This window comes from Xyrauchen texanus, chromosome 11, assembly GCF_025860055.1.
Source record: "Xyrauchen texanus isolate HMW12.3.18 chromosome 11, RBS_HiC_50CHRs, whole genome shotgun sequence".
Classification (NCBI taxonomy): domain Eukaryota; kingdom Metazoa; phylum Chordata; class Actinopteri; order Cypriniformes; family Catostomidae; genus Xyrauchen; species Xyrauchen texanus.
This window is the reverse complement of record NC_068286.1, coordinates 6,372,767-6,433,714: the sequence shown is the minus strand read 5'-3', so window position 1 is coordinate 6,433,714 and position 60,948 is coordinate 6,372,767. Positions and strand designations below refer to the sequence as shown.

Below are 60,948 nucleotides of genomic sequence, written 5' to 3'. Positions count from 1 at the left end.
CGTTTTGTGCAATCTTTTTAGCTTCACTTCTGAGTATCTGCCCAATAAGTGTTTGAGTCATGAACGAATCTTTTAAGTTAAACATGCCATTCTGGTTCACTTCTATTGTTTGGTCGAACAAATCAGGGTTTTCAACACATGAGTTGAATCAATGATTCAATGAATCATTTCATATTACACACATTTGTCACCATCTGGTGTAAATATACAGAAATGGCTACTGAACGCATCTCTTTGACCAGATTTAAAAGATTTAAACCGGCTGGATGAATCAAAATCCCTGTAATCTCACACTTCCCTTGACGGGTAAAACTGTAAGGCCTATATAACTTTCAAACTTCAAGCTTTAAAAATATTTGCACATTTCAGACAAGGCTTTGAACTAACCATTTCATTGGGGGCATAAAAAGCTGCCAGGGATTCAATGCACCTTTTTAGAAGTTCAAAAACATAGGTGCGTAGGTGACATCAGGGCCGGTACAAGGATGTGATCTTAAGGGGGCATTTGGATCTTTAGGGTGGGAAACCGTTTACGTCTTTGTCTAACCAGGGTGTGCTCCTCCTTGATAATTGCACTTGGGTTGGTCCCCATTCATCGTGTTTCGGCATTAGTCCGGGGGTGCGACAGAAGTTTAGGGGGCGGCACAAAGAAAATCTAGGGGGAAGGCCAACTTTAATGAACAAATAAGGACATGAGAGACTGAAATAGCTTTTTAATATTTCAAATGTAAACACATACATTGTAACATAAAATAATGGCCATGGTGGGACATCTAATATTAATGTAAAATAGTCTTTTGTTAAACACAGACAGTTCTGTTTTGGTACGAGTGAACGTCAAGACCAGTTTAACGTTGACTGTTATAAAGTGCTTCAGTTTTGGACCAAAGACAATACTTTTGTTTTCTTCCACATTATCCAATGTGCAGTAGGGTTTGTTGCTTGATTTTGTGAGGTTGGTTGACTAAAGAGCACCTCACAGATTTGGAAAAATCAATTGGTAGCACCTCATTGCTTTTGGTCACTTTGGCTTTGTTGTAGGCTAACAAGTGTTCCATAGAGTGCATTGGTCGAGATTTTACAAGTGGTTGTGTGGTATTATCAATATAAAACTTTAATCTAAGCATTTAAACAGGATAAAGAGGCACATCCTGAGATATATTAACTCTTGTACCAGACATAGGAGAAGCCTATGATTGTAATGTCCATGAAAAGACCCCTAAAAAGTTCCTATTGTAGAATGAAACTCTTGATTCAAATCACAAGGTTATTAAATAAAACATTAAAACGTATCATATCCAATGTTGACAACATCCTTGCTTGAAAATACAGTCATTAATAACGATTTTAAACCTCTCGGCCTGGTTTGGCACGGACATTTGCTTCTGTACAGTTACACACGTATGTACTCGCCTCATTTTTTGCCGGTTTTATTGTATGTTTTCTTGGTTTTCATCTGAATGTTGAAACAACCATGAATCTCCCAGCGATTACCCACTGTAAACCTCCTCAATGCTCACTGGTACGCACACTGAACTCGTTGATACCCATGCGGAAATACTTCAGAACAACAAAGCTACAATGGCTCCCGTAACTGGACAGAACACATGCATGCTAGCTCACAGGTGTCCTAAACCATGTAAAGCATGCAACAAACTTCCAAACTCACTTTGTAAAAACAAATAGCAACACCGGTGGAACTGTTTTCAGTTCTGTCTTCACATAAGATGTGAAAACCATTGTAATTATGAGGACAGTGCGTGCTTGAGGGCCGTTCATTTCACGTCCAGTAATGGCTGGTATCGTTTCTAGTCCATTAGCGGAGTGATGATTCAAGGCACCGCACTTTGAAACACTTGACAATAGTGAAACATTGCACATAGTTTCTTCAAAATATAATTTGAGTATAGTTTAAAATGCATATCTTAAAAAATAAAGTACAAAGACAGTGAACTCTTGCTGAAATACGTTATTGACAGTTATTTAACGTTTCAAGCCTGCGCTATATGAAAGAGCTGGACGTGTGCCCTGAATTTGACATCTCATTGGCAGTGTGTGATTGATATTCGTTGGGAACTTCGCAGAGGTCTTGTTGATCAAACATTCACCGCAAGTGGCATAACAGCTTCAAGTTTCAATATTACGAAACACCATGACCGAGCAGAGAGCACCAGGCTCCATCTGGCAATCATGTGTTTTTCTTCTTCAATTTTCTCTCCTTTTTTGCATTGATTTGCATTAGTTTGTTTCAGTAGTGTGGATAAGGTCCAATGCCTTCTTGTGGGTGCACACTTTACTGAAATAGAACAAAAACCTGAAAATAAAAGTACAAAAAATAAAACGCTATTCCCAGAAAAGTGGATCTTTGCACATCCACTGAATGGCAGTTTTGAGGGATCAGACCACAGTCTCTTTGGCCTTCTCGTCTATGAGGAAGGTGCTAAGATGAGAAATGTCCACCACGGCATCATTTTTGTTCATGGAAATGTCTTTTAAGTGGTCCTCATCACTTTGGTCCTTGGCAAAATTAACAAATACCTGAAATAAATGGACAAACATAAATGTCACAAACGCTGCCATTTACATTGTGTTTGTTACATTCTCATTGCAGTTCATGAGACTGGGAGGTTTTTTTGTGTGTGTCAGTTTCACAATGTACCAACCAGGGCTGGACTGGGAAGAGAAATCGGCCTGGGATTTCACATAGCAACTGGCCCAAAAGTTGTTTAATCGGTGGGGCCCTTTTATGCATATCACGGTGCGTTCCGCATAACGCGGCAGGTCCGTTCTGCATAACGCGGCAGCTCATTTTAGCTTATCGCGGCCAATTCGGCCCATTTCGCAGTCGACCCACCAGCCCGCTCGGTTCTCCCAATGGCCAGTCCGCCCCGATCAGCCCCAAAGTGCGTCGACCCACCGGTAAAATTCCCGGTATGCCAGATTACCAGTCCAGCCCTGCTACCAACAGATTTGCTAGTTTTCACATATTTTTTTATTATAATAATTGTTGAACAATTTATATTGTGTTTTGAAATAATAAAAAAAAACTGTTAAATTTTGAATATTTTGTCAAATATGTTGGTTTAAATTTCAGCATATATGTGTACAGTATATAAGCGTTATATAACATAGCATATATACTGTTCAAATGTTTTTCAGTTCAGTGACTTTATAATCCACAATGTGGAAATTTGACTTCGGCTTCAACATACACATTAAAACACCAAGACATCACATAAAACAGCATAAAAACATAAATATAATCCATTAAAAGTAAACCCTCTTCAGGCATATTCAAATACCTACCCACATATACAACTACACGTTTAATAATCTGACTGCAGTTGGCACAATTGACATCTGATGCACATTCTCGATAGCCCGCGGGATACCAACAGACTTGCCAGTGGATGATGCAAAATTTGTTTTAAAATATTTTTATAATAATTGTAAATTTTTTTATTATTATAAAATTTGTAAGCAATTAATGCATAATGCATCATTTTTAAATATAATTTTTATAGCTTAATAATTGGCAAATTTTTTTTATGAATATTATATTTTTAGGCAATTAGTGCATAACATATAATTTGTTTGAAAATATCTGTATAATATAACAATAGTTAAAAAATGTGTATTGTTTCTTTGAGTAAAAATTTTGTAAATATATTTGTAAATGTGTTTTGTGTGTATGTGTATGATATATTGGCTAAACTGATAAACGGGACGATATTTGGATATTTTGAGATTATCGCATCGGCCGATAAACACGCCTCCTTGGCCAATTTAATAAACGTGTTTGTTCTTTCCAGTATCATTTCCAAAATGCACCAACAGACTTGTCAGTGGATAATGCATAATTTGTTTTTAAATATTTGTATAATATAATAATTGTTAAAAATAGTTATTAATATTTAATTTAAGCAATTAATGCATAACGCATAATTAAAAAAAAAAGTATATTTTTATAGCATAATAATTGGTAAAACATTTGTTATTAATATTTTATTTTTAAACAAATAACGCATAACAATCATTTATTTTCAACTATTTTTATAATATAAATGATTAAAAAAATATTTATATTTTATTTGAAAAAAAAAATTAAATAGTTGAATTTCTAGTAATAATTTTGTAAAATATGTTTTGTTTTTATTTCAGCATTTATGCGTAAATCTCAATATATAAAATATATTATAACATTATAATATGTATTGGCCTATTCACAGTTTACAGTATATAGGCCATCGACTACCCCACTCTCTAGATATTAGCATCTGCTATAGACAAACCCATATCAGTCGACCACTATTGCAAACTTGATATTTTCCATTTGTATCCATTTAAAAACGATCGTAATACAGTAATCTCAGCAGGCATTCTTACTTGGTCTAGAGTGGTCTGTGAGACGGAGTAGTCCTCGATGTGGAGCTGCCCTTTGTTCTTAGAGAGGAGGCTGAAGATGCGGGCGAGGGACGTGAGAGAAGAGGGAAGCTGGTACTGCAGCATGTTCCTGTGCTTCTCCTTCAGGTTGCTGCCCGGCAGCTCCCGTTCAATAAACTCCATCACCGGCTCCAGCTGCGGATCGGCCCCCGCCACCCGCAGGATGATGGTGTACCCGTCACCAAACCTGGTGCAGAGGACATAGAGCTGTTCAGAACAGTGCTCTTAAACATTATGTTACAGTCAGTGTTTGGGAAAGTAGGTCAGCTCTGATGAGGTTGCAGATGTGTTAGTTGTACAGATGTTCATTCGTGTTCTGTGAGTTTGTACCTGTTCTTTAAGTGCTGCACGCTGCCCAGGCAGCGGAACCTGCCGTTGACCATGATGGCCATACGAGTGCACAGAGCCTCGCACTCCTCCATACTGCAGGGGAAACACAGTGAAGTCATTCTACGGATTTATTGCTTGTCGCTTTATTTCAATGCACCCGTTTAGGACACAGTTTTAAAGAAATCATAACAGTTCTTGCTTTCAGGGTTTCTCGCTCTCTCTCACCTGTGTGAGGTTAGAAGGACAGAACGTCCCTCTTTAATGATGCTGAGGATGCAGTTCCACAGGGCCCGCCGGGCTTTGGGGTCCATCCCAGTGGTGGGTTCGTCCTGTAAACACAGTAACAGCCAGGTTAACCATCGCCCCCAAATTGAACAGGAAACTCAAGCAGAACACCACGAGGAGAGGGAAGAGTGTAATCATATTTCTTTGATTATGATTACATAATCAAAGGATGATTATGTAATCATAATCATCCTTGTCCCTTGAGAATTTAAACATGTTATGGTGTATTGTATGTCCCATATACACATCCATGCAATGTTTTTGGGAATGGCCAAGTAAGAAAATTGTGTTTAACCCCACTGTATATGAAAATGCAGAATGACTATCATAGACATAATGATGTCTAGTTTAAAGCGCATAGAGTTGCGTAGTTTATCAGCTGCACACTCACCAAGAACACGACCGATGGGCCTCCAATGAGTGCCATGGCGGTGGAGAGTTTGCGCATGTTTCCTCCACTATAGCTTCCTGCCGCTTTGTCTACGTATTTCATCAACCCCAGTTTACGAATGCCCCAATCTGCCACCTGTGACAAAAACCAACCAATCAGATGCATATAAAATCAGTTCCATTATTGAGATATACTCTAGGCACAAGAGATTCATTAATCTCTTGAGGACAACCCAAAAAGACGGACCTCGCACACTTCTTTCTCGGGAACGCCACGCAGAATGGCGTAAAACTCCAGATGTTCTCTGCCAGTCAGCAGGTCATTGATGGCATCAAACTGTGGACAGTATCCCATATTCTGATGAACTTCATTAATCTCTGTCAGCACACTGTGAAAACAAGCAAACTAATTTCAGTTATGCTGCTAATATTATATACTATAATGCAACCAGTTAACAATACTTCCAGTGATATGCCGTTTGATTGTTTTACCTCTTCCCTGCCAAGTAGGCCTCTCCGCTCGTCACATCAGAATCTCCGGTGAGCATCTTGAAAGTGCTGGTCTTTCCAGCACCGTTCACACCGAGCAAACCAAAACACTGAGGAAAGAAAAACCACCATCACAATCCAGAAACTCAAAACCGAATTAGGAAATTCTTCCTAATAAGGTGAGGCTGTGATGTTACACCAAAGCTAAGACTGTGGTTAACACGGTCATGACTGATCGCTCATGGTAAAGCTACAGAATAAGTGATCTCACCTCTCCTGATGGGATGCCCACACACAGTCTGTCTACAGCTGGCTTTTGTTTTCTCTTATACACCTGCAGGAACAGCAATAATATATCATAAGTCAACAACACTAATGCAACTAGAAAAGAAAAGTTTGTCAAGGCAAAATTTGATGTTTGGTGTTTGATGGGACCTGGGTAGCTCAGCGAGTAAAGCCACTGACTACCACACCTGGAGTTGTGAGTTTGAATCAGGGCGTACTGAGTGACTTCAGGTAGGTCTCCTAAGCAACCAAATTGGCCCGGTTGCTAGGGAGGGTAGTCACATGGGGTAACCTCCTCGTGGTCACTATAATGGTCCGCGTGGTGAGTTGTGCGTGGATGCCGCGGAAAATAGCGCAAAGCCTCGACGCGTGCTATGTCTCCACGGTAACACGCTCAACAAGCCATGTGATAAGATGCGTGGATTGACTGTCTCAGACACGGAGGAAACTGAGATTCGTCCTCCACCACCCTGATTGAGGCGAGTCACTACGCCACCACGAGGACTTAGAGCGCATTGGGAATTGGGCGTTCCAAATTGGGGAGAAAATAATACAAATATAACAAAAAAAACCTTGCTTTAAATAGGTTTTAAAAGCATTGCAGACAGACAGATAGACACAGACAGACAAACAGATAGATAGAACAATCAACAGACAGGCAGGCAGGCAGACACACAGACAGACAGATAGATGGATAGACAGACAGACAGACAGATAGACACAGACAGACAGACAGATAGATAGATAGACACAGACAGACAGACAGATAGAACAATCAACAGACAGACAGGCAGACACACAGACAGACAGATAGATGGATAGACAGATAGATAGATAGACACAGACAGACAGATAGACACAGACAGACAGACAGATAGATAGATAGACACAGACAGACAGACAGATAGATGGATAGACAGATAGATAGATAGACACAGACAGACAGATAGATAGATAGAACAATCAACAGACAGGCAGGCAGGCAGACACACAGATAGATGGATAGACAGTCAGACAGACAGCTAGAACAATCAACAGACACAGACAGATCGACACAGACAGACAGACAGACAGACAGACAGACAGACACAGACAGGCAGACAGACAGACACAGACAGACAGATAGATGGATAGACACAGACAGGCAGACAGACAGATAGATGGATAGACACAGACAGACAGATAGATTGAACGATCCATCAACAGATAGATAGATAGATAGATAGATAGATAGATAGATAGATAGATAGATAGATAGATAGATAGATAGATAGATAGATAGATAGATAGATAGATAGATGGATAGACACAGACAGACAGATAGATGATAGACACAGACAGACAGATAGATAGAACAATCAACAGACAGTCAGACAGGCAGGCAGGCAGACACACAGACAGACAGATAGATGGATAGACAGTAAGACAGAAAGATAGAACAATCAACAGACACAGACAGATCGACACAGACAGACAGACCTACAGACAGACAGCCAGATAGATATAATGATCGAAAGATAGACAGACAGATCGACAGATAGTCAGACAGTCAGATTGATTGAACGATCGATCGACAGATGGCAGACAGACATGTTCTTCAAGCCGCACAAACCTTGGTGAGTTGTTTGAGCTCCAGGATATCAGACTGTCCTCCTCCGCCTAAGATCCTCTGCCTCTCTCTGGCCACATCTTCATCCTCCTCTCCTATTGGTGTTAGCTTGGTGCTAACCGGCCTATTGAGCAGAAAACAGAACATTTATTACAGATGTTCCAATATATGTTGCAGTAGTATGCAATACATACAAACTCATTTTCAGATTTCCATTGTGAGAGTGTAAACATTTAGGGGTGTGGCTGTGGGGTTTTCACCTGGCCTTGATGCAGAAACGGTATTGGATGAGGACAGTGATGCAGAAGAAAACCACGCCCTCTACAGCCATGGCAAAGAGATTCTTGCCCACCATATCCCACGCCAGAGGAGAGCGGAATCGATTCTCACCTGAAAGCATTCGAAAACACCACTTAATTCAATCCCCATATGTAACAATTTCTTAGGATAAACACTTTAGCTACATCTATTGATCTTGTAAAATGCAAGACAGTGTAGCTATTCCCAAGGCTGAACATTTTATTATAACAGACTATAAAACAATACAGAGTCAGCAACTTGCTAATCAGATTTTGGTTAATAATATTGTATGTGGCTGAATAGTGTGTGAATGATTAATGGGACTGTACATACCAAACCTCTCCAGAGCGTCAGCCATAGCTTGATTCTTCGCCATGTCAATGAGACCTCTGCCCAGACAGAAGTGAGGAAAGATCAAGAACACGTTCTTCAAGATGTTGTTGACGCCTCCGACCTCCTAAAATAAAAAGAGGAGTACATTTAATTATGTACACTTAATATCAGCAGTTAAATTCATATGGCATATTCAGGCAAACACCATAAAGATATGCTCTCAAATATATAGGTGTATATTATTTACTCTATATATTACTTTAATTCTCTGTTTAGTAAATGGGTGTTTTTCAATTTCATGGTGTTTTTACACAGAATTCTCAATGGGCAAAATGTGTTTTTGGTGATTCGTTTGCAGTGACTTCATTACAATGTTTCTCATAATACATGCAAAGTAGACCAGAGTATGAACTTACGTTGCTGCCGAAAAGCTCTAGGACAAATGTGGATACACTGCCATTTATCCCAATGAGGATATTAACGCTCGTCAAAACCACATATGCTGTACTGGGAATCTTAAAGAAGAATGACGCTGGGTACATCAGGGGTGTTATGGACCACCTGTATGGACACAAAACACATTTTTAATTTTCAAAGCAAGTCTTTCATAGCTAGGGCTGTCGATTTAACACGTTAATTCAGTGCGATTAATTATACAAAAAGTAAAGGGTAAAAAATGTGTCTTTCATTAATCATGTCCCCGGAGCATTATATGGAATATTTCTACAATCTGAGTGATTTACGCTTGCAGTACCACCGCTTGTTTTCAGCAGGGGGCAGTAAGTGAAACTCCAGCAGTATAGGCAATGTGCAGCTGTGCAGACAGATCAATGCATAATACATACAAAGCGCTAGAACAATCTGAGGCTACTATATGGACACAATACAAAGATCTTTTGGGTCTTACCCGTAGAGCAACAGCAGGAGGGCAAGAACAGGCAGATTGGTAGAGGACACGTAAGCCTCTTGCTGGAAACAGATGAAGATGATGATAACCAGGGTCGCAGGAACAATGTAGTTGCACTAAAGCAGGAAAGAACGACGAGTAAAATCAGTCCAAAGACACAGATATACCCATACTGAGTCCTGTCCTCTATTACCATTTAAAAGGGGACTAACAAGCAATTTATCATCTAGTTTAAGTCATGTAACATGCACACATCCATATATACAGTACATACCATATCCCAGACAAAGTTGGCCAGCCAGTAGAGGAGTGGCTGCACGCCACTGATGAACTGCATGTGTTTGGCTTTATTCACTCTCTCCTGAATGAGGAACACCACAAAGCTGGCCGGAACGAAGGACATGGCGAAGATGACGCAGATGGACACCAGCACGTCCACTGAGGTCGTCATCCTGGGAAATCGACAGGGTCAAAGGAAAGAGCTCAAGATCTGTTTTCACGCTTGGTTCAGTTACTTCAATCACTTCCAATCAAAGGAATCAAATTCTGACTTACAGCGCCACCTGTGAGAGCTGCTCCTTGGTGAGGTTGAGCGGATGGTTGAAGGCTTTGATGCCGTACTTCGACTGCTCCAGGCCGGGGGGCAGATTGGCACGCAGGATGGCATTGTTCATGACATTGAGAAACGCTCCGATACTGTGCCAACCTTTATTATTGAACCAGATCTAGACGAGAAGAGATGACAATCATGTGATTGCTCATACAGAACAACGACAGTCTTTAAAGCCCCTCAACATCGTGCAAGGAGTTTTTACAAAATAATAAGCTGTGCCATCTACAACATTAGAATCACTTTGGCATCAATTGATCCCGGGTTCAATAAAAATGTAACTCAATCATCTGCATTTGTGGCATAATGTTGATTTACACACAAAGAATGTTAAACTTGTGCCTCCTTTATCTTAAAAAAGCAGTATCAAGGTTACAGTGAGGCACTTATAATGGAAGTGAATGGGGACAATTTTAAGATGAATCCTTATGATTAACCTTGTGTATTTTTAGATCTGTAAAGTTCTTTAAATCATTGGTAATCATTGGTAATTTGACAGATTGCAGGGGGCGTTATGTTGTCATGGCAAAAAAGTTGTAAATTTGCATAACTTTACACTGAAAATGTTAGCGAGCGATTTTATTGCACTAAAACTATGTTTAAACGCACATTGTTTACGTAGCGATGCTTCTGAAACAAGATTTATTTTTACATTTACGGACTGTTCCCATTCACTTACATTGTAAGTGCCTCACTGTAACCCAGAAGAAAAGGAGGGACAAGTTTAAAGACATTTTTTGTGGAAATAAACTTTATGCCACAAATGCTGTCTATTGAGCTTAAAGGGACAGTACACCCAAAATTGAACATTCTCTCTTTATTTACTCACCCTCATGCCATCTCAAATGTTTATGACTTTCTTTCATCTGCAGAACACAAATTACATTTTTAGAAGAATATTTCGAAGCTCCAATAAAGGCAGCATAAAAGTAATCCATATGACTTCAGTGGTTTAATCCATGTCTTCAGAACAGATATGATAGGTGTAGGTGAGATCAGATCAATATTTAAGTCCGTTTTTGCTATAAATTGTTTTCTCTGCTTAGATGGGGGCGATATGCATGAAGAATGTGAATCACCAAAAACACAAGAAGAAGAATGTGGAAGTGAAAGTTAAAGTGGAGATTGACAAAACAGGGAGGAGAATTTACAGTGAAAAAGGACTTAAATAATGATGTTTCTCACCCACACCTATCATATCACTTCTGAAGACATGGATTAAACCACTGGAGCCATATGGATTAATTTATGCTGACTTTATGTGATTTTTCAAGCATCAAAGTTTTGGCCACCATTCACTTGCATTGCATGGAGCAAAAGAGCTCTGAAATTCATCTAAACATCTTACTTTGAGTTCAGCAGATGAAAGAAAGTCATACACATCCGGGATGGCAAAAGGGACAGCAAATGAGAGTATTTTCATTTTTGGGTAAACCAACTTGAATCGAACCCAGATTATTTGTTTAATAAAAAGTGCAATGTGTCAACCTCTTTTCTTTTATAAAGCACATGCATCCTTCTGTCCACAGAATATAAATGATACATTCAACAAGTGTATGATAAGCATGACAAATACAAATTATAGTACATCCGCTCAGAATGTAGTGTACAAACCTTCACATTGTTGTTGGTGTCAAGACCTCGGATAAATGTTGACAGGCTTCCCAGGAAGCGGTCCGCTGCTGTACCCTATGGGTAGCAAAGCAAAGGGTTGAGGTGCGTAAATCCGAAACATTGGGCAACATCAAGGCCCAACGGTCATATTTAACTTGACCGTGGGGCAAGCGCAGGCGACGTACCGCTTGAAGACTGAAGCGGTTGCGAATATGGGAGATGGCATCGGTGATCTCATCACCAGGAGGAAGGGCCTGTGAGCTTCTGGCACCCAATGAGAATCCACCATACCTGTAAGACAGCCAATCATAGACATTTGAGGCCCCATTCGTTAAATACACAATTTAAATGAATGCATCAGTATTATGTGCTGTGGTATTATTAAGTGTACCTGAATTCATTGACCCAGAGTTTGTTCTTCAAGCTGAACAGGGAAAACAAGAGTTATAGCACCTCCAATAGAATGACAAGAAGGTTCAAGTAAACTGGCATTTCTGGATTTGCTGTACTCACCTTTTCCCAATAATCTGAGCATATGTTTTCACCAAGTAATCAGAAATGTTTCTGCCTGTGAGATTCTGTAAAGTCTCAGTAGTGGTGACTTTAATCTAAGGAAAGGAGGAAAATTAAGAAATGAATATTTATCACGTTACAGAGCAGAACTTTTGTTTAAAAATCGCAAAGATCAAACCGTTGGCATCAATGTTTTTTGTTTGCACCCATGAGGCCAAACCGCTGCTTTCACTTTGCCAACCATGACAACTTTGTGTGTATATACACAATAGAGGAGTTACTCACACACACACACACCGAACTATGATTTATATAAACGTGGTTGTAACTTTGAAACCTTTACATGGTCCCATACATGGTCATAATGATGCTGTATAATTCATAATGAAGTATTATTGAACTGAAGTAGTCTATATTGTGTATTATTTGGTGAATATGTTTACCTGAGGGGGTGGAAGACCACCGGCTTCAGGTGGACACTCCGGGAGCATCTTTTTCTGTCCTTCACAGCTACACTCACACAAAGGCGACGGGTTCTCCATACTCCAGTTCCCCTTTAGGAACACATCCTGAACAGACTCGGGAATCTCTGGAACAGTCCACTCTTCATCTTTAATCGGACATGATTTGCGGCTGTTTCGCAAATGAAACAAACAAAAAAATTATTATTGAAATGCACTCTGAGAATCGGAGTATGTTGTATCTTTTTGCTTTGGACTAAAGCGGTGTGATCCTAGGGGAAAGGTTTCAGGACTCACATAGGTGTCTGTTCGCCTCTACATTTTTCAGTGTAATCTGGACTGTCCTTCAGAGCTTCAAGCAGACTGTTCGTATAACTGTCCTCCGGTGCATCATTGCTGTAGTGAGAAAACAACAGTGTTATTAGCGCTAGCGAAAACAAAATGGAAACTGAATGAAAAACTTTTCATTAATTTATGTAAAAATAAAAAGCAACACTACAGGACAAAATGGAAAATTAACTAAAATACATTTTAATAATTCTAAAACTAACTAAAATAAAAAATAAATGACATGGAATTAAAGGAATATACCGGCAGCATTTGTGGCATAATAATGATAACCACAAAAATTTTCTTTTAAATAAGCAAAAATCCAGTGTTCCAGTGAATGTGGCCAATTTGTGAATGTTAAAATACTCACGGTTTCAAAAGTAGTCACAAAACATAAACAACATATGTGCAAATATGATTTTAGTGTGATAAAATAGCTTACTAACCTTTTCTGTGTAAAGTTATAGCATATTTTACAACTTTGTTGCCATGGCAATATATAATGTCAAAAAACCCTTAAACCTAAAACATCTATAAAAATGACGATTTAAAAACCTTTACAGCTCAAATAATTCATTACAATTCATACATTTTAACAGAATAATTAATGTAAGTGCTTCTATAATATTATTAGCGTCACATTTCTGCCTTTAAACCCTCTAAAAATGGGCCCCATTCACTTCCATTGTAAGTGCCTCACTGCAACCTCAATTTTTGCTTTTGTTTTAAAGATAATGAGGGATGATTTGAAATTATTTTTAGCATAACATGTTTTGAATCAGGAATATTCTTTTAATTTTAGTTTTTGATGCACAGCATAATAATCTGAAACGGTTTCGAAACCGAACTTAAATTCAGTAAGTGTGTAAAGAGTGAATAAAATTAAATGTAAAAAATGTCACTAGATAACTGTAACACAAGACTCCACCTACAAATAATAATACAAATAAAAAACAGATTAAAATTTGTATATTTTTCATGCTTTATATCATCAATAATCTCTATCCGAAAAATACTAAAACTACAATAAAACAAAATAAGCTGAATCTAAAAAAAACACTGAAAAAACTAAACTGTCTAACTGTCACAGAGTGAAAAATAACTAAACTAATTTGGAGTGACAAATTGAATAAAAGGAGTAAAAATGTTAGCCAATCAGCTCGCTCAAATGTGATATGTTAATCCAATCGGCTCACAAGGTGTAAGTTGACAGGTCCTTTGATGTCTAATCAGGTAGCCAATGAACTTGCATACTCTCATTTTGCCATGCATACTATCATTTGAATTTGCTCAGTTTGCAAGAAAGCCGCTTTCACTGCAGCGTGCTGCCAGAGTTTTCTCTGAAACCCACCTCCACCCCAGCTCCACTGGTCTAGATCTATCAACATGAGGATTGTATTTATTTGCAATTGTGATGCAGCTTGTCATTCATGCTCAATGCAGCATGTCTTGTGTTTTTCTAATGGTGCAGCAGCATGTCCACATTGTTCAGCTCAGTATGTCTGTGTATGTTCTAGCTGTAGCAAGTCTCCGTACTCGCACAGCATAGCAGATCTAGTCCTCTAAGACCAATATCCTATCAATATGTAATAACCACATTAACATGCTAAATCTATCCAAGAGTTGTCATGACTGAACTTTAATATCCCTGATACTCATTAGACTCTGAAAGAATTATGAAATGCATGCTTTTATTAGTATTTTTAGCATATAGCATACAATTGTTTCTAAACTATTTATCTTGCTTTCTGTTTCACTTACTTTTTAAGTATAGCAGACTTTATAAACAGTATCGTGTACTGTTCAGTAAATAGTAAGATAGTTTTCCATTTCAAACACAACCTTAAACTCAGGTGTGTAGATGGTCATGTGTACCTGATGAAGGTGAACTGCTCCTCATACATGCTGGGTTCCAGAGCGAGGCTGGGATACTTTCCAAATGGAGGGACGATGAGACTGAAGACCAGAGCAATGCACACAAACACAGCAGGCAACACAATCTGGAACACATATATTATTAAGGAGACGATTAGGAAGTGTAACAGAATTGCGATGAGTTGCAAAATCCATTGCAGATATCATATTTTATCAGTCTGAGTTTATTTAGTGAAGACTATACCTGAGCAAAGAAACCTTTCCGGGAGCGTCGGGCATAAAGGAAGCGTTTCCAGAGCAAGGCGACAAACTGCTGTCTCCTCAAACTCCAGCCCTTAACCTGATATGATCCTTTTCCATCAGCACCACCCAGCCAGTCTGTCTCACGCGATTCTGCAGATGCACAATTATTCCGGTTATAGGACACATACTTAAATGCCTGCAATTTCACTCGCTCTCTCTTAATCTGTCCTTAAAGGAATAGTTCAGCCGAAAATGAAAATTCTGTCACTTTTATGGTGGTTTTTTTTGTAGTTTTTGATGAACGACGAGGATGAGGATGAGTACATGAAGACAGAATTGAAATTTTAGGATGAACTGTTCCTTTAAGCAAGATGAGGCCACACATAAACGTTGATCTTCAAGCACATGATGTTTATGAGATGGTTTAAAGCTCCAAATATCTTCAAAGTGGGATGGATGAAGGATGGGTAAAAGAACTACTTGTATCACCTTCTGAGTCATTAAATTCAAAGTCGTCTTCATTGAAAGGCTTCAGACAGCTCTGATGGTCACCAAAAGCGTGCCGGCGGTTCCTGCGAGCAGGTATAATTCCATCTGTACGACAACATAAGATGTGAAACTTTAGATGCTTTTAGTAAATATGTGCATGAAGCATTTACAATAATAAAAGTAAAATGTGTTTACCTGACAATTCAGCATCAACACCACTGTCCTCTGCAACTTTGAGGAATATCTGCTCAAATAAATCAAACACAGATCAATTATATCCACATTCTTTAATGAACTGAACTAATTAATAGACCTAGACCGATATATCGGTTTTACCGATTAATCGGTGCCGATAGTTGCATTTTGGAACAATCGGTTATTGGCAAAAATACAATTTTTTTGTCATTAATCCTCTGTGTTTCTCGGTGGTTGGCACTGGTGGATTCTACAGTTAAAAAGGCTTGGTTCAACAGTATAACAGCGGCCTCTAGAGGTGAAACAAAAACAAACACTGGTACCTTGTGGGGGTTTGCTATATCAAAATCTGTCATCACTGGCAATATTTACTCATATTTTTATCCTTACTTAAGTGTATATTTTGATTAGATAATCAAGAGTTTTAAATTGAAGAGAGGGCATGCAAAGAAAAATGGCACTATTTAGAAACATGCCCCATCAGCGCAACATCGGGTCTCAAACTTCAAATCTTGTGAATAAAAATAAATCCTTATTCAAATGAAACATCATCTGGTGTAATGCACACATTTTTTTACTGGTTATAATTGGGATTTTGGTTAAACAATAAACAGCATCTGGGATTTTGTTCATTTTTGACACTTGTTGCCTCTTTATCGGTGTCCATCATAGCGAGGAAAGACTAAGAAAAATTTTTAACGTTCTATAATCGATCAGTCGTTTTCTGCCTTTTCCACCACCTTAATTATCAGTTGACCTCAACTAAATAAAGTACATTTAAAAATAATTTTTAAGTAGTGATCCTTTACCTCTTCCAGTGTCGTGTCAGAGATGCCGTAGCTAGAAATGCCGAGGTCAGTGAGCCGATCGTCAATCTCATGGAAGAGCTCGACAAACGCTCCAGCTTTGGCCGATTCGTACGGCAGAACATAAGTGATCTCGTGACCAAGATCTTCAACCAGTCTGGCTGTAGGAACGTGCTTGAAAATCACATTAGAGATCAGGGAGACATCTAGAATATGGAGAGAGTTGAGAAAACGCATACGATTCGATATGGACCTAATCAAGAGGTTATGAAATGAAGAGAGGTTTTGTGTATGTATACAGATGACTTTACCAATGGTGGTGGTTTCACTTTCATGGTCGCTGCCCAGTCCAGCATCAGAGCTGCTCTCAGACACACAGTCCTCCTATAGAGAGAGTCAAAATACACAAATGTGATACCAAAATATACCTACTGTATGCTTTGATTTAGACGTCTTACGATCATCAATTTAACCAAACAGTCCTCTTCCATACAAGGCTTCATACCTTCTTAAGACTTCCCTTGGAGTAGGACACTGTGCTATTGGAGGTGCGACAGGAGCTAGCAGAGAGATCAAAGTCCTTCTTCACCAGTGTCAGGTAGTATCCCGTTCCCAGCTGTGTTTTGAGGAACAGAGAGGAACCAACACAGCAGAGCTTTCCATGGGAGATGATGGCAATGCGATCGCCCAGGATATCGGCCTCGTCCATGTGATGGGTGGACAAGATAATAGTGCGACCTGAAGGAAACGGAGACACGGTTTTAAGGAACTCCTCAGGAAGACCAACACTATGCTTATATTGACAGAATCAATGCATCTACCTTGACGATACTTCAGCAGCAGGTCCCAGATGCCACGGCGAGCATAAGGATCAACTCCGGCGGTGGGCTCATCCAGAATCACGACCTTTGAACCTCCAACAAAAGCCAGCGCTACTGATAACTTCCTCTGCATTCCACCTTTAGTAGAACATAGCAGTTCCTTCTGTTATCGTTACATTGTTGTAGGATAAAAGACCTCATACTCTAATCTATGGGGATCATTTTAGATAAACACTTATACTTAATCGAACACTTGATGTTCATCTTTGTTTCTGTACCTGAGAGTTGGCTGGTGCAAGACTTGCGTTTATGAGGCAGGCCGAGATCCATCACTATCTGCTCCATCTCAGACTTCACCTTCTCTTCAGGCAAACCCTTTAGACGCGCATAAAACCAGATGTGTTCCTCCACAGTGAGCCTGGAACAAAAGAACACTGGTTCACTTTCTAGATCTTGTTGAATACGTTACAAAATTGCTTCTAATCTGATCTGGCATAAGTCTGCGTTTCTGTGGTGACGTACATGCTAAACAGGACGTTATACTGCGGACACATGCCCAGGTTTTGACGTATAGCGCTCAGATCGGTCCGGATATCTTTGCCCATGATGTATGCTGTGCCAGAGGTGGGTGGAAACAGGCCAGTGAGGATAGACCTAAAAAAAATCCGACACATTGAGCCTTTATTGTGTATGAAAAATATGAAATTTAGTTTTAAAGATTTTGTGTTCAGTTGTCTTACATGGTTGTTGTTTTTCCAGCACCGTTGTGACCCAGGAAGGAGGTGATCTGACCTTCATAAAAGCCCAGAGTCAAACCGTCCACTGCCAGTTTTCCGTTGCTGTAGACCTTCACCAGATTCTCGATGTAAACACCAGGGTCCAGGTGGGCCGGTTCCTCTTCAAAGCATACAGCTAGAAGAACAATCAAACCATTCATTTGGTTTTAGGCCTGTCGCAATTATTAAATAATCGTCTTGATTGCGGATTATATGCACTTCAAATTCCAATCACATGCTAATGCCCAAATAAGGGAATTTTTAAGCGAATATATAAATGCCATCATTTCGAGCGTCACTGAGCCACAACGCGGATGTCAACCAGCAGCTCCTTTCCGAAAGCGCGCCTCTCAAGCAAAGCGCTCTAATGCGCGCACCGTCAGCAGATGCTAGCGCCAAACTCACGTGAAAATATAAACAACCAAAATAATATAAAATAGAAACTTTGATGGTGGATGCAAAGCCCTCCGGTTTAACTTTAAATGATCACAAATTTTCCTGATCATAGCTGGCCAAGGGTGTAGATTTGGCTGCATGAGGTATCTACATATTTCCATCTATCATGGTATAAATATTGGGGTGGTTGTACTTGCTTGTTTTGATTATTGGGGGGGGGGTTACCTCCCACCACCCCTCTGGAAACTACCTCCCTGTATCTGAGTAGGAGACTCATGCGTACTCTGTTTCTGTGAAGTGATAAAATTATGAAAGGAAATTAAATCTCAAAGGTTTTGTGTTATGAGAAATAACGGCACGTGGGTTGAATCAAAGAGCATTAAAAGAACGTGTGAAAGTGAAGAAATTAGAAATATCTTACAATTGCATAATATAATATTATGTACTAAAAATATACATTATATTTTTACATAAAAAGAAAATAATATAAAATGCACAAATTCCAAAAACAACAATGTAAAATGAAAACTAAAAGAGCCAAAAAGAGCTATATTTGAAGTATTTAGAAATATTTTTGATATTTAAAACATTATTTTTCATGTCATTCATAAGTTTTTAAAGCTTTAGAAGAAAATCATATATCCTTATTTTATTTATATATTTAATATGTACTATAAAAATGACATGCATCCAGAAATATGACAATTTATATGACAATTATTCGTGAAAGCCCAAAAGAGGCAATTAATCAGCATAGCCCTAAAAAAGACAATTAATCGTCATCCAAATTTCATAATCATGACAGCCCTATTGGACTGTTTACAGAAAAAATAAATCACAATGGTAAATTATTGTGGTATTAAATATTACAAATAAATAAAACGGCATGTAAAACCAACTAAACTGTGATTGGTCACTTTTTATGTTGGCCAGATTGACATTCCCCGTCTAAGCGGCCAGTTCTTGGCCAGAATAAACCTTCTTGCCGCTAGTCAAAGTTGGGCACAAAACACTAGCTACAACAAGTTCAACAACTGCTAATTTATTGTAAAATAATATTTGGTAACATTTCTATACCTTCAGCATTTTCTTTGTTGTTAGTGGGCACTGATGCAGTCCAACCACATTTCTCTCCACACCAGTATGACTTGGTGAAAGGGAAGTACCATGGACGTGGAATGCCATACTGACCTGTGAGAGGGATGTTTTACACCATCAAAAACCTCAAAGCCTTTCAATGTATTACAAGTATTAACTACACATTCACAACATGGCCAATGAAGGCTTACCAGGGAATACAGCTTCAATGTACCAGGTCATGACAGCGTATAGCACAGAATCAAACAGCATGAGGGAAATGGATGTGGTGAGACTGTAGCTGTCTTCATGCATGGGGCTGGACAACAGGTTACTCCACTGAATACCCACCCCCTGCTCCTCAAACAGAGCAAAGTACTCGCAGCCGAAACCAAACGCCACCGGAGACAAGAGACTCTGAGGAAGAGAGAGAGATGGAGACATTCAATGCAGTGTGGTATAAATAGCATCAAAATAGCAATTTACAGAGGCAAGAATGAGTCCGACCAATTTGGGTTTTTTAATTGGTGGCAGTTTTCGGTGCACAGTTATGAGCCGATATTCTCAAAATGGCCAAATATCATACAATGTATCGGCCTGGCCCATATATCAGTCTATCATTACAGATGACATGATTGACACTCACCACTACCAATTTGGCCCCAAAGCCCACGTAATCCTGCCAGGCCACACACAGCACATAGGGTAGGTAAAGGGTGAAGTATATAATGCCCCCGCAGGCAGCCGCGAGGTTAGCACGTGAGAAAAGAGTGCTGATCAGGAAACACTGCATGATGGTCACAATGGCGAAGGAAGCCAAGAACAAGTAGATTACACCAGGGTCACTGTAAGGCAGCAGATTTCCAAACTGAGCCAAAAAGAGAAAAAAAAAGACATTTTAGGAATGCATTTTTTATTTATTTTACTGAGAATGCACTTTGCAACATACGAGCAAAAGCCAAGCTTTGAAAAAATACGCAACAACAATGTTGAACCGTCCACCATATATCAGGAAAGCGTACTGTATACTCTTTTCAGACGTATGTCTGTGTAAGTTCTGTGTGTTTGGATGGAATTAAACAGAATTGTGTAGAAATCATAAGCGATAAGTGAGCATCGATGTTGAATCTGCAGTTTTTAATTATGCTACTTCATAACTGAAGAACACCAGGTAAAAATGTTGCAAAATCACACTTCATTCCAGCCCATATAAAATAATATCCATTCAGTTTATAACACTTTATGAGTACATTTTTAATTTATGAATCTTACAAGAATTAAAAGCATTTACAGAAACTTTAAGCTTTTGTTTATACATTTTTTACGTTTTTTTAACCAAGTTACTGCACAATTTAAAGTGATATGAAAATTCAAAAATGAAAATTCTCTCATCATTTACTCACCCTCATGCCATCACAGATGTGTATGACTTTCTTTCTTCTGCAGAACCCAAATGAAGATTTTTAGAAGAATCTCTCAGCTCTTTAGGTCCATACAATGCAAGTGAATGGTGACCAGAACTCAGAAGGTCCAAAAAGGACAAAAAGTCAGTATAAAAGTAATCCATATGACTCCATTTTTAAGTCCTTTTTACTGTAAATCTCCCGTTAAGTTTTCACTTTAACATTCTGGTGTGGAAGTGACTTTCACTTTCACAATCAGTCACCTACTGGACAGGGCTGGTCAAAGGTGGAGATTTATAGTAAAACAAAAAGGCCATAATATTGATCTTTTTCATATCACATATTGATCATATCACTTCTGTAGACATGGATTTAAACACTGGAGTCTTAAGGATTACTTTTATGCTGCCTTTAAGTCCCTTTTGGACCTTAAGAGTTCTGGTCACCATTCACTTGCATTGTATGGACCAACAGAGCTGATATATTCTTCTAAAAATCTTCGTTTGAGTTCTGCAGAAGAAAGAAAGTCACACACATCAGGGATGGCATGAGGGGGAGTAAATGATGAGAGAATTTTCATTTTTGGGTGAAGTGCTCCTTTCACAATTTTCAAAATTCAAAATCAAGTTCCATTCAATCAAAAGATTCCATACCTTAAGGATGAACACCAGTAGGGCGGCGCTAATGAGCAGTGGTATCAAACTACTGATGAACCAGCTCAGCCATAAGGTTCCATTATTTAAACCCATTATCCTCATGGTCTCCTTCAGTCTAGCTTCCTTCTCGTACACCACACCTTTGATGATGATTGCCACCGAGTACATCCAGGCCAGAGTCATGAACAGAGGCATTGAACGACTCATGACCCGAAGAAACCTAGAGCAAAAGAGACAGGATGAGTTAGACTTTCCGGCCTTTTCTGGGCTGGTATAATAGAAGACTAAAACTCATTTCCGAAGCCTAGGGAGTTCACTACACAGGCAGCATTTACTACACTGACATGTGCCTGTTCCAAAAAGGTAAGATAGATGCCTCGTTTTGGCCCAACTCTAAAGCAGCATTGCATGAATCCTTTGCAGAGAATCCAAATATTATCATTAATATGCCAATTCATACAATACCAAAAAATATGATTAATCTCTTTTTAAGACTATTTTATCCAATATTTGTACGCACAATGTATTTTTATGCTTATGAGGTTCCATTTCATTTGGGATGCAGCCTAGGTTTCGGAACATACATACTCATTTGAGCTGTTTCCATCGGAATCTGTGAATCTCGAAAAGTAGATATGACTGTTCTCGAGTCTACAAAAATGACAGTTCTTACATGTCGTCCACATAGCAGGGATAAGGCATCTGTTGGATGTAAACTCCAGTTTTCTCTTTAGTGCCCGTCAGTGCCCGGATGATTCCATGCTCAATAACATCCTGCAGGTAGGAGAAGCCGCCCCAGATGTAGCGCAGATCTTCAAATGGGTCAGCCCGGGGACCTGGGTCCCAATAGCTACAGCAAACACAACAGTTAGATCAATAAAATCTCAAGTCAAGTATTAAGAAGCTATAAGAATGAATATCTAGAATAATCACTACCATAAAATGTGATTAAAATGGAACAATGGATAGATATGGAGACTCATACCCATCCTTGATCTTGTTGGTGCGTTCCACATTGTCAATGTCCATACGGATCTTGTAGTTGACGTTGGGCGGCAGCTCAGCTGTGTTGGATTGCATATCAGGAAACACTATCCCAGCCCAGAACTTGCGATCATCCAACAGACGCATGGATTTATTTACCAAACGCTCCTCATTAGCCACCGGCTCCAACTTATCCAGGGTCACACACTTTAGGGAGAGAAGTTGAACAGTTTATTGGTAAGCAGTCAGGCTGGGTTAACAATTGTCAATTCTGGTATTTGGGTAAAGTGGGACAATCTACAAGAGTATATCAAACTATACTGAAGTCAATTCAGTTGACTTTGAAATGGCTTAGCCTCATGGCCTGCTTTGGCGATTTGCCTGAAGTTCAAAAGTGCATGTGCTGTTGGAAGTCAGCACAGTTGATTCATTAATGTCATTTATTGGAGAACTGAGAACTGTTTCGTTGTCTGTGTGCCGACCTGACACAGTAACACAGAAGACACTAGACAGACACTAAGAAACATACGAAATCAGGTATACAGATTCAGTTTTCTGGTTAGTGGTGATCGCAAGATGCACACTTAAAGGGATAGTTCACCCAAAAATGAAAATTCTCTCATCATTTACTCACCCTCATGCCATCCCAGATGTGTATAACTTTCTTTCCTGTGCAGAACACAAATTATGATTTTTGAAGAATATTTCAGCTCTGTAGATCCATAAAATACAAGTGGAAAATCACATAAATCAGCATAAAAGTAATCCATAAACTCCAGTGGTTTAATCCATGTCTTCAGAAGTGATCTGATGGGTGTGAGTGCAACAGATCACTTTCACATTCTTCTTTTTGTGTTTTTGGTGATTCACATTCTTCATGCATATCGCCCCCTACTGGAATGGAGCAAATTTTAAGCAAATAAGGACTTAAATATTGATTTCTTTCACTTCTGAAAATATGGATTAAAACACTGGAGTCATATGGAGTACTTTTATGATGCCTTCATGTGCTTAAAAATATTGGCACCCATTCACTTGCATTGTATGGATCTACAGAGCTGATGAATTCTTCCAAAAATCATAATTTGTGTTCTGCAGAAGAAAGAAGGTTATACACATCTGAGATGGCATGAGGGTGAGTAAATGAGGAGAGAATTTTCATTTGTGGGTGAACTGTCCCTTTAATAATGCTGATGCACTCTCTGACACGTTCGCCTCGTTTGATAATCAAGTCAACGGACTAGACATCAGCCACGGTCTTCTGAGCAAGTTCAGGTAGTGTAAATCAAATGTTTGTGTAATGTACGAGCATACACGATCAATTTGTTCACTTAAGTGTTTATAAATGCAGAAAGTATTACTGGTTAAACCATTGTATGTATACCTCCATGAATCGGGAGATGGTTTGTATGGCCTGATCGGTCTCGTTGAACACCTCTCGCCATGTGTACGCTGTCCCGTGGGGACGTGCGTCTTCCGATGCCTTGGAAAGAAAACTGGAAACATCCTCCACATGCCAGTCTGTCCCGCTCAGCTTGGCATTAAAGAAGCGAGCGCTAGCATTGTTCTGGAGGAGTGTCTGTTCGGGAAAAATAACATTGATTTATGTTGAGAACGTACAATATATTGTAGATATTAAACAATAGTTATGCTTGCCTTAGCAAACGCCACTGATTCTTTAGTGCATATACAAATAATAGATGTCACAGATTTTAATTATGAAAAATATAAACGAGACCATCAATGTGTGACGTAAACAAGAACCATTGTGATTACACACAATCAGATTGACTTTGAAAGTCAAGACATATCAGGATGTGGCCAGGAGGAACTTTTTTGGATTTTGCTACCAAGGTTCACGAATAAGCCCTAAATTTCCCAAGTGGTTTGAATAAGTATACACCCCACATAGCACCACACGTTGTGTGCCATGTGAGCTAAGCTTTGAGGTGTTGCTGTACCTCTTATGTCCAAAAGGGGGCAGTATGAAGTTCTTATATTTGCCACTCTTTGCTAAATCATGTGGTAAGAGGTGAATTTCACAGGCTGAGTTCCCATACTACATGTTTGTCTATGGCAGAAATAGTAGTAGTAGTATGCCATTTCAAACTCAGCCACAGTCTCTTGGCTCAAGTGGGTGTTTTTGTGTAACTCACCCGAACCAGGTCCATCTCCTCACTGTTTTCCATAAAGTTCCAGATTTTGGGTCTCATCTCTTCCCACATTCCTCCGAGATCCCTGAGCACTCCAAACTCTTGAAATGTCTTATTGACCTGCGAGTAAGAGAGATACAGTTAGAATGGTATGTAAATAGCCACACTTTAGACTTGCGGCATAAAGTCTGGTCAAATTTTGTGATCAGAATTACTGTTCATCCAAAAGTACTGATTATTTCACAGACAGACAACAAAGCGAAATACACACTTTAGCTTATGGATGTCTAGTTTACTTGCTTAATGACTTAAATCAAAATTTCTCTCTTTAAATGATTTGCCACATTTGCTACGCATTAGCAATGCTATTCATTAGCGGTCTCCTGACCTCTTGTATGATCCTCTGGGTGGCTGGAGTATCTGGCGTGTACAAGATCTTTCCCATGAGCAGCGGCTTCAGTGCCCTCCAGATCATGCGAGAAATGGGACTCGACTCCAGGCTTTTAATCAAGGTGTTACAGTATGGCGCTAATGGAAAGTCAAAAATGTTAGTTAAAACTTGTGAGTACGTCATTTTAGCCCTAAACTTTTTGGCTCTCGCAAGTAAGGGAGTGAAGTATGAATTCACTCACTGGAGGAGTTGTCGTAAGCGGACTCGTCGTCGCTGTCGTTGCCGGAGCTACCGAACAGGGCCTTGTAGTTGTTGTCCTCGTACCAGTTGAGGGACTTTATCTTCAGACCTCCGCCCTCGGGATGGCCGCAGACGATGCGGGACACGGCTTGGTACATGTGGTTGGGGGACTGCGTGCTGTTTCCAGTCAAATACAGGATCTCGTTTCGCATGTCTCGCCAGCTCTTCATACTCGCAAACTGAGAAGTGCAAAGGAATGATTTAGTCAAAAATGTAGGTAAAAGTAGGAACTACTTAAAGGTGAAAGTGTCATTTCTGCGAAACTTGCGGCATCTAATACAATTTCTAAAATAATTACTTTCCAAACAGGTTTCTGGAACACTCCCTCCCTCTATAATTGACCAATTAAATTTCTGTGCCACCACAGACTAATCGCTAGCCCCTGCCCGGTCGGGCAGGGGCTAGCGATTAGTCTGTGGTGGCACAGAAATTTTCGGGCAGTACATATTAAGTCTTGTGCTCAAAAATGTCAATTGCGTGTGGGGTGGCCAATGAGGTTCAGTCCATGGTGGCCACGGCCACCCCTGGCCACCCCACACGCACGCAATTGCCATTTTTGAGCACAAGACTTAATATGTACTGCCCAAAAATTTTGGACTGATCGCTAGCCCCTGCCCGGCCACACCTGTGAAAAACTCCTGGCTCCGAAACATGCTTATTATCTCTATATGTCTGCCTTGTGCAATTTTTACTATTGGTAAAGACTGTAAAGGTTTTTAAATGTGCTGTGAATCAGCATACAATGATAAAAACGAGCACAACAATGTGGAAATAGAGCATTCATTTAGTGTATTTAGGGCTAATCTGTGCTTGGAGTGCTATGAAAGGGAGTTTATGAAAATTGGGTTCTTGTGCCACTCGCTTAGCAACAAGCTGAACAGAGGAGCTGCTGTAACACGCTCGTGCCAGCCTGCGAGGAGAGGTTACTATCGGTCATTCTCCTGATGAATCCGAAAAAGAGCTCATGAGAACAAAGAAAGATTCCTACTTTCAGACATCGCAATAATGAAATCATGTAAAAAACGTGTTATGAAAAGTATGATCTGGTGTAAACAAGAGTGAGCGTTTTCATTCTGCAATGCATGGATGGCTTGGCATGTTACATAAACCTTTGTTTGAATGTTTTAGGATGGGTTATAACCGGTTAGATCTGTAATGGAAGAGTCAGTATGATTCACAGGGCTATATACACATATCATATGCACTTCCCATAATCACCATTATCCCCTATAACGTAAACAAAATAAACAGACCAAAAGATCAATAAAATGCATGTTAACATACAGTTGTAGATAACTTGAACTAACATCGAACATGCTTTTACAGCATTTACTCATATTTGTACATATACGTTTAACGTTAAAAATATATTAGCATATGTTAACGTTAGTTAATGCATCATGAATTAACAAACCAACATTCACAGAATTTATTCATCTCGGTTAATGTTCATTAATACATATACGGTACTTTTAATGTTGAAACTGTTTTATGTCAGTGTCAGAAATTTACTTTTACATTATAGGGCTGAATTTTATTTTTAGGGGCATTTTTTCAAACCATTTGAAATCAGCGGTGTCTCATACGCTTATTACGTCTTACCCAAAGAATTAAATCAGCGTCAATTCACATTTTAGACCATAATACATTTAACTAAGAACGTAATAGAATATTAAGAACCATTTTTTGCTGCAAAATTGAGAATTTTTGGTGGCATTTTTGCCCACAAGCCCCCACAAAATTTCTGACCCAAGGATTATAAACTAACGTTAACAAAGAACAATACTTTTACAGCATTTATTATTCCTGATAATTTATGTTAATTTCTACATATATTAATTCTCTTCTAATGTTCAAATGTGCACTAGTTGGGGCGGCTGTGGCTCAGGTGGTAGGGCAGGTTGTCCACTAATCGCATTCCCAGCTCACAGTTTTCCACATTCCTCAATTTACTTCAACAAGGAATGCTCAGCCGATAGCAGGAATCATTTGATACTACTTTAAGTTCTTGTGTACATGTCCGTCCTATTATTCTGCTATGGTAAAGTGCATTTTAATGAAAAGGTTCTGAGTAACGAGATCACACATCAGCTACATCATCCAGGAGTCATGTATCCTGTTATTTCATTAAGGAAGGTTTTATCTATGCCCATTCCACACTTAACTCAGCTCGTGGATTACATTAGTAACGTAAGAGACCTATTGTTACATCTGTCACCTTGTAAGCTATCATAAGAGGCATCTGAAAAAGCCCTGGAGGCCAGACGGGCATGCATACATTAGAGAAATAAGGCATGACCTGGAGTAACCTCGCTGTCTCTGGCTTTAGCGAGGGTTACCAGAGTTCAGCTCTTATGTGAGAACAAAGAACTAATGCCGGTCAGCGCTGTGTTGGCGTTTCCTCAATTTCCGTTTCTGTTTCAAATAACACAATTAAGTCTGACTGAAAAACCGGATTGCTTAGAAGAAAAATTCCCAATACACAAATGCCCTGTGTCATGTAGCAACAGGACAGAGCAGGAAAAGTCTGCTTTTCAGGCCCTTCGAGATATTAATGCATTACCTCACATTGATTGAGCTCAGCACTTTTGCCCAGAGCTGGCAGGAGCTGACAGCTGGAGTCATGTGATAGAGCAAGCTGCTGCTGCTAACTCATTTAGCACACTTTCTCAGGTTTGGTTTCTAAAGCAGTGATACTAAAGTGGGCAGCATAAGCTGGGTTGGCCTTGGAAGACCCTCATCAACACGGCTAATATGTCAAGAGCGGAGATGGCTCACCGAAATGGCTGGTCCTCTATACAAATGTTGATATTAGGGCCTTCTGCTTGAACATGCTCAAAACGTTCATTTTTGACCATGACTGAAAGTCATCATAAAATCCACATTGACCAGTTTTACTTTCTTAATACACGTTCCTGGTCTTAAAGTGAAGGATGCATTGGTGTATGTTATTCCAAGACAATGAAAAACCTTCATAAAACATTTTTTCAAAATGTAACAATTGGCTGCGCCTCTGACAAGTCTTTCCTTCACTGCTGATGCCACCAAGCCCTCTGGCTTTTTCACCAACATGATCACATGGGAATTCGACATTTTGTTGTTTCCGAGAGTTCCAGTACACAAGGATCAGCCACATTTGCAGACTCACTGACAAGCGTTATCTCCGATCAGACATTTTTCATTGGCTCCTGCGTGTACCTCCCCCCTGTGGCATGACCGGAAGCGGTGGCGGTGTCGACAGTATGGGAGACCCGGGTTCAAATACCGAGTTGAAACCAGGAAGTAATCGTGTTCGCATAATCAGCATAATTCGAGCATGATGGTTGAAGGTTGCATTTTCCCCTCTAACATTAAATTTTTTGTCCACCGATGTTTAAGTTTAGGGTTTGGGTAGGGGGGTACAGTTTATAAAATATGCATTCCACTTCACTGTATTACAGCCTGTACAGCTGAAAACAACTAGTCCCCTCTGTGGACATTTCACCTGGAAAATGGAGCTCACACGTGCCAATCCGCCCTACAACACTTACCGCTTTGGCCACTGGGGGCAGTGTTTCACATTTCGGTTTGCTCAGACCAAAGCTGAAGAAAAGACAACCTACTGTTTATGATTTCATGCTAAAAATCGATCCGTTTTTAACCCCACATGGCTTCATTCTTGTATGTAACGCCCACTTTTCACTGTCCAATCAATTCCTGATGAAAAAAAACAAGCTCTGACCTACATTTTTGTATTATTCAATATCCTGTTTTTTGACCAAAATGTACATTATGGAAGTAGAATGGGTTGCAAACGCCTTTAAAGTCTTTAAGTTCTTTTGTTTTGACTTTGCCATAAGCTTCAATAAGCATTTTGTGTTGACTAATCCAGATCCACTGGTCTTTACCGTCTAATATGGAGTTAAGAACATTTGGAAAGCTGAGGGTGGGATTAAACACTTCACCTCAGTGTCTAATTCTGTCTCTAAAAGGGGGTGAGGGATATTTTAGGGGGCACTTACCTCCACTGCTAATGCTCCCAAGCTGTCCAGCAGTCTATCTGTTGCCACGGACACATCTTGGATAATCTTCGGGTCGGACTTTACATCTTTCTACAATGCCAAAACATAGTTTGAAACATTATGAGCTAATCAAAGGAATCATAAACATATACAAATGTAAATTATTTTACACGTTACAGTCTCTGATGCATCCCCGAAGTCAGAAATATACTCTACACAAGTATGCAAACACAGGCGCGAATGCTTGGCCAAAGCATTGCAAACGGTCCTCTTGTACATTCTCAATTCTTGCATTACCTTGGAGGTAACAAACGTCAAAACTCAAGGGGACGATAGAATTACAATCAAATGTCTGTGCCATTAAACAAGCATTCAGGCATATAGCTATAAACTTAAACTACGTAACTTTCTCAGCAAGATTCTCTTTAAACCGTTCCTCCACCATGACAGTAGTTGACCAGGAAAAAAACCTGACCATAGAAGATGCAAATTTACAGAATGGTTACACTACGTTAAGCGAATGTCCGCGATAGCACCCCTTGTGGTAATACAGGAACTGCAATCAGCAATTGCGTTGCATCGTGAACTGCATTCAGGCACATACAAAAACATGTTAAATCGAGCGTTGTAGAAGCGTTTGCGTAATGGTACATGCAATGAGTCTTCAGGCCTGACGCTATTACTGGGGAAATACAAATTAGCATGCAAGCTATACAGTAACGCCACTATACTATTGTGATCAACAAGCCAAATGTGAAATAGGTCATTGTCCCCCTTGCTTGCATAACTAAATTACTATGTAACAGTAGTGAACCGCCATCTTGAAATCTCACTCAGAAGACAAAGAAATCACTCACTCTGAAGTGAATGTACACAGACTCTTAACAAAGACATCAATATGTGAAGACTTTTGGCTGATGGCCACTGATGTCCCAGAAATATGCTGAACTAATTATTCTGATTTAGAAAAACATTATGTAAAAGTGATCATTATGGGACCACAATGTTAGCCTTGAAAACGTGACGAAGTTCACTTGGGCCATAATATTAAAATATACATAGCCTAGATTGCCTTAGAATGGTTTATTGGACTGGTTGTGTTGAGTTTATTGTGCACAAAGTGTATATTGTCATGACAGAATGACAATCAAGCGACTGCATGAGGCTTAGTCCAATGAATGGGATTTGTGTAACATTTTATTTACTTACCCTGATTGGCTTCAAAAAGTCCAGGTTAGACAAAAAGTGGCTCTCTGCATTGTTCAGCCATTCAGTCGATGATTGGCAGATGATGTTTTGAGTCATCTGAGACACTTCTTTATCAGCTATGGTCACGAATTCCTCCAGAGATGTGGAATTGCACAGGTCCCGAAGGTGAACAGCAAAGCCTTTAATAAGCACCTGTAGATAAAGAAAAAGCCATTAAAACAACTAAACATGCGCAAAGCCTTTTTCAAAATGGCGATATTCTTTACGACTGTAAATAACGGGAATTCTCGTGAGTCAAAGAGAGATGTTGAATGATGGATCCCAAATCAAAACGGTTCAGTTTGGACAGCTCTGTGAGGATAATATTATCTAAAACAGCTTTTTTTAAAAAGCGGTCGATCTCAAAAAAAGAAACAAAATATCCATTATTGGATGAACTTCCCTTTGGAGGTCTCAAATTGAAACAGTACGTACAAGTGAAGCAATCTCTAGAGAGTGGGTGTGAATGAGTGTGCCGATTCTCAAGAAAGAATGTTCTGAGATTACACAATGACATGCTCATTCTTCCAGGCAATGGACAGAAGCCTTGTTTTTCACCTCTCCTTTTATAGAGCGACACACTAAAACAACCTCTTAACAGTCCACCATTCAATCTTTGAGGACCAGACATGCTTAGTAGATGCCTATGGCTAATTTGGGAACCCTATATGGGTGAAGTGTTTTATTTGTGCACCACTAGTAGCACCGTACAGAGTTGCAAATTGGAATTCCTATTCCTATTTTAAAGGAATTTTCCAGGTTCAATACAAGTTAAGCTATATTGACAGTATTTGTAACATAATGTTTGAATAATTTCGATTCATCACACGTTTATTTAGAAATAAAATGCAAAAATAATGGTTCCAGTGAGGCACTTACAATGGAAGTGAATGTGGCCAGTAAATAAACATTAAAATACATATTGTTTCAAAAGTATAGCTACAAGATGTAAACACTATATGTGAGATCACATTAAGGAAACTTAGAAGTAATCCATAAGACTCAATATCAATATAATAGGTGTGGGTAAGAAACAGAACAATATTTAAGTGATTTTTTAGTCTAAATCTCCACTTTAACTTTCACTTTCTGGTGTGAAAGTGAAACTAAACATGTACCACATGAGTGAAAAGTGAAAGTGGAGATTTAGGGTATATACAAACACCACCACCTATTATTTTACTTCTGAAGACATGGATTAAACCACTTGAGTTTTATGGATTACTTCTACGTTTCCTTTATGTGGCTATTATGGAGCTACAAATGTCTAAATCACCATTCACTTGCATTGTAAGGACCTACAGAGCTGAAATATCCTTCTAAAAGTATTTGTGTTCTGCAGAAGAAAGAAAGTCATACACATCTGGGATGGCATGAGGGTGAGTAAATAATTGCACAAAAATGCATTTTTGGGTGAACTATCCCTTTAATGTCTAAGGACTGGCTGCATTCACTTGCATTGTAGGTGCCTTACTGTAACCAAGATGTTTAGTGTACTGGAAGTGGCCACTATCTTGTTGTACATTTGTCTGATGTGATTAAATGCAATCAGCCCTGCATAGTTTTCCAGGAATTGTCCTCTGGCTGTAGTTCTGCAAGGCAACAGTCATGTGGCCCCTCTGCTTCGTCATAACCCCCCTCCCCCTCATATTTCCCGGCACGTGCGCTGCACAGCTCTCTCGCTACAGCGGTGCAGGAGGTCCATTATCTATAGCATCTGCCTGCGACCGTCCGATTCCAACATGAAAACCTCACGTTTGAAAAACCGTCTGCTTCATATCTCAACATGCCAGTGATCTGTTACATAACAGATATACTGACATTTATTGACTACACCAGATGGAGCATCGGTGTAAAACGTTTTAAGAGTTGTGGGCATTTGTGAAGGTACCAAGGCTACAGATCCTAACAAAAATGTCATGTTAATTTTTTAAGCACATTATATAATCTAAATAACCTTGTTGTACTATTTTAGGTGAATATATTAGTTAATATGACCAAATGATAAGGTTAAAATGACAGATCAAGTAGAAATAGATCTTTAAGGTACAAAATTCCACATTTCCGCTGTTTGCAGTGCACTTGATGGGGTTGTTTTAAGACACTTTGTTCTGATTGGCTGATTGACAGCTTGTGACTGTCGTCCTGTACTTTTACCTTCTCCAAGTTGATGTTGGCCTCCACTATCTGTCTCACTGCATGTTTGGGCAGGGTGGCATTTCTCTCCAGAAACTTAGACAACGTTTCATTATCACGCAGAAAGTCCTTCAGCTTGAAGCCTGTGAGGAAAACGAAACCCAGTTATACTAAAAATATAGCAATGAAATTAAAATACAATTCTAAAGGTTTGGACACATCTACTAATTCTACAGTATATTGTTACTATTTTACACATTTTAGGAAAATAGTAAAGTCATCAAAAATATGAATTAACCCAAATGGAAGTCTGGCAATTATGTAGTGACCAAAAAGCTAATCAAATTTGTCTTATTTGTACATTTGTACTGCATATACCGATATTGATTTATGTCATACAGAGACTTCCAGAACGTATATCTACACAAATGGATCTTCAAAATGCCCAGATAGTGTCAGATTTTCAAAACATTTTTAAAAGGTGCACTCAGCAACTTTTTGTTCATGTCATCTTAGACTTACAGTGACACCTAGTGGCCTGGATGCTGCATCATTCATAATCAAGCTTTCAGTTACAGATGCCACTGCAGAAATTCACTATTCACAATCAGCCATGATTAATTTAATCCAAGAGTGAAAGTGTCCAATAACAAGACGGTTACTGAGATTAAGTGAGTAGTGTTTCAGCTGAGTCATGTGATTATAAAATGGCAGCCCCATGAGGGCGCCCCTGCCCCATGTAGAATAAAACAGCTTTTATGAGGATACTGATATGACTGCAGTCCTCATCTCATGTGAGTGCTCGTGATTTTATACATATGTTTCAAAATTACAATTCATTTATTTGGAGTGAGACTTTTTTATTGGGTAACCAATGACTGACTCCACCTTTAAGACCATTAGAAAATAATGGAATAGAACATATTCAGATATATTTTGATGTTTTATTTGTCATATATCAAAGAGTTTATGCAACAAATCTAGAACAGGATTCATTAATTCCACACAAATTTCAACTGGGACGCAACAGGCAGTCAAACACATATTGACGCATAATAGACACACAAGCTGCATTTTCTCAGGCACTTTTTGAGTCTAAACAAATGCGCATCTTTCAACATTTCAGTGGTGCACCCAAATGACAATAGCCAAATCAGACTGTTCATGTGTTGTACTTGCTATAGTTTACTTCCACATTGCTTCAATGTCAATCACTGAAACATCAGCGCCACCTTGAGAAAGAAGTAGCATATATAATATGTATGTGTGCACTGGTAATTCACGATTCTCACTCAGAACATCAATGTGATATATTGGTCATTTGTGTGAATATAGTACTCATTGGTCTCTTAATAAACAAAGAAATATATATATATACTGTGATAGTAAACTTATATATAAACTAAAGACCCGATGTATGCATAAAAGTATTAAAACATCAGCTTTGAAGTCACATGAAGGTCATGATAAAACTGACTTAGAAGGTCTTCATCAGTTAGTTTATAATAATAATAATTTCCAGCACACCTAACAAGCTTGCCCCTAATAGTGTACTTGTTACTCAAGTCATCAAAAGTGTCAGTGAAGTCAAATTCAAGGTACAGTTTACTTGTGAGCACTGAGAAGTGTTTTGTATTAGACGTCATTTCCAATCAAGCTGTCGTTTTGCCAAATTACACAAAAAGTACAATACAAAAGAGTCAGACATTTTACTTAAAAAAAAAAAAAAAAACATGCATGTACATACACTGCTGGACATTATTGGACAAATAAAAAAAAAAAAATAAATAAAAAAAAAGATTTGTTAATGCCTAACTCATATGAGATTTCATGCTGACTAACAGAAATCAAAAAATTAATTCATAACTCATTACATAAAGCAATGATTCACCGGTGTTGCACGATGAACAATGTTTATTTTGTTGTCCAGAACATCTTGAAAAGCATGACTCCATTGCAATTCCCATCTCAATGATAAAGCGAGTGACGTAATGCAGCAAAACCATTGCATTAGATTACTTCAACAGTCACGAGGGGATTGTCCATTCAGTTCATCATACAAAAAGGAAACAACAAAAGCTAGTAAGAGACTGCAGCAGTGTGTTTCTCACAGAGCCACATTGTGTTGCGTGTGTCAGAACATTCCAGTAGTCAACGGTATGAACCAGTTTGAGTCAGCCTCTTTCCTCCAGGGTTACTGTAGGTCATTCTCCTTTCCTCACAGTGGTACAGTGACAACATTTCAGTTCCCTAAATGCATCGGAAAGCACTTCAATGTTCAGGAAGCATTTGAGAATGATGCTCGATTTCAGAGGGTGTACTGTGGCAAATTTGTGTCTCGTGCAAAACAAAGACGCTTTAAAATGTGAAAAAATGTATTGCTCAGAGGGTGCTCTATCATAACTCACAAGACGTACGTAATGAGAAATGCTCCATTTAAGTATCAACTTTGTCTCATTTAGGAGAATGCACAGAAATTAGACAATTGTTGACAGTGCAGTACAAAATGAATGTGGATAGCATAGCATGGAAAATTCGGTCTTGGAAGAATTTGATGAGAAATATAGATCATATTAAAATCTCAAGCTTTTGATTGGAGAATTCTGGTATATTTGCATATCATTGCTGTCTAGGAGAAACAATTGAGATATTAAAGCGATATCATTTGTGATTTGTCTTTCGTATTGGCATCAGCGCAGACAGTTTAAATGCAATATGAGCCGCCCCTTTTGCATAACTGGGCAGTACTTAAGCAGACCAGATGAGTTATCCTAACGCCATCTTGTTCGTCTGTGACAGGCAGCTAATAGCTCTCATACTTCAGCAACATTTCTAGCAATTACTGCATGTATGAAGTCAAAGTGGAATGTTTTACATCAAAAGAGCACACATCTAATGTCTCAGTGGTATTATAATGTTTAACAGACATGACTCGTCAGGCTTGCTAATTCACTCTGGGCAAACTGGATCCTGTTTATCAAGCCCCAGGTGCATGCAGCAGTCCCTCCGGAACATTAATTAAATGCTGTCAACTGTGAGTAGATGCAACTCCCAGCATCCCTTTCACAACAAAATCAAGACTAAATGTACTTAATGTCTTTATTGAGGGATTGAACTACAATCCCATAAAGCATTGCAAATTACGTAAAATCAATGGAAAACTAAAAACTATTAAGTATTTAAGTATAGAAACAATATACTTAAGTTTTATTGCATAATAGTGGTTTGAGAGTGTAGGGAGACCGACTCCATTTACAGTACGTCATTGAAGTGGGCGGTGCTACAGAGCTCTTTTGTATGCCACGATTCTCTGATTGGTGGATTTCTCCCCTCAGGATTGTGGGTAGTGTAGTTTTTCACCAGGGTTTCCACTATTTAACACTATTATTGGCCTAAGGGCCAATAAAATGGGCGGAAAGTACAAACCCGAGGCGAATCTAGTGATCATAATATCATGGGGCCAACAAGCAACCACCTAACAACCATGCAGAACACCTTAGCAACCACACAGCAAGATGCTAAAAACATCATAACACCCTGGCAACCATCTTCACACAGACCCTAGCAATGCAGCAGAGAGTCCAGTACAGGTTTTTTTAGCCTTTCAACTTGATTTAACAGTATGTGAGTCTCAGTATTTGTAGCTATACAACATGTTTGAAGAATGCAGAGATACACTTCAAACTCTCAAATTCTTGAAGGTGGATTTTTGTCATGATGAACTGCACCTAAGCCGGATGTCAAACAGGAAACAGATGCAAAAATCCCACTGGCGTTTACCATTTCAGTGAATACAGAGAGAGTTGCTAATTGTAAATGAGGGTTTGGGGACTTGTTACCCCAGCTAGCAGTCTACACTTAGTTAAGCACAGGTCATTTACAATGGCAGGGTGACGCAAGCTCTTATAGTTTGCAGCGAGAAGGAATAATTTCACAAAAACGTCAGCAAACTTTAGAAACCTTTATGCCAAGAAAATAATTCTGGTGCAAACTTATACAGATCTTTCAAAGCATTTTCACATCATTCTACTCAGACTTTAGGTGTGACGTACCTTCAGTGTTGCTTTGCAGTTTTCTCAAGGCCCTGACGAGTCCTTTGAAACCTTCAAAGCTTTTGTCATGTTGGCTGTAGAGGAGGATTTTCTTGGCATCGATGAAGAGTCGGGAGATACTGTAAATGATGACAGTAACATGCATATTAATGGAAGCTTGTTGTAATGTTTTTGATTACAGGAAATATGGCATCATTCCAGAACTCTCAAACGGTGCGCTCATGCTATTTCCAGTCATCACTCGAAACCCGACTACATTGTGAAAGAACTCAAGCAACAGATTTCTGATATAATAATGTATGTTACAGTATATACTAGTGACATAATCATTTAACTTAATACATTTTGTTGTGAATGCATAGTGTTATTTTGTTTTGGAAAGCAGCTGAAATCAGAGGTAGACCGATATATCGGTTTTACCGATTAATCAGTGCCGATGGTCGCTTTTTTGGAGGGGGGGGGGGTAATTTCAAAATAAGAGTCGTCTGTTTCGGGCGTCATCTGTGCCCATCATAGTAAGGAAAGAATACAATTTTTTTTTGACCTTCTATGAATCCATTTTTTAAACTATCGGCTGATGAATCGGTTATCAGCATCGGCAAAATCCACTATCGGTCGACCTCTAGTTGAAAATTTACAATTCTGTAAAGTTTCTATGTTTAATATGCTTACATTGAGTCGTTGAAGTTGCCCACCATCCCTGGGGTCTCTCCGGGGGTGGGGTAGCGAAAGCAGGGGTTGTTGGCATTGCAGATGATGCCCTGCATCCATGGTAGAGACCCTGCAGAGGGCATAGCCTTATTGGGAAAGTGGCCTAGAAAAAGACGGGCAAATGGGACACAGCAATCAGATTTACTTCAAACTGTAAAAAGCCACTTTTAAAGTCAACATGAATCGCTGTTTGCAAACCCTTTTAACTTACATAATCGGACAGACTTCTGAGAATAAAGTAGAAAATGGAGCTAGGTGGTTGAAAGTAAGAGGGCTTGGTGACGTGAGCCAAAAAGGAATGTTGTTTCAGTGGCGGAGCAAATTACATTTACATTTATGCATTTGGCAGACACTTTTATCCAAAGTGAATTACAGTGCCCTTATTACAGGGACAATCCCCCCGGAGCAACCTGGAGTTAAGTGTCTTGCTCAAGGACACAATGGTGGTGGCTGTGGGGATCAAACCAGCAACCTTCTGATTACAAGTTATGTGCTTTAGCCCACTACGCCACCACCAATCTATTATTAAATTATTAGGCTACATATTTGATCAGATGAAGAATACAGACATTTTCATTTGCATTTAAAAAAATAACGTGCACCAATAATGTACAGAAAGAGTGTACATTAAGAAAGTAAATAGAGTTGGTTTTGATCACGTTGAATGTCAAATATGAAAACAAATACATCCGTCGCAAAGTATCTGTAAAACCAAACATTGACTGCAAACTGGTTTTCAGAGATCTTGCGATATTTATGTAAACTTTCACTCTGTTCTTGGAGCCGGTTTGCTGTCGATGACCTTCCCTGGGGACAAGGGTGTGATTTCCAAAGAGGAGCAAATATTGACATTTTGGGTTGAATTAAAAAAGACACAATGAGTGTGACACAAGCATAAATCAATCTGTTGCAATCATCTTTTCAATCGTCATGACATGAAATGTTTTTGAACCATTTTAGGCCACTTACATTCATGTTGCTCGTAGGGAGGATAGTGAAGTCTGACAGAAATCAGGATGAAAAAGATGAAGAGGGGCCACACTATTTCGACCAATAGCTGAATCTGGAAGAAGAAGAAGAGAGTGGGACATTTACTTATCTGTTGAAATGAAACATTCTGGATTGCTTTGGTTACTCCCTAATGGACTTGAACGCAACTGAGGCTTTTCTTCCATGAATGAGGATCTAAATTCATTCCTGCAGATTTTGTGCACTTCATTCACATATCAAGTTTTGCAAATGTTGGCTTGACAAACCTAGCCAAAACATTTAGAATAGTTTTAAAAGCTTGACGTTTGAAGCTAAAAGGTTTTATATTCCTTACCGGTTCAAATAGATAAACTAAAATACAACTACAGGGATTTGAAATGATGGTTGACAGACTTCCTGTTTACATCACGCCTTGTTCATCACTAGTTCCTTCTGTTAATACAGTACATTCAATGCTTAGTGCAGGTATTTCGTGTCCCTACTAATCATCATTTAATCAGTTTCTGAAGTACAAGTCTCATACCCAAGCGATTACTAGACAATATTTTTCTTTATAGAAAGGTTGATAGCATGTGCAGAGCTCTGTTTGACATTGCTTACGGCAAATATGGCTCAACTGTGGTGACGACCACAGAACTGTGTACGGTGCAGTACTTAGTACGAATTACAATCCCACTAACACACTATTTATACACTTATAACACATAAGTACTTCAAGAGAAACTTTAAATAAAACCCTCTCTGGCTATGTTTTCTGGGGTTTTTATGGGGGTGGGGGGTTATGTTGAATGATGTAAAAGCAGAATGTCTTTAAATTGGTGCAAGTATTCATGTTGATTTAATGTTACATGCAAAGCAGTATCTGTTGGTGACCCCCAGAACCTCACAGATGTTGCCATACAGAAATATGAGAGTCTAGGGACACCATATGTTCAAACAGGAATTAATTAAATTGGAAACTAAACTAAAGAAAAAAATATATATTGGTAGGTTTACAGAATCTACCCTTGTTCATATTAATAAAGAAATACATGTAACCAAGTGAACTTAATTAAACTGAGTTGTTTCAATGAAAAAACTGTTTACTTTAATCCAGTGTTATTTTGTGCGGTTATGTGTCAAATGAAGATAAAGTGAGATACTCGTTAGTGGTTAATGTTTTGCTTTGTTGACATTTAGTACAGAGTTTCTGTTATGTTGGAGTTTTGGGGGTTGCCATTATGGTGAAGGAGTGGAGGTTGAGTTTAGGTACATGATGTACATGATATCTATTGCTCTCTTCATTGAACGGATGTTAATGGGGCTTTTCCACTGCACGGTACAACTCAACTCGACTCTGCTCGCTTTTTTGGGGGTTTTCCACTGTGGATAGTTTCTGGTACCTGATACTTTTTTTAGTACCACCTCGGTCGAGGTTCCAAGCGAGCCGAGACTATATGTGACGTCAAAATCCTGCAGATCACTGATTGGTCAGGGAGAATCGTCACTACCAGTGTCACTGGATTTCCGACACGGAACCTCAACCCGCTAGTTTTAAAGTTAGCAACAGCGATAGCTGTATCATTTGTTCACGCGGCTTTCGAATTGTGAAAAAATAAATGGCTGTGTGCAAAACCTCGCCGTGGTCAATAAACGAGGTGCAGACGGTCCACTCGTTAGCGATGATTGAAACGAAAAAGTCTTGCAGGAAGTGTCTCAGCTGTTTGCCGCACACGGCTGCCACCGGACCTACCAACAGTGTAGGGGAAAGTAAAAATAACTTACAAGTGACTACAGAACCATCAAGGAAAAGTGGAAGTCGTTCGACCAAATGGACGCTATCTTAACCAGCGAGCAATGGGAGGGAGAGTGCCCTGGACTGGCGTTGATCCAAGATGGAGGATGGTACGTTTTGTTACGTTAACTCTATACTCTGATTGAAAGCTTCACTTTATTTAGTTGACCAGCTACTGGAAGCTTCTAAAACATCCAGGCCAATTTAAATGTTACACTTGTGTAAAATCACCATACAACAACTGCTTTATGCAGCACAATGAGCTAGCAGCTAACAGCTAATGTGTTGTGTAGAGTAGAGGTGGTGCATCTATGATGATCAGAATATAATCACACCCATGTTGAGGGGCACTAAACTGCAGTGGAAATGCAAGCTCAGAAAAGTAAAGTGAGTAGAGTTGAGGCGAGTCGACCCGCAGTGGAAAAGTGCCAATAGTCAACTATAGTATAGTGACCAAGCTGCACTCTGTATTGCTTTACACCAGCATGTATTTAGTATCCTTACATTCACTGGCATTAACTAGTACATAAAGAGATTCATTTGAGTTACTTTGACATGTTTAGTTACATTGGGTTTACTTAATTCAACTAGGTTCCCTCCACACAAAATATTTGAGTTAAGAAAACTCATTTCAAACATGTAGAACCACTGTCCATGACAGAAACAAGTTCAGCCAAAGAGTTATTTTTTTGAGTGTAGAATTATTTCATTTTATATTGTTATTGCTTCATCATTATTTGAGTTTAAACATCTAACTGAATTAATTCACTACTGAATATAGTCAAATTCTTGTCAAATCCACCTCTGTGTGGAAAATCGCCAATAATGTGTTCAAAAAGTCTGCTTTATTTTGCACTATTTTCTGATTTCATTAAATGATTTCATTACAAACTCTAATATGATGAAAAGTTGCATTGAACCATTTAAATTTTACTTTATGATTATCTCCCGGTTTAAATGAAAACAATCTCAGATTTTCAATGTGGGCTCTCTTTGGGACCACAGCGAATGTTTTCAGAGACAACTTCTTTCCAACATTTGAACAGTTTATCAGGAAATGACAAAAGCTCTATGCTTATGGTGTGAGCTTACAGTCTGTCTCCTTCTGTAAGTGAAGTTCTTCCACAACAGTAAGCCCAGCTGAGTGGAGACAGCCATCTTGTCACGGATCTACACCGTCCGTGCCACCTTTCTGGAACTGTCGAGGCAAAAATAAGCAAACGAAAGAGACGTCAAGCCCATAGCCGACCAAAAACACCAAGCTCAATATGCTTCAACAATTCACCCGAGAGATGCAGAACATGCAAATGCAGATCAAATATCTCACACCAACTTTATCACAGTGACTTCATAAGATGGAGAGACAACATCCACACAGCTCTGACTCACATGCATTAAAGTAAAACGAGACTTTAGGACCAGTAAACATTCAAGAGATTGCCATGGTTTGTAGTCAGGGATCTTCCATCTCCCTAATGTTTTAAATGATTTGTTTATTTGGGAGAATTAAGACTGTAGTGGTCTACATCACTGTGACTTCAAAACGCATCTGGTTAGTTTAATCGGCAAAATGTATTCATTCATCATCAGTACTCGAACTAGACTGGCGTATCTGTTTTCCTTTCATGTCAGGGCACAAGTAGTGTGAGAGGAAACGGTGCACAATGTCTCATTGAACTGAATCTCAAATATCACGATGTCCTGCTGGTGTTTTGATCAGCCTATATAATAACAGTGATGTGCATATTCAAATAAGCCTAAACTCGTTATCATTTGTTCATAAACGTGATGTTACAGGGAGTCCAAATGAAATTGGCTATATTTACAATGTCTGTCCAAAAAGCGCAATAGTATTTGTTGTATATGACCTTTGATATATGCAGTACTAAGACTAGTTAGAATCCCCATGGTCCTAAAATAGGCTTCATGCATCTACATCCAAAATTATATACATGTTTCTTCTCTTTTTGGATATTTTCGTGAGATTCACCCCATTTGATTCTGATGATGTTTCTTTTTGTTTTTAGCGCCCCTAGTGGACAAGACTATTATCTTGTTTTTCTCCTTGTTCACCATTTTCCTCATCAAAATCACTTCACTTGCGTCGTGCGTTCACTGCATTGTGATGTTGCGCCGAAAAAACAATTATTGCACATGCCATACAAAACCAACCCATCAAAATGATTTGATGCTCTCCGACAAAAGTAGTAAGAAACATCTCGATCAGGACTGACATAAAATGATATGCAAATAGTTATAAGCAATGCATTGGGGAAAAAACTATCATATTTCATGCAACTGTGCTCTATTAAGGCTTCTCAGCCCCCATATTCATTTGTTTAGCCTACTATGCACAATCTTTGCACATGTTTCTTTGTTTTGCATTTATGGCAACAAATTACTTATTTATAACAAAACATGAAGCGACATATGATTATACAGAGAACTCTAGCCCTCAAGTGAGCATGTTAACCCCAAAGGTGTTTCTAATCGCGATGGTTAACAGATGCACAAGAGTTGCAGAGCTCGATGCGCTTCTCATTGTTCCGCAGAGGAGATGAGAGGAGAGGTTACTCTCGGTCAACTCGCGCCGAACGGGAACAAACAGATGCTGACACGAATGCATTTATAGACTTCTTTGTTCAACTCTTTGCTTAAGTTGTCATCGACTAAATAGCCTACTTATAACATAAACAGTCAACAATAAGCAAGCTGTCTTCACGCATGTCTGCCGCGAAGTTTGCAATACAGCGCAGCGCATCAAGTGTTTACGACCACAACAAAATAATAATAATAATAATAATAATAAAATCGCGTATTTCACTAGAAAATAAAAACACAGCGTTTCCGATGACAGAAATAGCAGGTCTGTAAACAATTACTGAAAAAAAGCCAAACCTGACATATCCATAATATTCGCAACAAAAAGGAAAAACCCAAGAAAATTCATGTTTTTCTACTCACCGCTTTTTTTCTATCTTAAAAAAGATTATTCCTTATTGGATAAACTGTAATTCCTTGTTATAAGAGCGGAGGAAAAAAACGCGTCTTCGCTCGATGTTATGATCTCTGCGATGTGTGCTCTTGTGGACGGACCTTTTTCCTCTCCTCCATCCTTTTATAGCGCGAGCGATGCGTCCGCTTTGAGACGCGAGGTTACTGTCGGTCAAAACGCGCTGCTGCTGTTTGTGCTCGAGCCTGCGTTTAAGGAAAGCACGTGCGCACCCAAAACAGCTCTTAAAAGGGCAACGCGGGTTTACTCAAAACAGTTCTTTTACGTTTCCTTGTGCATCTTCGATGATTTATGACATGAAAGAGCGTTAATTAAATGCAAGGCATTATTTACATGTTTTTCTTTTTGTCAGGTTTTATGTTCTTTATTGGCATAATAAATAGTTGAACATTTGCATAACTACATACAAATAGAATCGAGGAAAACAGAAATAGTGAAAAAAATTACATAAACTAAGTGAAGATAATTAATATAAATATTAATATTATAATACATCATATAACTTTGTATATTATCATGTTTATGGTGCAATTTAATAAAATAAATAAATGAATACAACAAAATATGAATAAAACAAAGTTAGAAATTAAGGTGATAATAATAATATTAATCAATTTAAATATAAATATTATAAAATATGATTATATATTATTATATTATATATTATTATTTTTATTATGGTAAAATATCGTGGAAATAAATAAAACAAAATTTGAGTATAGTTAGAAATTAAGGTAATAATAATATTTTTATAATAATAATAATATAAATAAATATTCAATTTAAATATGAATAATATAAAAAATATATATTATTGTATTATTATTGTTACGGTTAAATATGGTGAAAATAAATAAATGAGTTAAATTAAATATGAATAAAATAAAATTAGAGCTTAAGATAATAACAATAATAATATAAATCAAGATAAATATGCATAATATAAAAGATGATTATGTTTTATTTTGTTGTATTATCTGTATAGCAAAATATCGTGAAAATAAAATAAATTAAACTTAATATGAATAAAGTTTGAAATGAAGGTAATATTAATAATAAATGTAATAAAAATGTTGATGACAAAGCAAAAGTCTGTCAAAAGAACATTTTCTCTCTCTCTCTCTCTCTCTGATCAGTGTGTGCATGAATTAAGCCTGACTGATATGTGGAGGTTGTGGTGGCATGCATCCTTCTTGGAAGACCTATTTCTCTCACATGAATGGCAGCAGTTTCATTGTGAAAGCAAAGACTCATGATAACTGTTGATGCTGTTCCTGGGCTTGTCTGGTTTTGTTGGCAATTCATGCTGTTGTTACCTTGCAACAAATTAATGCATGTAATCGATGTTTGGCATTTTTATGTTTTAAAAAGAAAGTAGATTTGTTACTCTGGGATATCCAGTACCGTTCCATTCACAGTATGTGTCTGAATCAAGGATGTAACCAAATATAAGATTGGGTGGAGGAATAGTTTAAAGGAATAATTCACCCAAAAATAAACTAAAAAAAAAAAAATACTTAGAAGCTCCTAAAAGCACATAGGTAGCATACAAATAATCCATATGTCTCTAGTGGTTTAATCCATGTCTTCTGAAGCGATGTAATCGATTTTGGGTGAGAGCAGACAAAAATATAACACATTTTTCACTATGAATCTTGACATCAGCAGTGGATCGAGCTTGAAATCATGATCATGCCTAGAGACGGCAATGGCAAGATGCACAGTGAAAAGTTACAATATTGTCATTCTCACACAAAAAAAACCCTGATTGTATCCCTTCAGAAGACATTTATTTAACCACTTGACTTATAGATTACTTTATTTTGCCTTCATGTGCTTTTTGGAGCTTCAAATGTTTTGGTCACCATTCAATTGCATTGTATGGACCTACAGAGCTGAGATATTCTTTTACAAATCTTTATTTGTGTTCTGCTGCACATAAATGTGTTCTGTTTATGTGTGTCTTGCAGAAAGAAAGTAATGCACATTTGGGATGTCAAGAGGGTAAATAATGAGAGAATTTTCATTTTTGTGTGAACTATCTCTTTAATCTTGAATCTTGATTGACCACAATTCGGAATACTAGGGAATGACAGTTCCCCCTCAATGTCTACGGCCCCAGTCTGAAAGCACACACATTATCACATACAGTGGGTACGGAAAGTATTCAGACCCCCTTACATTTTTCACTCTTTGTTATATTGCAGCCATTTGCTAAAATCATTTAAGTTCATTTTTTTTCCTCATTATTGTACACACAGCACCCCATATTGACAGAAAAACACAGAATTGTTGACATTTTTGCACATTTATTAAAAAAGAAAAACTGAAATATTAAGTATTAAGTATTCAGACCCTTTGCTGTGACACTCATATTATATTTAACTCAGGTGCTGTCCATTTCTTCTGATCATCCTTGAGATGGTTCTACACCTTCAATTGAGTCCAGCTGTGTTTGATTATACTGACTGGACTTGATTAGGAAAGCCACACACCTGTCTATATAAGACCTTATAGCTCACGGTGCATGTCAGAGCAAATGAGAATCATGAGGTCAAAGGAACTGCCTGAAGAGCTCAGAGACAGAATTGTGGCAAGGCACAGATCTGGCCAAGGTTACAAAAAAAATTTCTGCTGCCCTTAAGGTTCATAAGAGCACAGTGGCCTCCATAATCCTTAAATGGAAGACGTTTGGGACGACCAGAACCCTTCCTAGAGCTGTCTGTCCGGCCAAACTGAGCTATCGGGGGAGAAGAGCCTTGGTGAGAGAGGTAAAGAAGAACCCAAAGATCACTGTGGCTGAGCTCCAGAGATGCAGTCGGGAGATGGGAGAAAGTTGTAGTAAGTCAACCATCACTGCAGCCATCCACCAGGCGGGGCTTTATGGCAGAGTGGCCCGACGGAAGCCTCTCCTCAGTGCAAGACACATGAAAGCCCGCATGGAGTTTGCTAAAAAACACCTGAAGGACTCCAAGATGGTGATAAATAAGATTCTCTGGTCTGATGAGACCAAGATAGAACTTTTTGGCCTTAATTCTAAGCGGTATGTGTGGAGAAAACCAGGCACTGCTCATCACCTGTCCAATACAGTCTCAACAGTGAAGCATGGTGGTGGCAGCATCATGCTGTGGGGGTGTTTTTCAGCTGCAGGGACAGGACGACTGGTTGCAATCAAGGGAAAGATGAATGCGGCCAAGTACAGGGATATCCTGGACGAAAACCTTCTCCAAAGTGCTCCTGACAGAACTGGAGAGGATCTGCAAGGAGGAATGGCAGAGGATACCCAAATCCAGATGTGAAAAACTTGTTGCATCTTTCCCAAAAAGACTCATGGCTGTATTAGATCAAAAGGGTGCTTCTACTAAATACTGAACAAAGGGTCTGAATACTTAGGACCATGTGATTTTTCAGTTTTTCTTTTTTAATAAATGTGCAAAAATGTCAACAATTCTGTGTTTTTCTATCAATATGGGGTGCTGTGTGTACAATAATGAGGAAAAAAATTAACTTAAATGATTTTAGCAAATGGCTGCAATATAACAAAGAGTGAAAAATTTAAGGGGGTCTGAATATTTTCTGTACCCACTGTATGTCAACATGTGTTTTGGTACACTTCATAACAGTGTGACACCTACCGGATCTAATATATCATATCTGCAGGATTGCAGGGGCGGCTGTGGCTCAGTTGGTAGAGCGGGGTCGGCCAATAATAGCAGGGTTGGTGGTTTGAATCCCGGCCCACACGACTCCACATGCTGAAGTGTCCTTGGGCAAGACACCTGAACCCCAAGTTGCTCCCAATGGCAGGCTAGCACCTTATATACAGTAGCAGTTCTGCCGCCATTGGTGTATGAATGTGTGTGTGAATGGGTCCTCAGATCACAACTGAAATTCTCAAAACTACTTGTGCACATCATAAAAGCAATTACTCATTCTATTAAACAAATTGCCAATGCTTTGATACATTCATGCAACTGATAATGTACAATTGTCTGCGGTTTCCTACATTATCAATTGCTTATGCCATGTTGATCATAATATAATACACTGGTTCTCTGTTGAATATACCTCCCAAAACATCTAGGCATTATTTCATTGCATAAGTCATTAAATGCAACAGCCGGGAAGAAGAAGAGTGAGGATGCGTGGTTGAAGGGTAAGGAGGCAAACATAGGAAGAGGTGGAAGAGGCCAAGGACATAGGTGTGTTTCCGATTATATAAGGGCCACTATTGTGGACCATGTTCTCAATCATGGGCTTATAATGGCCAAGGCTGGTCGAAGGGTGCAGCCGAATGTTGGGAGAACAACCATGTCCTCACTCATTCAAATGTTTCTTAGACAGAACAGGTATGTAATCCAACAATGTGCACTGTACTGTAATACTGTATACAGTAATGCTTCATATTACAGTAGTCCACTTGCATTTTACAGTATACAGTAAATATGCTTTATACAGGTGCATACTGTAACACACACATGTATACATATAAACAGTGTATGTCTAAACATATGTATATATATGTATAGAGTGACATATTTGTTTTTAATCTTCCTCAATCTTGTTTTTTCCATTACTGTATTTTTCCCACATAGGACTGCAGGAGTACCTCACAGGGGTGGCAGAGGGCCCCTTCTCACACCTCAACAAGGCTATTTACACCATGGTCAGAGCACATAATGCCATTAGACTAAGGGAGATACAGAGTGCCATTATAGAAGACAACAATGTCTTTGTAAACATACAATCTGTTAGCATCTCAACTATCGACAGGTTGCTGAAAAGATACCACATGAGCATGAAACAGCTGTACCATGTACCATTTGAAAGGAATGGTGACAGAGTGAAGGAGCTATGTTACAGGTATGTACAGGTAAATCATCTATGTGCATACCGTAACTACAGTAAACAGTACAGTAACAGTAAGTGTGACCTGTACACATTAACTATGGCTGTAGAAAGGAACATGCCATATGTACACATTTGATGTAACTGTATCTTGTCCAAAATGAAAACACAAGTAATAAAACAAATGTTGTATCTTCTGAGACGTATAATGGAACTGGAATCATGTGAACCACTTCCAGATACATGAAGTTGTGATGAGGCTGGCTTCAACCTGGCCAAAAGCAGAAGATGTGGTCGAAATGTCATCGTCCACAGAGCTACTGTCGATGTGCGAGGCCAACGGGGAGGGAACATCAGTATGCGTGCTGCTATTTCAGGCTCGTATTCCCCTTATAGGGCCATACAACACAGCATCTCCTCACCTTCATAGAGACCCTCTACAGGGACCTCATCTCTGATAATGAGAGATGATTCACCAAAGTATGTGGTAATTCGTGATAATGCGAGTTTCCATTGCACAAACACCATCAGGCAATGGTTTGTGACCCACTACAGGATACTGATGGAATTCCTCCCACCCTATTCCCCATTCCTTAACCCAATTAAGGAGTACCTCCTCTTACTATACCAATTCCCTCCCATAAACAGGGATTGATTACCAACCAGGGCAATGGGGCCAGTGCCCAGGGGCCCTTGACTTACAGGGGCCCTTGAACGCCGGGGGGGGCGGCCCTGGGCTTTAATGTTGTGCAATACAGTTTGGTGATCCCCCTGCTTGAAAACCCATCAACAATTAAACAACTTTTGGAGGGGGGCCTTTGCAAGTCATAATCCATCCTTGCCCATAAACATTTATTGTGCCGCATCATTTACATTTGATTTTTTGCAGACAAAGTCAAGTGGTGTTTTTCCATTCTTATACTTCGTGTTGACACGCTTAATGGACTTTCTGCATCATTGGTCTGGATAACTGTGAAGAGTCACCCATTAATGAAATGTAATTAGGCTATACATCTATGTCCTAACATTGCATTATGAATTGCACTCTGACACATTTCGTAATGGAAACGATCTCATGTTGCTTGAAATGTTTGCACGCATCTAACAAAATTATGTTTTTAGGCCTAAGAGAAAAGCAGTTATTACTTACTGTTGATAGTTTACATTTACACTATAGTAAATCTACATCCGGAATTACAACTACTTTCAGTAAATGTAATGACAGTACAAAACGTAATCCGACCTGTCAGTTTCCACACAGTCCCAAAAAATAACCTAATGATTGTAATTTGACTGAGGAAATGTAACATTGTGCAATCTGCCTTTTGTTTTTTATGATCATGTGATCAGCGCTTTCATCCTGTTTTTCCAAACCCTTCACCCCTTTGTGTTCTCAGAGGCCGTGAGGCTGCGAAGTGAATAATGTTGCCCTCCTGCCCCAGTATCCTCTGCCAGTTTTGTGGAGTTGTGCCTCTGGGGTGATAGTGAGAGAGAAAGAGAACATGACACGAGAAAGAACACACAAAGAAAACCACAAACAGGTTTGAGCTGAGGAGGAAGTTTCAGGCCTACACTGTTGTTGAGTCAGAGCATGTGACTAGAGGCATCGGAGTTTGTGAGATTTAAAGGAAAAGTTCACCCAAAATTTTGTTTTTACGATTTTGTCATTTTTTACTTACCCTCATATTGTTCCAGACCATATCCTGTACCCTTTCTATACACTAACGGTAACAATAAAAGTAGTCCATATACAGTACGAGTACTACACTCATACTGTATATACGCTTTGTGTGGAGAATGGAATACAATTTAGACAATCTTCCCCTCCTAAATCTCTGAAATCTCATTTGAAATTGCTTTAACACTGTAAAATAAAGTTCTGTTAAATTTATGGTAAAATACCAGCAGCTGTGGTTACCAAAAATGTACTGTAAAAAATACAGTGACCATGTTTAAGGCATTACGGGATATCATTTTGATGCCTGTATAATTACGGTTAACTACAGTTTAAATTATAAATATGTTAATTTAAAATAATCTGGAACTATTAAAAATCTGCTTTTCACTTTCAAATGCATCTGTAAACACTGTAGTAACTACAGAAGGCCACACCATGACTTAAAGTGCATTAAAAGTGCTCCACCAGGAGCAAACAATGTGTCAAATCTCCACTTTCAGCAGTCCTCCTAAGCGCTCCTCTCTCCTAAGAGTTATTCTTTTGCATTTGGTTATGGGCATGTTTCATGCATTTTGCCACCTAGTGGGCAGAGAGAATTTCTAGTAAAAAAAAAAGGACTTAAATATTGACCTGTTTCTCACCCTCACCTATCATATCGCTTCTGAAGACATGGATTAAACCACTGGAGTCGTATGGATAGCTTTTATGCTGCCTTTATGTGCTTTTTAGAGCTTCAAAGTTCTATCCACTATTCTCTTGCACTGAATGGACAGACAAAGCAGAAATATTCTTATAAAAATCATAACTTGTGTTCAGCAGATGAAAGAAAGGCATACATGTCTGGGATGGCATGAGGGTGAGTAAATGATGAGAGAATGTTCAAGTTTGGGTGAACTGTCCCCTATTATCTGATTTATTTTGGTCATGGAATATGTTACACAAAAGGATTATTGTATTGCTATAGTTTTTTAAGATGAACTGTTTACCTCTTTAGGACATTGTGAGCGGTTGTCATAGCCCTGGCACAAATAACTGTTCAGTTCCCAGCATTTGCTCCCATTTTACCAAAGATGTTGTTGCCCCTTTAAGAGCACGCGCATCGGATCTAAAGTATATAATATTCCCCAGCAGCAAAGAGTTGCACTTTATGCATACGAAGTGTTTATCATTGCTTGTCAAATTAGACTTCAAAATGCGCCATTTATGTTTTTGTGTGTATTTTATATTTGCTGCGAAAAATGGTGTCACCTTTAAAAAAAAAAAAAAAAACAGTAGCCTATAGCCTAGTCTGTTTTGATATCCGAGACGATGAACGAAATGGTCTATAGAAAACACAACCATTATAATAAAATACTCATATAACGTACAATACATCATAATGCATGTTATCATTTATATTACAACACAAGCGTGCGATTTTCTCAATATTGCTCGCTCGCGTGAGTATTCTCAAAGTCGCGCGACGTCAAACGACGCGATTTTTTTTTACCTTGGCCTCTGAAAATGCTTTGAGTGGTTATATTACGCAGAGACAAACAATATGCAGCATATTGCCAAAGGAAGCAAATATGGTCGCTTTTTTCAGGGTCTTGTCAGCAACTGAGCACAAATAGTCGGCTTGTCCGATAGTAACCCCGGCAAACGTGGAGGGAGGGGGGCGGGTGGATACATTACATAGCTACGAATACTGGAGCATCATATAATCTAGCTCTTGAAATTAAGTTTTAAGTCGTTCTCCATTATATTTCACCTGTTCTTCACTGATTGATTCTTTGCATTTTCAAGTATACATCTGTCATTCACAGGCAACAAATATAATCACCCCCGTTGGTATCATGCTTTTAAATATGCATTACATTAAGTGAAGTAAGAACGTTAATGGTGTTAGATGGTTGAGAAAATGCTGCTTTAAGGACTTACTGTATGCTGCAGAGCTGCAATGACCGATAGTAACCTCGCCTCCGAGCTCGAGCAGCAGAAACTGGGTGAAAGGTAACATGACGTCACGCTCTGTGAACTTTCTCGACTGCCGATCGGAACCCAGTTATCCAATGCACTTTACTGCTGTGCATTCAGCAAACACAGCTGCTTGCTTCCTCATATGGCATTTTAATACACTTGGAGAGAGAACACTTGTGTTGGATAGACAAAATGTTTCAAGCTCTTAGCCCATTGTTATTTATTCTTTTAGAGACTGGAGGGATGGACATCATTTACATTTACATTTACATTTATTCATTTGGCAGACGCTTTTATCCAAAGCGACTTACAAAAGAGATTGCAGGGCAGAATAAAAACATTTTTGTGCACGAACAGGACATAGAGGGATGACTTCAGAGTAGGCTCATATTGTGTCGAACCACCTATCAGTACCTGTGCAAAGAAACTCATTTTGACATGGCCTTCGGCAGGTCACTTGTGGATTTGTCAGCCTAAATATTTGTAATGTTTCCTCTCAAAAATTGCACTCCTGCATCATATAAACTCAACTCTGAATATATATGTAATGAACACCCAAAAAAAATATTTTAGCCTATTTCTAAGATTTGTTGATATCAGTTTCATGTTAATACAACTTTATTTTATTTTATGAAAGACTAATTTTTGATTACATTTGATGGAACTTTGTTATGAAATTGAAATGTGTAAATCTTAAAATAATTTTTATGTTGATTTGTTTAGTGAATATTTAACCAATAAATATTGTCATAAATGTCTCACATTTCTATTGGTACATATTGATGTATATACAGTGAAAGTAAACAAATTACATGAAATTCTGTACCTAAGATGTGAATATACTTGGGATATTGTAAACACGGTACTGTGTGAATATGGAGTCAAATAAAGGCAAAAAAGTTCAATAAAAAATTGGATTACATTTATGCATTTGGCAGACACTTTTATCCAAAGCGACTTACAGTGCACTTATTACAGGGACAATCCCCCCGGAGCAAACTGGAGTTAAGTGCCTTGCTCAAAGGCCCAACAGTGGCATCTTGGTGGTGCTGGGGCTTGAACCCCCAACCTTATGGTTAGTAACCCTGAGCCTCAACCACTGAGCCACCACTGCCCCCAGTGGATTAATGATTTCATGTTGCAATCGCTTATTGATCTTATAGTTTTCATCATTCAGAAATCTGAAATATTACCTTATATGAACATATAAATAAAATTATAGTTTTAAAGTTTATTTGAGCATATTCAAATTCCACTATTTGGGAAAATATGAAAATGGCCGTGCATTGCAGTTAAATATATATATAAATATATTTGGCCGTGCATTGCAGTTAAATATATATATAAATATATTTGGCCGTGCATTGCAGTTAAATATATATATAAATATATTTGGCCGTGCATTGCAGTTAAATATATGTTGCTTATATGTACAAGTGTGTGACTTTTTATATCAGTGAAAACCACCTATAACCATATATTTCATATGGGCCTAGCATATAGTCATATAATAATAATATAGTATGAAATAATAGTGAATTAGCCATTAGATCGTCACTCATTAAACTTTTTACCAATCAAATAATCAAATTATTCTTTAATCAAAAAAAAAAAAAAATCCAGACTTTTCTGAAATAAATTAAAAAGACACTGTAATCAATAGTATATTTAAAAAACAACAACAACAACAACAAAAATAACTTATAAATAACATACAGTGTATCAGTATGTGCATATTAAATGCCAATAAAACAAGAAAACTGTATTATGCACACAACAAATACTAATAAAATATATTTTTTATTTATAGCAAATACAAAATAAATATTTCTAGGCTATTACTAGTATTTTTAATACTTGTATCTTTCACTATTCTTCTTTCACTGTATTTGTAATCAGCTTTCCAGCTCTCTTTTCCAATATACAGTTAAAGAGTTTTGTGAACACAGTCTGATAAAACTTGTGAAGGTGAATATTTAAATGTTTTTCTACATGCCTTCCATTTTGGCTCATAATGCCATATTCCCTCTGATCTTGAACCTGCACCCCATAGCCAGTTTATATCAGGTTAAGAAGATAACAGAAACTGATTGACTGAAGATGTATGCAGTGTTTCAAGTATGAAGTCCCACTAGTCTCTTTGACATGTGAATTCCCCCTTAAACCATAGCAGCTGGTGTCAGACAGTGAGTGACATTCATAGGGGAAACAGCTGTAGGGAACAGCTGTCTGTCCTCATGGCACAGGAGGTGTGGTTTAGGGCCCATGTACATGGATGAAAAGTGCTGACTGCATGAAGAATGAATTGACCAAACACAGCCTGCCTGCCTGTCTGTCTGTCTATTTATCTATCTATCTATCTGTCTGTCTATCTGTCTGTCTGTCTGTCTGTCTGTCTGTCTATCTATCTATCTATTTATCTATCTATCTATCTGTCTGTCTATCTGTCTGTCTGTCTGTCTATCTATCTATTTATCTATTTATCTATCTATCTGTCTGTCTGTCTATTTATCTATCAATCAATCTGTCTGTCTGTCTATTTATCTATCTATCTGTCTGTCTATCTATCTATCTATCTATCTGTCTATCTGTCTGTCTGTCTGTCTGTCTGTCTATCTATCTATCTGTCTGTATGTCTATTTATCTATCTATCTGTCTGTCTGTCTATCTGTCTGTCTGTCTGTCTGCCTGCCTGTCTGTCTGTCTATTTATCTATCTATCTGTCTATCTGTCTGTCTGTCTGTCTGTCTGTCTATCTATCTGTCTGTATGTCTATTTATCTATCTATCTGTCTGTCTATCTATCTATCTATCTGTCTGTCTGTCTATCTATCTATCTATCTATCTGTCTGTCTGTCTATTTATCTATCAATCTATCTGTCTGTCTATCTATCTATCTGTCTGTCTGTCTATCTACCTGTCTGTCTATCTATCTATCTACCTGTCTGTCTATCTATCTATCTACCTGTCTGTCTGTCTATCTATCTATCTATCTACCTGTCTATCTATCTATCTACCTGTCTGTCTATTTATATATCTATCTATCTGTCTATCTATCTATTTGTCTGTCTGTCTATCTATCTATCTACCTGTCTGTCTGTCTATCTATCTACCTGTCTATCTATCTATCTATCTATCTATCTATCTATCTATCTATCTATCTATCTATCTATCTATCTATCTATCTATCTGTCTGTCTATCTATCTATATATCTATCTATCTATCTATCTATCTATCTATCTATCTATCTATCTGTCTATCTATCTGTCTATCTATCTATCTATCTATCTATCTATCTATCTATCTATCTATCTATCTGTCTGTCTGTCTGTCTATCTGTCTATCTATCTGTCTATAATCTATCTATCTATCTATCTATCTATCTATCTGTCTGGCTGTCTAGTAGGTAAAGGTTTACTGGGAAAAGTCAATAATGTACAATACTGTAGTACACAGAACAAGGATTTGCATATTTGTATGTATAGAGTAAATACATTTTTGTAGCAATATGTTCCATCAAAACATTTGCATGTTTATTTTTACACATTTCTTACATGCAAAGTCATATATAGTGAAGAGAAAATTGCAGAAAAAAGCAACAATGAAAAAACCTGCGATAGTTCTGTAATAAAACAATACAGTGTACCTCCTCACAGTACGCAAAACTACAAGTTCCCTTCTTCTTGGTGGACATCCTGTTGCTCTTGTTGGTCTGGCTGGAGATTTAGCAGATATCACAAACATTCAGTGTCATAGATATTTATGGATATACATGTATGTCTGACAGATTTTGATAATTGAATGGATCATTTTGATGGCTCACATGATGAAAGAATGTTTAGAAGTTGTGAAGAGTGACAATTTCACTGAGAATCAACTCATCAGTTTTGATCAGCAAGCCATGTGCATTTACTTATTGTGCAAATTGTAGCCAATTGTACTTTTTCTTTTGCACACACATGACAAAACACTTAAATGAATAATAAATTCAAATCTGAATACAAAAACATATATTTTTAAATACATTATATATATATATATAAATACACTGCCGGCCAAAAGTTTGAAATAATGAACAGATTTTGTCTTATGGGAAGAAATTGGTACTTTTATTCACAAAAGTGGCATTCAACTGATCACAACGTATAGTCAGGACATTAATAATGTGAAAACTTACTATTACAATTTGAAATAAAAAAACATTTCAGAACTTCTTCAAAGAGTTCTCATCAAAAAATCCTCCGTGTGCAGCAATGACAACTTTGCAGATCTTTGTTATTCTAGCGGTCAGTTTGTCCAGATACTCAGGTGACCTTTCACCCCACACTTCCTGTAGCACTTGACCTTTCACCCCACACTTCCTGTAGCTCTTGCCATAGATGTGTCTGTCTCATCGGGCACTTCTCACACACCTTACAGTCTAACTGATCCCACAAAAGCTCAATGGGGTTCAGATCCGTAACACTCTTTTCCAATTATCTGTTGTGCAATGTCTGTGTTTCTTTGTCCACTCGAACCTTTTCTTTTTGTTTTTCTGTTTCAAAAGTGTCTTTTTCTTTGCAGTTCTTCCCATAAGTCCTCCTGAGTCTTCTCTTTACTGTTGTACATGAAACTGGTGTTGAGCGGGTAGAATTCAATGAAGCTGTCAGCGGAGGACATGTGAGGCGTCTATTTCTCAAACTAGAGTCTCTGATGTACTTATCCTCTTGTTTAGTTGCACATCTGGTCTTCCACATCTCTTTCTGTCCTTGTTAGAGACAGTTGTGCTTTATCTTTGAAGACTGTAGTGACACCTTTGTATCAAATCTTCAGGTTTTTGGCAATTTCAAGCATTATACAGCCTTCATTCCTCAAAACAATGATTGACTGATGAGTTTCTAAAACAAAATGTCTCAGGAATCAGAAAAACCACCTGTTGGTTTGTCTAGCATTGCTCAAGCTCCATTCATACTGGATGGGGATTGAATGTGAACTGCAATCTTTATATCATTCCACAGATGCTCAATTGGATTACAGTCTGGGCTTTGACTGGCACTCCCCAGGACATTCATCTTTTTGGGTTTAAGCCACTCAGTGTCTTGGGTCATTGTCCTATTGCAAGACGAAACAAAACAAACCAAATCCCAAATCCAAGTACTCGTGCAGATTGGAATGCTGTTTTCTTTTTGTACTAGCCTCATATCTTTTTTCCTCTATCTTACTTACTCCCTTCCACTGAGAAGAATTCCCAAAGCATGATGCAATTGTTTATGTGTAACTGGGATGGTGTTTCTAATGTCTGATATCATATGCTGTATTATAAATCTCACATTGCACTGAGACCCAAAAGATCCGTTTGAGGACTCTCACATGGTTTTGGGAACTTTGATGAGTTTTCTTCTTTTAAAAAAAGAATAATAAGATAATGTTTCTGTGATACATGCAACAGATGCCTTTGACCAGACAGTGCCATTTTCAGCCTGTTCGTTTTCCTTTCTCATTACAGAATTTATACAAGATACATCAGTTTGAAAAATTTCAGGTTCACTAGGTCTTGGAAAAGCTGGAAATTTCAGGAAATCTAAAAATGGTGTTTTTGAAAACAGTTTTTAATTTTGCTACGATTTCTGCTCGATATTGCTCGCAAGCTGTAGTAATGCCCAGTTTGGGTGTAATCTAACACAAAGTAATTAGTTACTATAATCTGATTACTTTTTTAGTCAAAAGAAGTATTAAACATGACAATTGTAATTACTGTAATCAGATTACAGTGACTTGTTAATTAGTTTTCAGTACACATATTTCTAAAACAATATTATTTGTGTAGAATACAATTAAAAAAATGAGTTATGTGTATGTTTGTTTGTGTTTCCATGACAGCTGAAGAGACAATGAAAATGGAGGAGGAAATATAGAAATTATTTTTTATTTGTTGAGTGGAAAACAAACTTCGGTGGAAATTGTTTTAGAAGGTAACCTTAAGTAAATGAATAATGTGATTACTTTCCAATTAAGTAATCAGATAAGTAATCTGATTACAATTTTAAAGAAGTACTTTGTAAGTTTTAGTGGATTACTACTTATGTGTAACGTACCAAACACTGGTGATTGTCAGACGTGTGAACGAATCACCGATTGGGCTTGTAGTTTGAAATGAATCAAACAACCCGTTTCATTATGTGACGTCATGATGAGTTTTTTGTGAAGTTCAGAAATTCGCCATTTCTTGCAAAAAGTCCTGAGACTCTGAACATCACATGGCCATAAGCGTCAGTATTAGATGCAAGCTCTAGGCTTTTTTCATGTGAACAATGTGTTCTCGAGTTTCAGATCATCACTACCGACCTTGTACATATGTGTAGACCTTGAGGGCGAATGAGACGAGACCAACATTATGCACATAATCAATTCACTTCCAGACGTCTGTGTGAGCAGACTGCTGTGTAAAAGGAGTATGTCGCTGAACTAAGTGTGAGCTATGTTTGGATAAATGTACGGGGAGGTTGAATGATGACCTATGTGTGCACATTTCTCTAACCACACATGACAGACACATGACACCATCCTCCCACGAACACCCCAAACATGGTCGCTTCCTCTTTACCTAAACAAAACCTACCAAGTCTAAAACAAACCCAGATAGCAAACATACATCACCAAACGTCTATTTGATGTGTGTGTTTACATCTGGAGGACGTATTTTTTACGTCGTTTGCTCATCTGTAATACGTCTATAAGGTGTATGTCAATATTTACGTCTCAGATGTCAATAAGACAATCAGCCAGACAAACATCTTTGAGATGTTTATGATTTACAGTGTTTGTATATCTGATCTTTTAAAGATGTTTAGCAGATGTTAATAAGAATGTGATGCTTTGCAGATGAAAGGATCTTAAACAGACGTCTCAGAGATCTTTTCATATTACTTAAGTAACAACTAACCTAGTTTTTTACAGATATGACGTTGGCAGAAATGTCATCCTTGAATATTGAGTTTTACTTGGGATATTTTTCTATGCCCTGTAGCAATAAGGGTCTTTTTCCTGTCGTGACTGGGTCAGACGTCAACAGTTGGGTTGTGGTTCATTCAGCGAATAGGGAAGGAGATTTTGGGAGGTATTTTGTGTAAGGGATGAGCCAGGGCAAAACAGGAAGTCATGTGAAAGAGGCTCTTTGCCTCATGATAAAAAAAGGATTTGAGAAAAATAAAATCATCATACCAGGTTCCCATAACCCTATTTTTTATTTGTACTATTAGAACAAATATTGTATAAAGAACCAAAGAAGGAACTTTAATATTTTTTTTTTAAATCCTGCACATTTCCTCCCTCATCTATTTTCATCTGGAGAAGAAAGACAAAATCACCTTTAACTTAAATTTGTTCAGGTGCACCAGAAAGCGAACAACTCACCATCATCTGAACATCAACAGTTTTCTGACATCTAGTGGTTGAAATGACCCACTCCTAAAAAACTAAACAAACATTGTCTCTGTTGTCTAGCTTGCATAAATAGTGCAATCCAATATAACTTGGGTTCAATTCAACATTCAGTCATTTTTCAATTTCAAATAACTTTATTTGCATGATTGTGTTTACATACAATATTGCCAATGCATCAATACACTCATGAGTAATGACAAAAAAAGGCCTAATAATAATTAAGCAGTTACAAATAACAATAAAAAATAATTCCGTGTGACATTTCAGTATCTCCATATATAATTGTATTGTCTGCCAGGTGAAAACTGCAACTCTGATCAGAACTTCAGAGGTGTTTTAGCTCAATAGTAGAGTGCATGCTTTGAGGACCCGGGTTCGAACCTCGCCATCTCCACTTTCGCGACTTATCTCGTCTGTATTCCCACTGGTGAAGGGGAAAATAATAATAGATTGCAATAATATGTCATCTGTTAATAATCACTTAATGTAATGTGGCTGACAGCATGCAGCAGCCCGTACAATGGTCGCGGACACTGAAGTTAGGAATTGTAAACTACCACACCACTCATATTATGCAGTGGGAGAAGTATTTAAAGCAGTATGGGTAGTATGCAATCCAGACTTCAGCATGACAATTATATACCATTTCCTATTTTAAAAGTCTGCACTATTCTGTTTGTTCCGGTAGATGGTGCTAAAATGAACGAGTTCAACGTATTGTGTCCGATTCATTTTAGCGAATCGGTTCATTCGTACGGTTCGTATTAAGAACCCGTACAAAGACGGTAGGAAATTAATAGTACATCGTGTTTTTTTCTCTGAACACATTGTGACAGTCATTGCTTTTAATAACCCTCAGTGAACCCTCAGTATTGGGAAGTCCGATCATTTTAGCGAATCTGTTCATTCGAATGGTTCACAGTTTGAATCTGTTCAAAGAGCCGATTCTCTAATTCACATTGGGGCTACTGTTCCCAATGTGAATTATCCCAATAATGTGAATTGTTGATAGTAATTGCCTTTTATTCCAGATATTACAGTTTTACTCCCAAACAAAGTCAATACAGTCGAGTGATTCACAAACGCTTTGCGAATCAGTTCGAACGAATCACTATTAAAAGATTTGGTTCAAAAGAACACAAATCGATAGTTTTACTCTTAAAAGGGTAGAAGTAAAAGAGTCAGAAATAAACTTTTCCATTAAGGGGCAATAATTTCCCCCTGGATTTGATTTTCAGGGGCATTTGTATTTTTTATGAGGGTAGTTTTAATTTAATTAATTTATGAAGTTCTAAATCTGAATAATTAGACTGAGACTATCAGACCCCCTTACTGAGATCAAATAAAATATTAAAAACTATATCAGATGTTATAAATAAATAAAAAACACACAAACGGAGTCACACATTTTTAATTTCAGAGGCATTTGAGCCACCATAAATGAATATTTTGGTTCAATACAAGTTAAGGTCAATTGACAGCATTTTTGGCGTACTGTTGATAAACACAAATATTTATTTCATCTCATCCCTCCTTTTCTTAAAAAAAGAGAAGCAAAAATCGAGGTTACAGTGAGACACTTACAATGGAAGTGAATGGGGCCCATTTATTGGCGTAGCCAAGGGTGGGCCGGGGCCCACCCAAAATAGACC

At 38.3% G+C, this 60,948-nt stretch overlaps 1 protein-coding gene across 2 annotated transcripts; it reads right to left on the bottom strand.

Moving 5' to 3' along the window:
- Window positions 1-679: 679 nt before the first annotated feature.
- LOC127651408 (phospholipid-transporting ATPase ABCA1-like) lies at window positions 680-43,479 on the bottom strand. Of its 2 annotated transcripts, XM_052137212.1 has the most exons (50): window positions 43,341-43,479; window positions 41,469-41,574; window positions 38,582-38,675; window positions 37,574-37,715; window positions 36,902-37,020; window positions 32,871-32,992; window positions 30,675-30,866; window positions 29,466-29,555; window positions 25,406-25,643; window positions 25,162-25,301; window positions 24,777-24,893; window positions 24,005-24,199; window positions 22,622-22,827; window positions 22,310-22,486; window positions 21,634-21,856; window positions 20,224-20,445; window positions 19,790-19,994; window positions 19,578-19,691; window positions 18,069-18,240; window positions 17,851-17,982; window positions 17,607-17,746; window positions 17,329-17,466; window positions 17,013-17,245; window positions 16,819-16,891; window positions 16,511-16,713; window positions 15,702-15,750; window positions 15,507-15,611; window positions 15,019-15,167; window positions 14,775-14,899; window positions 12,867-12,965; window positions 12,552-12,741; window positions 12,109-12,203; window positions 11,987-12,019; window positions 11,781-11,886; window positions 11,596-11,670; window positions 9,927-10,096; window positions 9,646-9,823; window positions 9,372-9,487; window positions 8,881-9,025; window positions 8,465-8,588; window positions 8,092-8,221; window positions 7,835-7,955; window positions 6,209-6,271; window positions 5,941-6,047; window positions 5,696-5,837; window positions 5,450-5,584; window positions 4,999-5,102; window positions 4,774-4,866; window positions 4,387-4,630; window positions 680-2,538 (listed from the first exon to the last, which is right to left on the bottom strand). In XM_052137212.1, exons 2-50 carry the CDS (start codon window positions 41,532-41,534, stop codon window positions 2,398-2,400), a joined length of 6,792 nt encoding a protein of 2,263 aa, XP_051993172.1. In that variant the 5' UTR covers window positions 41,535-41,574; window positions 43,341-43,479; the 3' UTR covers window positions 680-2,397. The 2 variants fall into 2 exon arrangements, with proteins under 2 accessions (XP_051993172.1, XP_051993171.1); XM_052137211.1 differs by having other exon boundaries at window positions 16,511-16,891.
- Between the last annotated feature and the right edge of the window lie 17,469 nt (window positions 43,480-60,948).

Bases quoted from the DNA above. Each gene is read 5' to 3' on its own strand.
- LOC127651408 (XM_052137211.1), bottom strand. From the start codon at position 41,534: ATGGCTGTCTCCACTCAGCTGGGCTTACTGTTGTGGAAGAACTTCACT. The intron at 7,956-8,091 runs GTGAAAACCCCA...TCTGCTCAATAG, and splicing joins CGTTTCTGCATCAAGGCCAG to GCCGGTTAGCACCAAGCTAA. The intron at 6,048-6,208 runs GTGAGATCACTT...TTCTTTCCTCAG, and splicing joins TGGGCATCCCATCAGGAGAG to TGTTTTGGTTTGCTCGGTGT.